Raw genomic sequence first — 72,089 nt, 5'->3', positions numbered from 1 at the left:
GGGACTTGCACAAGTGAACGTGGTTCTGTAACCTGCCCTTAGTCATTTTTTACAAGTCTGATAATGTAAATAGGATCCCAAATATGTATGCTTTAACTGCATTTTAAAATCTAATAAACACAAGGATCAAGTCCCTTTTTATCCAGCTACTTAGTACAACCAGAAACTATTCACAATCAGCTCAGCAGAAAATGCTGTTTATGAACTGTAGTACCTGATAACTTACCAAGAACAGCATACCTCTTAATTCTCTTCTCTTGAGTGAGATTACTCTGAAGTCATGGCTGAGAAATGTGCAGTAGTAAATCCATTGATACCTGCCAGAAACACTTTTGTGAATATCTGACAGGAACACATTAGGGGCCTGATTCTGACCCTGGCGGCCGGTGACCGCCAGGGTCACCGGCCACGGGAGCACCGCCGACAGACCGGCGGTGCTCCGAAGGGCATTCTGACCGCGGCGGTTCTGCCGCGGCCAGAAAGGGTAAACCGGCGGTCTCCCGCCGGTTTACCGCTGCCCTTGGAATCCCCCATGCGGGCGCAGCTTGCTGCGCCCCCATGGGGGATTCTGACACCCCCTACCGCCATCCTGTTCCTGGCGGTTCGCCCGGCAGGAACAGGATGGCGGTAGGGGGTGCCGCGGGGCCCCCGTAAGAGGGCCCCACTGTGTATTTCAGAATACGCGACCAGTGCAAACTGCACCCGTCGCACATGCCCACTCCGCCGGCTCCATTCGGAGCCGGCTTCCTCGTGGGGAGGGGTTTCCCGCTGGGCTGGCGGGCGGCCTTCTGGCGGTCGCCCGCCAGCCCAGCGGGAAAGCCAGAATGGCCTCCGCGGTCTTTCGACCGCGGAGCGGCCATATGGCGGTTCCCTCCAGGCGGGCGGCGACCGCCGCCCGCCGGGGTCAAAATGACCCCCTAGGTGTTTGTTCAGCCATTAACACTTTTGTTGGGCCGAAAATAAGCCCAAATGATTTCTTTCAATGGCAGAAATTAAATTATGTCTTGTAGGTCTGTGAGTGTACCACCTCATTCATGGTTCCAACATTACTGTTTAAATTAAGTATGGGAGAGGGTTCCTGTAACTATAGTTTCAATAATACTATATCCGGTAGGTCTGTGAGTGTGACTTTTTAATGATTGCAAAAATGGTCCATACTGTAAGATATTGGAGTATTAGTTGAGGGGAATGGGAACCCATCACAAATAATACCCAAACCACGTCAGAGTGAAGCACAAAAGTCACCAAGTAAAGCTGTCCTTATCCCCCTGGTTGGCACAAGGCTCTCAAGTGTTAATTAGAGGCAATGTGTGAAGTATTTATGCAGTACTCCAACAGCAATAAATTGAAGCACAACACAAGAAAACTCCCAAATCAAATAAGGAATACATAGAGTAAATATTAAAAAGTAAAATTACACCAAAACAATTGGTAGAAAAAGAAGAATGATTGTTTAAGGTTTAAGGCTCAAAATAGCACAAAGAAGCATTAAACACCAACTGTGGTCATCTGCAGGGAGGTCTCTCGAGATTAATGTGTCCATGTAGCGCAGACAAGAGGTCAGCCTAAGCCAACTGATTATTGGCTTCACTCAGGTTAGCCTGAGATGAACGGAGCAGGTTCAGTCCTCCTTATCAGAAAGCAAGACAGTCCTCGAGCAGCAGGTCAGTCCTCTGGTAGCAGCAGGCAGTCCTTCTATAATGTCCACAGGTCTAGGAGTGTACTTATGACTGGCCTGGCAGGTCCAATTCGTATACCTGATGCCGGTCTTTGAAGTGGGAAGCTGCCCTATACCGCTCCACATCTGGTTCTGAATGGTCCCCCCTCCCCTACCAAGGCTCCATTTAGTCAGAGGTGACTAGAAACTGGTGTCAGCTCCCTTTGACAGTGTGCTGGAGGCATACCATGGTTTTAATGCCCACTCAACAAAGCATTTTGGTCTTCAGAAGAAAACCCCCAAATTGTGTGGTTTAGCCTTGAAGAATAAATAAGAGCCCTGTTGCACAGGGAGTTTTCTCCCTACTTGTCAGAGACATTAAATCACTTGGCTGCCTGGGATGTATGCTGCACCCAGTCAGGCAAATCTACTGATCGATTGCCTACCATAATTAGTGAGGAGTGGCCATCATGATGACATGGTGAATTGCCATGGACAGGCCACCTATGTCAAGGATGTCACAGCCAGCTGATGCTTTACCTCGGGAAATTCAGCACCGACTGAACTCCAAACACGGTAGGATTATAATCACCCCTAGCAATCACCTACACTTTTTGCCTTCATCCCTCCTTTTTTTGCAGAAATAACTTATGTTCGCTTTAGGATGGTGTGCACTTTACTACTGCTAACCAGTGCTAAAGTGCTTGTGGTCTCTCCCTGAAACATGGTAAAATTGAACCACACCTACTTGACACATTTACTTTACTTGTAATGCCCTAATAGATTGTACTATCTGTACTCGGACCTGTAAATTCAATGTTACCTGTGGGCCTGCAGTACTCCTTCTGCCAACCGCTAAAGTAGCCTTTGAAAATCATGTCTCAGGCCTGCCACTGCACCCCATAGTACATTTTTGAACTGCCTTTTCGACATGACAAAATAAACCTCTCCACGTCCCTAAAAAAATAATCTGACCTTGTATAATGTAATCTGGTGCTCATGTAATTTGCCACAATGCTCCTGGCCCTTTGTGCTACATAAATTGCAAAAAATAAAATAATCTAAAGGAGAAATAGAAGACATTAGCTTGCACACCTAATATTGGTGCAGCAGGTGCAGCGGCACTGGGGTCAAGAGCACTATGAGGCACATCTAACTCTGACAATTTCTGTTAATACTACACCAGCAGCAGTCAAAGTTGTTATTTTTCTTGCTCGCACCTGGGACCCTTGTATCCTTGCTATGTTACTACCACTAGTAAATGTGGATTTGTTATACCACAGGCAGCATTTATTCCAAATTAGCCCATTGACCTGATTAATTGGGATAAAAACAAAAGAATTAGGTTTATTGTTAGTACAGCTTTGATCATGAACTTATTTGTGTTTTATAAAGTATGTTAATTAATACTTGCATGTTCAGTCAGAAACGGCAGGCAGCAAGAGAACCATTCAGCTGTAAATATTTGTCTTCTTTATTGATTTATTTTTAGCTTTTAAAGACCCTATCACATTGACAGATTTGTGTTGGTACATTTTAATTTGTTGGCAATAAAACCTGGTGGTGGTAGTTTAAATTGTCTGCAGTAAGATATGCAGTAGTTGATGTTGGCACCCAGTTGTGCCATTATTTACACCATTGCTCGTGATATTTAATAATTAATATTTTGCATAACAAATTAAAATATTGCTGACAGCTTTCACTACCGCCCATGTAAAATGCTGCCAACACAAAATTGCCTACGTGATACACTCTGTGAAGCTTTTTGTTTCAGCAGATTATGGCAGCCTGAATTTCAAGAGAATTGTAGTGCAATGATCTGCTACACACAGTGCGAGAATAAAAAGATTTGTATGAGGAAGCAGACTGATATTAAAGCGTGATATTTTATATCTCCTCTGATTCTGTCTGATGAAAATATAAACGTCTAATCTTAAAACAGCAAGCCTCTTACAAAGAAACAAAAACATTTGTGATCAGATAATACTCTGAAAACCAGGTCTAGCCTGTTACAGTGTGCATTGGTGTGGCATTTCTCCATAAAGTGTGCCACAGGGTTGGTTGCTTAATATGAAAAAGCCGAGCATGGTAGAAATTTGAAACCATATGCCTCTATGGTGAATAATAATAATAAAAAATAAAAAAAACTGGCATATCCGAGGAGAGCCACATAGATGTCCTGTCATGTTCTGTGACCCATGTAATCCATGGGTCTGCATCCATCTAAGCAGCAAAATGGCTGGACTGTGAGTGTCGGCACCGGCAGAGTTGTGTCGGCCTCTGTGGTCTCCCACGGAGCGACACAGTGTGGCAGGATCCTGCATCGGCTAGGGGCTGCAAGGGAGCTTGCTGTGAGAGGTCGAGACAACGGTTCCCCACCAACCCAGCAAGATGGGCAGTGACAGAGGGGGGGTAAGGGGGTGACGCGAAGGCTGTCCACTGGCACAGTGAGGAGATGACAGCCGAGTCAGATGGACTCCCCACCGGCTGGTACAGACTCTTCACATTGTGTGAAAGGAAATGGCTAGGCAGAGGCGAACAGGGGAGCTGAAGGGAGCCTGAACTAAGGTGGAGAAAGAGAATGATGGTGCATCAAAGCAGCGTAACCTGCACCTGTGCAGCCCCTAGGTAAGAGAGACATGTGTTCTTGTGTATTTTCTTGCGTACTTAGTCACAGCCATTAGCAAGAATACTTGTGCCCTCAATTGCTAGGAAACCTCATGGATAGGAGCATATCCCTCACAGGTCCCAGCTTGAGCAGGAGCATAATCGGCGAGGGGAGAGAGGCATGGCGTGCAAAAATGAAATGGTGCATGGTCCACAGAAGCTATAGCGATTCTTTCATGGCATGCACCGCAGAAAGACTACCCCAGCAGGGGAGGAATGGCTCAGGGATCCCACGGGGGATTGAAGACTTTTTTCAATGAGAAGCGGTGTGCACTTCTCTAGCCTCTACCTGTAAAGTAAGGGATTGTGAGAGGTCAAATTCACCACAATCTTGCCACGATCTCGCCATAACAATAAGCACAGGCCATAGATGGCATTAAGTATTAGTATGCAGTAAATGTAATATAACTTTTAACCAGCTTTCCAGCAGGCAATTGTGCACAAAGGTATTTCACAGGGGTTGAGTGCAACCTGTGGGGGGTCTCTAGGTTATCACACAGGTGGAGAGGATCAAGTGGTGCAGCAGAATCAGTCTGTGAAGCACAGGTGCAGTTTGCTGCCCTCCTGTGATATCTTCAGCATCCCTCATCAAGTGATCAGATTCAAAAGAAATGAAACTCATCTCCAGAGATGGGTCAATTAAGTTACGTATCACGGGCAAACCTTCTTAATCTATTGAGAGTCAGAAACCACCCGCTTAAAGCCAAGGTCCTGGTACCTCTAAAAATATGGATCTGCCCTTATCTAATATACCAGATGAGCAAGATCAATATTGGTATCGGCAGGGGATACCTATTGAAGCTTTCCCTGTATCCCTGGAAGCCCCAGAATCATCCCACGTCAGTACCCAAGAATTATTGCTGGCCCAGTGTATCTCTGAAATGGAGGAGGGTAGTTCCCTTCCCAAAAACTATCCCAAGCCGTGATCAGGCACTGAGATTCCCCCCACCAACTCTCAGTCCCGTAATCTGTGAAATCTCCAAAGAAAAAACAGCATATCCTTTGTTTATAATGGGCAATTCTAAGAGGCTTTCAAAAGAAAAAATGATAACAGGACCAATGGACCAAGCCCTAGATCCTCAAGAGAATCAGATCATGAGTTGGGGAGACATCCTTGACAAAACTGACACCACATTAGCTCAGGTGCTTGAGGTAACAACCAATTCGGAGCAAGCTACACCAATGTTAATAGGGCGTGCATCACCCAAAAGGACAGCAGAAGCTCTAGCACCTCCAGAACATTTTTCAGCAACATCACCAATCACAAAACTGAATCAGATTTTAAAGGAACTTAGCAAGTTGAAACTATCCCAGGAAGAGGCACATACAGTAGAAAGACCAATGATCAGTTGGGACAGATCAATGGTAGCATTCTTCAGCTCTCTTCTTGTATGCCCCAGATTGAGCAAAGGGTGTCAGATCTGGAAGATGTTAACAATAAACATGAAACCGGAATCTCTAGAATGCAAACAGAACTGGAAGAACTTCAGCTAAAATTGGATGATATCGAGAACAGGTATTGACACTCTAATCTAGTAGGAGTTCCAGAGGGTTATGAGGCAGGATCCACAGGAACTCGAGTGATCTCAGACCTTGTTCACAAATATGTTCTTCCAGACAAAACTTCTAATGCCATGGATTTAACAATGAATTGCTCTCATCTCATTCCAGTGAACAGATCCTCAAATGCAAAATTTCCACATACAATACTGGTGAACTTTGGTGACTTTAGAATTTATGAGCACATTTTATTACATGCTATTAAAGCTAAAAACGACAGCACTTTTGATCATTTTAGATTTTCTCTGACATGTCAATCATGGTGGGACACTGCCATAAAGAATGTATAAGTCTGACTGATGTCTTTAGGTGCCAAGGGACAGTTCCAATATCATTCAGCAGTCAAAACTTAAGGTGTTCTTCAAGGGCCAAGACCATATCTTTCAATCAGTCGATCAAGCCAAAGGATTCCTACAGTAAAAGAAAGAAGAGGGGGTGGGGGGAATACAAAATGGCTCTTATTTGGATGTGTTTTGTTGATGACAATAAAGACAAATAAGGATCAATTCCATAAGACTATTAACTCAAAGGTGTATTGGATTCCAGAAGGCCATATGATTTGTGGAGAATTTAAATTATTTTTTTCCTGTTGGTCCTTCAATTAAACCATGGGCATGGAGGGTGAGAAGGGCCCTGTGGTGATCTAGCAGGATACGCAAGTTGCTTCTTCCATAAGATTATGTAAGTCTAATTGAAGACATACTGCACTCAATATAATTATGTTTTTCTGCTGTTAGCCCAAAATGCAGGCTCAGGGAGTGCAATGTCAAGGCACTCATCTTCAGGGTTTGGTGGGCCAAGGTGGGGAAGGGGGCAGACGGAGGGCACAAGGGTAGAATTGCTACTGCTTAGGAGGGAGCCCATGATGGAAAGGGCTTCAGGGGTTGTGGTAGCTGGAGGTACAGGTTGGAACACTAGGAGGTTCAGGGAGGGAAAAAATTCAGGTAGGAAGGATGAGCGTGGTTTTATTCCCTTAGTGTACTGGAGACTAGAAGACTCAACAAAGTCTAGAAGGCTTTACCAGCAGGGAGAAGAGGGTGAGGTTAACAGACAAGGCATCAAGGGGAAAATCGATTGGGAGCTAGTTAGACAGAATATTTAGTCCCAGTTAAATGACCAGCAAAATCTTTAAAATATCTTCCTGCAATGTGAATGGGAAAAACAACCAAGATAAATTTAGGGTTGTACTTTAATGGCTCAGGACATCACAAGCTCAGGTAATTATACTTCAAGAAACTCATCTAAAACTGCAGGCCAAGTTGCCTAAAACACCAAGCTATATTTTTCAGGCTGCTTTTGCGTCAACCAGCGCAGCAGTGCAAGGGGTGGTTGTTTTGATAACATATGAGTTTAAGGGGGAAGTATACAGGTCTTCATAGACCCCCAAGCCAGGTGGTTAGTAGTAAGCATAAAGGCTGGAGGTCAGTTACTACACCTGGCTAGTTTCTATGGTCCTATATAGAAGATGGTCCTATAGAAGAGGAGACAACCTCCTTCCAGGGTTTATTTAATCTTTTGACTTCACTTCCAGGTCTTTTGGTGATGGGGGGATTTCAATATTACACAGGATTTAAGGCAGAATACATATTGTAAGAATAAGTCACAGAACAGACATAGAGCCTCCTGCTTGTTAGCAAAAATCATTAGAGAGTTAGGTTTAATTTAATACATCACTGGAGGATGGATCATCCCCAGAGCCAAGAATTTACATGTTTCTCTAAAAGATATAACTCCACAGGTAGAATTGATTTCTTTCTCATATCACATCAATGGGCTAGGGTACACTACTCTATTGTTCCAAACCCTTTCTCAGACCATTCAGTGCCTCTGATTGAACTAAATTTACCAACTAGACAAATTGAATCTCTGTGATGGTAGTTAGATAAATCTTTACTGACGGATGAAGGGTGGATAGTGACCTTATGGTCTTCTCTTTTTGAATTTTCGATTAGTAATGCAGACTCGGCCTATTTGCAACATAGGATAAATGCAAGGCCTATATTAGGGGAGACACTGTCTCCTATAAAGCACACATATCCAAGCTGAGAATGAAAAACTCTAAAGCCTTGCAACAGGAATTGGACTAGGCAACAGGGGCTCATCAGTAGGCCAATACTCAGGCCACCGTGGCTAGAATGATGAAAGCAAAACAGAAGGTGAGGGAATATTACATGTCCCAGGAAATAGTACATCAGATAACATGCTTCCAGCAATATTGTGAAGCAAATTAGGTTGTTGGGAGGCTCCTGGCCTGGTCGGTCAAGAAGAGCAGCCATTAAATCAATTTTTGATCTGGTACAGTACTGCACAGCTGGCCAAACAAATGCAATAGGCAGGGTGTTTTTAACACATTATATTAATTTTAATACCTCTGTATCACCAGCTACCTCAAATCAAATAAATAAATATTTGGGGGCAATAAGTGTACCTACTCTTAGTGAAGAGCTTCAGTCAATGGCAGTGGTGCTAATCACACTGATTGAAGTCCAAGAGGCTAATAAAAACTCCCCCAATGGGAAGGCTTGTGGTAGTGCTGGGCTACCAGCTAAGATTTGTAAAGTTCTGATATAACAGTTTGCAGGATGCTTAGTTACTTTTTTTGATGAAATATTAAAGGGGGTGAGGTGCCCAGCTCATTTACCAAGGCAGTAATCATTACTTTTTAATGAAGAACAAACCTTCTGAAAAGCCGAGCTCCTATCACCCTATCAGTCTCTTGAATAATGATTACAAACTATTCATGAGGATTATGGCTGTTAGGACTAGCCCAAGCAGTAGTTCATAGAGACCAGTGTGGAAAAACAATTTTGACTAACACTACTTTTGCTACAGCTATAGTTTACTTTACAAAGAATAATGTTAAGGCTGCTATTATCATACTGTATGCCTAGAAAGCCTTTGATGTAGTCCAATAGAAAGTTTTGTTTGCTATTTTATACAGGTTTAAATTTCTTCAGAAATTGGTGAGACTAATCCAAAATTTGTATCAGAAAGCGAAAGCTAAAATTTTAATAAATGTGTGAATAGCTGGCACTGTGTCAATCTGTTAAGAGACTTGTCAAGGGTGCCCTATGTCCCCAGTTTTATTTGTAATCCCTTGGTGGCTACACTACATCAAGATCCCCAGATTAAGCCAACTCTACAGGACACGCTCAAAATTAAACTGTTTTCAGACTACAGGATTCTGTATCAAGTGGCAGAAGAGCAGAATGTGAATAGAGCAGCCATTAAATCAATTTTTGATCTGGTACAGTACTGCACAGCTGGCCAAACAAATGCAATAGGCAGGGTGTTTTTAACACATTATATTAATTTTAATACCTCTGTATCACCAGCTACCTCAAATCAAATAAATAAATATTTGGGGGCAATAAGTGTACCTACTCTTAGTGAAGAGCTTCAGTCAATGGCAGTGGTGCTAATCACACTGATTGAAGTCCAAGAGGCTAATAAAAACTCCCCCAATGGGAAGGCTTGTGGTAGTGCTGGGCTACCAGCTAAGATTTGTAAAGTTCCGATGGAACAGTTTGCAGGATGCTTAGTTACTTTTTTTGATGAAATATTAAAGGGGGTGAGGTGCCCAGCTCATTTACCAAGGCAGTAATCATTACTTTTTAATGAAGAACAAACCTGAAAAGCCGAGCTCCTATCACCCTATCAGTCTCTTGAATAATGATTACAAACTATTCATGAGGATTATGGCTGTTAGGACTAGCCCAAGCAGTAGTTCATAGAGACCAGTGTGGAAAAACAATTTTGACTAACACTACTTTTGCTACAGCTATAGTTTACTTTACAAAGAATAATGTTAAGGCTGCTATTATCATACTGTATGCCTAGAAAGCCTTTGATGTAGTCCAATAGAAAGTTTTGTTTGCTATTTTATACAGGTTTAAATTTCTTCAGAAATTGGTGAGACTAATCCAAAATTTGTATCAGAAAGCAAAAGCTAAAATTTTAATAAATGTGTGAATAGCTGGCACTGTGTCAATCTGTTAAGAGACTTGTCAAGGGTGCCCTATGTCCCCAGTTTTATTTGTAATCCCTTGGTGGCTACACTACATCAAGATCCCCAGATTAAGCCAACTCTACAGGACACGCTCAAAATTAAACTGTTTTCAGACTACAGGATTCTGTATCAAGTGGCAGAAGAGCAGAATGTGAATAGAGCATTCACTAAGATTAAAGTATTTACGGACCTAGGAGGGTATAAAGTGAATTATTCGAAGTCAGAGGCTCTTTTGTTTAACAGTACAAAGTGTCTTGCCAGCTGATATGTGGGTGCACTATCAAGCTTTATGTCCCATTAGATATCTGGGCATATATCTGTCTCATGATTTTGGGGACTTTATCACTTAAATTATCTGTCTATTCTTAAAATAGCACAAAATCTCAATCAATGGCAATCATTTCCCTTAACAATGATTCTGTGCACTGCATTAATCAAAATGAAGATCCTCCCTCTGTTTCTCTTTGTTTTTTAATGTCCTCGTTAAAGTTTCCCAAAAATTATTTGGGGAAATTGATCTGTTTATATGGTCAAGAAAGAAACCGCGTACTAAATTGAAAACACTTCAACTTGGTATTGAGGATGGTGGCCTAGCACTAAAAAATACTATCAAGAAGCATTCCTAGAGCAGGAACATCCCATAAACTTTGCAATAATTTCTATCTTAAACAGATGCAGATGGAGGACAATATACAGCTTACCCACTTTTTCGAAATCCCGCGGCTTCCAAAGCCCACTAGGGATAAGCTTCCCCACTTAGTATACTCCAGGTATAACCAGCTTAAAGAGGAGTACCACTTCTCTCAATTTCATCCCTTTATGTCACTTCACAAATCTGAGATGCTGGGTTTACAGGTGGGCATAAATATTATTAAAGTATGGAAGAAGGTCTGCATCCTTCAGGTCAATGACCTTCTATTGGCTGGAAAAATGAAATCATAAGGTCAGTTAAAGACAAATAATTCAACCATTCCAGATTCTTTATACTTTTCGTATCTAAAGATACACCATGTTATTCAATCAATTCAGATATCAACGGATATATTAGCCGCTACCATTACCAAAATGTACTATGTGAAGGGTCTAATAAGGGTGGGTAACAACTTTATATGAAAATTGTCACCAAGGCCCTGAGTAGGATTGAGACCACCTCAGGATGTAATATCGACCAACGTCTTTGGAAGCAGAATAATGTTTGGGCCCATAAAGCTATAAGGGGGGCCATTTTAAAAGAATTACTTTTTTCATAAAATGGTTGCTGAACTATACACCCTTTTGTATTAGCAAAATGTTTCCTTCTGTCTCAGGGGGATGTTGCAGGTGTAAGCATAGTATGGGAGACTGGCTATATGTATGCTTTACCTGCCCTCAATTAGTACATTTCTGAGAGAAAGTCTTTCAGTGGATTAGCGCTAAATTACAGGTGTCTTTAACCACAGGCTCCCTGGGGTTCTTTTTAAAATCTCCAGCTGCAAACACCTTTCTGTATGATAAAAACTGCTTTTTTCAATGCATCCCTAATAGTAAAGTCATTAATATTACAAAAATGGAGAACTGCAATACCTCCATCATACGAGCTTTGGGAATGCAAGATGAATCAAGTACAGTTAAGGGGAGAACTTTATGCATGTAGAATAGGGGCAATCTGAAAATGTCAGGGCATTTGGGAGGATGGGTCAAATCTGCAAAACCTAAAGGAGACAATATGAACAAATTGGGGACTTTAGGTGTTATTTTGTCTGTATTATCTCAGTACAATGTGTTATGATGTCATTGATCCTTTCTACCTGCCTATTTCAATAAATGTAAATTAGAAAAAAAGAAATAATAAAAATTGTATCCAGTTTGTTTGGCTTGCTGCATATCCCATGCATTTACAACCTCGTCTCCTTCGTTTAATTTCTAGGGCAAAGCGAGATGGAGCCCCAGGTACCAAAGGCCTTTCACAGATGCTGGTCAAACAGGACTCATCCTCTTGGGAAGTTCATCTTGCACATCTGTTCGAGTATTGTCTTTTGACTTCAAGAATTCCTGAGTCCTGGCATGGTGCCATACTTCACCCACTACATAAAAGTGGTTCAAGGTCGGATCCAGCTAATTTTAGGATGATTGCCTTGATTGACAATGAGGACAAGTTTTATGGCAGTCTTCTGTTGCAAGATCTTTGTGCCTGGGCTGAATCAAAGGAATTAATCCCTATTGTTCAAACAGGGTTCTCTACTGCTTTCGGTAAATCGATGAATCTATTAGCCCTTTCTATTTTGCTCAATAGGGCGATTCTATCAGGCTCAATGTTGCATTGCTGTTTTGTTGATTTTAAGGCAGCATTTGATCGGATTCCTAGGAATGCCACGTTGGCTAAATTACAAAACTGGGGTATTCCATCAGTGCTTTTGGGTGCCATTATGGAACTACATATGAATGTAGGAGGCTGGCCTGGTTTGTAGTGGGTTTCAATGGTACTTACACCTTATACCAGGTCCAGTTATCCCTTATTAGTAGAGTGTAGTAGTGTTCTAGCAGCTTAGGCTGATAGAGGTAGCTATAGCAGAGCAGCCAAGGCTGAACTAGGAGACATGCAAAGCTCATGCAATACCACTTATATCATATAGGTACTATATCATAAGAAAGACATTACTCACAGTTACTAAAAATAAAGGTTCTTTATTTTAGTGACAATGTGCCAAAAATATCTCAGAGGATATACTCCCTTAGGAGGTAAGTAACATACACAAAATATACACAACTAACCAAATCAGTTAAGTAAAACAATCAGAAAGTAGTGTAAACACTGTAAAACACAATAGGATGCAATAGGCCTAGGGGCAACACAAACCATATACTAAGTAAGTGGAACGCAAACCACAAATGCACCCCTAGGCAAGTGTAGTGTGTAGCAGGTCACTGGGAGTGTGAGAAAACACCACGGGTGTAAAGGAGACCCCACCCCAGGAACCAGGAAAGCAGGAGTAAAGTACTACTATTTCCCCCAAAACACACTAAAGTCGTGATAAAGGATTTTGCAAGGACCACAACAGACTGTAAAGCACTGAAGATAGTAGATTCCTGGGCCTGAAGACCTGTAAAGGAAGGGGACCAAGTCCAAGAGTCACTAAAGTGTCAAGGGCAGGGCAGGAGCCCACTAAACCCCGGATGAAGGTGCAAAATGTCTGCCTCCAGTTGGAATAAGATGCTGGTTTTGCACCAACGAAAGGAGGTAGGAGGTGCTGGTTTGTGCAGAAGATGTCCAACAGTGTGCTGGAGGATGCAACGTTGTTTCCTTGGCAAAATACCTCAAACAACCCTTGCTACCTGCAAGAGTCGCAGTTGAAGAAAAAGGGTGCTGCCTGGGCCCAGGAAGGACCAGGGTGTCGCCACTTAGGTGAGGAGACAGAGGAGGCCCTCAGCAACGTAGAGAGCCCACTGGAAGGAAGGAAGCACCTGCAGAAGTCTTGAACGTGGGTTCAAGAAGACTGAACATGGTGGTTGTCTCAACACTGCAAAGAGAGGTCCCACGACACCGGAAGTCAACTCAGGTATCTGAGCATCACAGGACAGAGTGCTGGGGACCTATGCTCGGCTGTGCATGCAGGATTTCTTGGAAATGTGCACAGAAGCCCTTGTAGCTGCAGATCACACAGGGCACAGGATTACTGTCTGGGAGGGGAGGCAAGGACTTACCTCCTCCAAATTCGGTCAATTTGACCTCTGGACAGTCTGGGTCACTTGGGTCCACCACCTGTGTTCCAGGGGCCACGCTCATCAGAATGAGAGGGGACCCAGAGTACAGGTGAAGCTGAAGTTTGGTGCCTGCTGGAGCAGGGGGAAGATTCCGTCATCCCACAGGAGATTTCTTCGTGGTTTCCAGTGCAGGGTGAAGGCAGGCAGCCCCCAGAGCATGCACCACCAGGAAACAGTCGAGAAAGCCGGCAGAATTATGCACTACAATCTTGCTGGTAGTCTTCTGGCTATTTTGTTGCAGTTTTGCAGGCGTCCTGGAGCAGTCAGCGGTCGATCCTTGGCAGAAGTCGAAGAGAGAAGTGCAGAGGAGTCCTGCTGGATTCTTGCAAGTCATAATCTGAAGAGAAGCCCACAGGAGAGACCCTAAATAGCCCTCAGAGGAGGATTGGCTTCCTAGCCAAGTATGCACCTGTCAAGAGGGGTCTCTGATGTCACCTGCTGGCACTGGCCACTCAGAGGCCTCCAGAGTGTCCCCACACCTCTGAAAACAAGATGGCAGAGGTGTGAGACACACTGGAGGAGCTCTGGGCACCACCCCTGGGGTGGTGATGGACAGGGGAGTGGTCACTCCCCTTTCCTTTGTCCAGTTTCGCGCCAGAGCAGGGACTGGGGTTCCCTAAACTGGTGTAGACTGGCTTATGCAAGGAGGGCACCATCTGTGCCCTTCAAAGCATTCCCAGAGGCGGGGGGAGGCTACCCCTCCCCAGCCTGTAACACCTATTTCCAAAGGAAGCGGGTGTAACACCCTGCTCTCAGAGGAAATGCTTTGTTCTGCCTTCCTAGTGCTGGGCTGCCCAGACCCCAGGAGGGCAGAACCCTGTCTGTGAGGTGTCAGCAGCTTTAGCTGCAGTGCAAGCCTCAGAGAGCTGGTTTGGCAGAACTGGGGTTCCATAGTAGAGCGCCCAGGATGCATGGAATTGGCTCCCCAATACCAGATTTGGAATGGGGGGACAATTCCATGATCATAGGCATGTTACATGGCCATATTCAGGGTTACCGTTTTGAAGCTACATATAGGTGTTGTGTCCCTGTACTCACAAAGTCCGGGGAAATGGCCCTGAACAATGTGGGGGCACCTTTGCTAGTGCAAGGGTTCCCTCACACTTGGTAACTTTGCACCTAACCTTCAGCAAGTAAAGGTTAGATATATAGGTGACTTATAAGTTACTTAAGTGCAGTGAAAATGTCTGTGAAATAACATGTGTGTTTTATTTCACGCAGGTTGCAATGACAGTCCTGTGTAAGGGTCTGTCTGAGCTCCCTATGGGTGGCAAAAGAATTGCAGCAGACCATATGGCTCTCCTGGAACCCCTATGCCCTGGGTGCCTATGTACTAGGGACTTATAAGGGGGGTCCAGTATGCCAACTGGAATTGGTAAATGTAGTCACTAGTCTATAGTGACAAATTTAAAGGCAGAGAGAGCATGAGCACTGAGGTTCTGATTAGCAGAGCCTCAGTGACACAGTTAGGCACCACACAGGCATACACATTTATGCCGCAAACTATGAGCACTGGGGTCCTGGCTAGCAGGATACCAGTGAGACAGGCAAAAACATACTGACATACATGTAAAATTGGGGGTAAGATGCCAAGAAAGATGGTACTTTCCTACACATATGGAAACCTGGGTCCGTATTAAATTAGGTGATGGTTGTTCCCTTTCTAGGAAACTTTTTACTGGTCGTGGTGTGAAACAGGGCTGCATTCCTGTGCCCCTGCTTTTTAATCTGTTAATTGCCAATTTGTCATCGGCTCTTGACACTGTTAATTCTCATCCCTCCAAGATTGGTGGTTTTAGGCTTAGCCATTTGCTGTATGCTGATAATCTGGCATTGTTCAGTGATACCAAAATTGGCCTTCAACAACTGCTTAACCAACTTGCATTTTATATGCTTGTGAATCAATTAGAAGTCAACCTGCTCAAAACCAAAGTGGTCTCTCTCAGTAGAAAAAAGCATTTGGGAATTATTTGGTACTACAAGAGTAGTAAACTCGTTTCAGACGAGTCTTATAAATATTTAGGGGTGCATTTCGACTTGAGGGGTGGTTTTGTTAAGCACAGGAAGGAGATTGAACTTAAAGCTGTGGCACTGCAGGTGGCCTTTTCTAAACTATTTAAAGTTCTAAAAGGGACGAATCTCCTCCCTCTAATGGAAGTTATGAGAGCAAAGATTATCCCCTCATTGTCTTATTGTCATGAAATTTTTCTGGGTAAAGGCTCTTGTCTATTAAATAGGTTAGGTAACAAGATCTAGAAGAGAGTTTTCCACGTACTGCATCTTGCTTATTCCGCGCAGGTGCAGTTGGAATTTGGGCTTTTCAATCAGCAGGCAGTAGGTGCATGTGCCTTTTTGAAGCTTTGTCATAAGCTGTGTTGGAGGAAGTACTCTGGCTGGAAATTAGTGCATCGAAAATGAAGGGGTCTCATTTTCACTTTTTGGTTGAACTTATACGCCGATTAAAAGCCGATGGCCTCTGGGCAAGCAACCATCCCCATTTTCTTTTCAAACCGAGTGTCAAAAAAGATTACACATTTACACTCCTACCACTCGGATCGCTTCCTACAAACCAAACGTAAGCATGCCTGGTTAATAATCAATTCATTTAAGCCGGATACTCCACCTCGCTATTTTTCTTGCTCCTATGGGTTTCGTCTGAAAGAGGCACTTATGGCCTTAAGGATGGGAGATTGGGGTTTTCTTAAACATCTACCCACATGTCGGTTAACTCTGGGGGAGGAGATGATGTGCAGGGGTTGTGGCTGTGGGGAAGAAACAATTGAACATGTGGTTTATTTGTGTCCAGCCCTGCTCAAGGATCATAGATCTCTACTTCGGAGTAGGTGGAATGAACTGGGCATAATGTCGCCAGGACATTATTATATCCTTGGATCCTGCAAACTCAATGTTGAATATTTTACTGTCTAAATTTCTTAGAATTGCTCATGACAAATTTAGAAGCACTGCGAGCAGTGGATAATTATGACTGAAATTCTCACACGCTCTTGCCACATTTGGGTTTGTATCAATTTTGTCAAGTTGCTGAGCTTCAATTTTGCACCATGGATTTTGATCTTTGTTAGTAGCTAACTTAATATCATTCAATGCACTTAAGCACTTTAGGGCTTTGAGTACCGTGGCCCCTACTCTTTATTACGCATCACATGGGGTTCCAGTTTGTGGCGGCCCAGTTATATTTTAATTGTAGGTTTTATAATATCATTGTGGGAATGCTTTTAACTGAAGTTTGAATATTTAAATTATTGAGTGTTTTTAGTATGTATTTAAGGTCTGATTGCAAATGTATTATTGATTGCTTCTCTTTTTTGTTTTAATTGTATGGGATTTTATTATCTGTACAATAAACTATATTCAGATATCACATGCACTGGCTTAGTTGAGAATAAAATTAACGTTTCCTATTTTGGCATATGAAAATACAGGAGTGGTCAATAAAGTTATTTTCAATATGTAATTCACTGGTGAAAGTACATTTAATACTTGAGAGCTTTAGGTAAAAATCTATGTTGTGCTACCTGAGAACAAACTTGTCATAGCTCTGCTCCTACGACTGAATACACACTTGAGGCTTGCTATGTATGACCCATCACCTGAAAGGCAATGGGCTTGGCCTTTGGCATCATAATAGCAGAACTCTTGTTATCACTGACCACTTAGCAACTCCTAGTCATTTGGGAGGGGTGGGCAGGTGCCAGGAACATTTGGCAGCACAAAGAGCAGCTTTCACAGCTCTTCCGTTGAAGTAGAGATCCCAAATGCCCCTATCAGGAACTGTAATCTGTGATCACAGATCCACCATAGACTCAGTGCTTATGCTCCCAAAAGAAGCAAAACCAATTCTAGCATTGACATAGGGGAATGCACCTCATCTCCATGGAAAAGTGTCTAGAAGAATAGCAATGCTCCTTGCTATAATAAGATTAAAAATAATAATGAACAACAACAATATTTTCTGAGGTTTCCCATGTTTTGAAGCTGATGGTGTATCAAGGAGCTTTGCATTAAAGCAGGATTAACTTTCTCACTAGTGCATCAGAAATAAACTGAGCGCAGGCCTGACTTTCTGGGTAGACTTTGGTAAGCAGACATGGTCTAGCTCAAGAGAAGTGGTGCTTTGAGATTGTAGGAACAACATAGCAAACTTATCACAGTTGAAGCAAATATAGCAATGTCCAGTCAAGTTTCCGGTTATCTACCACTTGAATAATAATTAAAGAACATATAAATATATGTGACTCAAATGGTACACAGTAGACAACAAAATACACTATATACTGACGGTGTATAATCCAACAATGATACATACAGCATAGCAGTATCTCAGTAACTCATGGCCCCTGCCCATTCACACCACAATGGTCATGATCATTCAATGTCTGTGAACAACATGAAAAGCAATATAAAACGAATATTTAGTCACAGAACCACTGAAAAAGATAAACAGCCAATCAATTATCACAATCATTAGCAGACCACAAACGGTATATTACAAATCTGGAGGACTCACAGTATTTCAATCAAAATAGTTACCTCCCAGTTTCCTAGCTTTGCAACCATCTAAAACAAGGCAAACTAAAAGAAATTATGAAAAACAACGTATCTTGTAACCTTTAAAGTAATAGTGTAATGTCTCTGAATTCAGTATGCTGTCTCAAGTAATATATGCCTTACTCTTTAGTTTAGAGCTAGATTATTGTTCTCTCTGAAGAGAAAGGTGAGAACATGTAAAGACCCTAGAGTATCTATATTAGTTGTGCCTCAGTCTGGGAGAGCTCCATCTTGATGATGTTAAGGGTCAAACTTCCGGCTGACGCAGAGAAACAAAACAGCGGGGTAAAGGCATAAATGGCATCTCTCAAGCCACACAAGTCTCTTTCCATCTGGCGCTCTGGTGCGCCAACTGAGTGCTTGAGCTCTACAACACCGGAGTCAATCAAGACGAAAGACAGCATGTAGCTCAAGTAAACTAAAAGATATAGGTTTCATGAGGCAGGTAATCTGTTGTGAAAAGAAGGCTTCAATGTGCTAAGAATGCATCTGTAGACTTCTTGGCTGGCTGGAGCTCCCTTATAGGCAAAGTCCGCTGCAGTAACATTGCAGGTCAGCAAAGCTTCCAGCAGTAAAGGTGACTGAGAGAGCCAGATATAAAGGGTGTTTATAGGCTGGAGGGGGTGCCACGACTTATCTCTATACATTTAGGTAGCTGCTGCTGACCTTCTACCTATCACAGACAGTGCACTCCCCAAGTTAATAGGGTCTAGACAGTCACTTTTGGGGCATAGCTTCCTACCTCAGACAGAAATCTGAGCTGCTGCTCTGTCCAGAATGCTATGCAAGGGTCTGAGTTTACATGCAGACGACCTGGTACACATTCTAGTGAGCTGACTGATAGATAATCTTGTTTATTTCCCATCAGAAGCCCTATGAAACAGCAGAAGAGGAAGAAGAGGTCAGAGAAGAAGATACTCCATCTTGCAACCAGCATTCCTACAAAAAGAACTGTTTGGCATCAAATGCAGGTAAACATAAAAGCACGTACCGTTACAGTGCATTTACTATGGGCACATGTTCTAACGATCCCAATCAGTGATGCAAAAATAATACAATAATGAGGCCCGTAATGTTCGCAAACATCTCAATCAGACATAAAATATAACATCTGCTCCAAGCTTCTGGACTTAATTTACCAATGATGCCCATTAAGCAGCTGTCACTGGTGCAAATGTTTTTAAAGCCCACTTAAAGTTTGGGAATGCCTGCAGTGCGTGATGCAGAACACTGCAAGTTGTAGTGAGGACTCAGAAGCAGTATCTGAAAATCCTGGAGGGGTGTAGCAAGATAAAACACACGTTTGCAATGCGGTAGGTCTTGCATTTGCAAGAATTAGAGCTATTGGCATTGCAAATGACAATTACTTTTAGCCATTTGTTTTGGTTTAGAGTAGAGTGGATGTATGTGTTTTGGAGCAGAATTATGTGGGTTGAATTGGAATTGTTAGTTGTGGAATTGTGTGAGGTGGAATTGTGTGTTGTGCAGTATATTCACCATGTCACATAATTCCACTACAGAAATAGATAGGGGTGAGACCTGAACAGAGCGAAGAATAGATAGAACGGAAGATAAAGAGGGATTGATAGTTTGTGCATATAGAAGAACAGAAAGAATATGTGAGAAAGAGAGAAATAAGGGATGGGCAGGCCACAGACCGATAAAGAGGAGCGCCTGTGTATGCAGAAGAGACCCTTAGAAGAGGAGGAAAGAGTAGGTTTGAGGGACGGGAATGTTGAAAAGGCATGGGAAAGAAATTGTGCTTGAAGGCCTGAAGTGAACTAATATGAGAGTGGTGGGAAGAGGGTGTGAGAGAGCAAGAGAGAGGTTTTGAGAGAGAGAGGGAGGGAGAAAGAGAAAGGGACCACTAGGAGGGGAACTGAGAGGGTGGGGATGAGGTGAAAGGTGGAATTTTGCACAGCACGTGGTGGTACAGGAAAGTAGAATGTGTGAGCAGGCAGTATAGAGAGGAGACAGGGACTGTGAGGGAGGGATGAGAGTGGGTAGTGGAATTTTGAGATAAGAGTGGGTAGCGGTAGTGTAAGGGAGAGATGAGAAGGACAGTGAGCATGTGGTGGTGTTTCACTACTTTCAACTAATAGCGTACATACTGGGAATAGGTTTCAGGAGCAGAGTAACAGTAGAGGGGGAGTCAGGAGTTCAGTAGTGACAACCATCACAAAGTTTAAGGAGGTCAAGGGTCAGGCTGATAGCAAGGCGAATAGGCTTCCACCTTTCAGAAGTCGATCTAAAAAATCGCTTGGGTAATAGCAACACTAATTATTCACAGAAATGGAAACTGCGAAAGAAGCAATAAGAAGTGTCATAAACAAGTTACCTATATTCCATTAAAACCACACCAGTTATACAAAACTTAAAAGTCCACTCTACATTTACAAATCACGCCCTCTCTTTACACAAGCCCTAGATGCTCACTTGTCAGGTCTTAAAATGTCTCTGTTTTGAGCAGCGCCAAATAAAAAACTGGAAAAAAATGCTAAAGAGGGAGCAATGGAAGGGGGGAAGAAATAGTACCTCAATTGCGTCGGGAGCAGCGGACGAGCACAGATTAGGTTTAATCAATCTGTGCTTGGCCGGTGCGCCACTGCAAGCACCGGAAGTGAAGTTTCGACTGAACTTGCCAATTAGTGATGCTCCAGCACACAAATGGTCAGCATTGGAGTGCTCCAAGCCCTTTTCTGTATACACTATGGTCTCGCAAGAGAGACAGATGCGAGTGCTTGCGCAATCCACTCGCCGGCTCGACCATGAAAAATAAAGGAAAAAGAAACAAGCATTTCCAATGCAATGGGTCTCGTATTTGCTCAAATTAGAACTATTAGCGTTGTAAATTCCTAACTGGACTTTTCTTGCCACTTAAATTGAAAATGAAAAGTAAACAGTTGACATAAGAGAGACAATTCAAAGCGCCATGGCCGCCATGAGCATGAGTGCAAAGGAGAGACACAAAAAGAAAAGAAGTACGCTTGCAGTCAAACATATAGGCAATTGTTCAATTATCCAAGTAACAGGGGCAGCCTGCAGGGTCATAGCAAAATTGCCCCAATGAGGGACAAATTTACAGTATTTACCAAAGTTAACAAAGGATTTTTGAAAAACAAGCCCATGAACGGGTGAAAGTGATGGGCATGAGGTGGTCATGGTTAAAAGCCCACAATACTTTCAACAGGTCAAAGCGCTTGCGCGCTTGACCTAAAAATTGCATTTTTTTCAAAAAGTGCACATTGGCCCACTAATCCTTGACACATTTGAACACTATTTTTTATGTGGGTAACTCCATAGTGCTTTGGCAAAACCAATGACCGAAGTGGTCTGACCCATATGCCTATGTAAACAGAGCCAAAATGTGAAGGACTTGCCAGCGGAACAATGGATTAAGAAGGCTGACAGTAAGACCCTGTGTGTATTACAAATGTATGTGTAATTTAGAAGGTCTTTTAGGAAAAACAAAAAGATCTTGGCTGATGGCAGACCAAAACATGCATTGATTATGGCCTGCTTGCCATGGTCTTTATTTTAATAAAAAGCAAGAGATGTAACTTTCTCTCTGATTGAATATCTCAGCAGCGTGCAGTGGAAAAGTGGCATTCTAAGAGATTAGACGGTAGCAAAATGTCTATGCTTATAAATATACTTTTGCCTCTGGGTCGAAGGACAAATTCATTAAAAAGAGCATTCAAAAACACATCCGCTAAGGGGGTGAGGGTCTCGGGTAGACTCTGCAGTCAAGCAGCCCGGGGGTTCCAGAATGCAACCAGGCAGTATTATTGATATTCAGAAAGACTCATTACAGCTGCAGGGCAACGCTCTTTGCTGATGATGTTAAGTCAGCAATATAGAAATATCAGAATTAGCATGAGAGGTGTTTCCAAGCCTTGCCATGGGGTAGCCCAGCACATCGAATTCTGAGAAACATGCGCAATGTAACTTGGCATTTTCAACACATGCAAACCACAGCCTGATAGCAGCTGCAGTAAAGCTTCCACTCTCAATGTTTTTGTAACCACAGAGAGCTACAGCCATGCGTATTGGCTTGGAGGACCTACAGCAAGCAATATTGAACAGCCAAACCAAGACAACAGAATCAAGAGTTGATGCTTCTATAAGCATTAACTATGGCTTCATTGAAGGGAAATGGTAACAAAGGTCTTTCTTCACCTGCTGCACCGAAATCTTGCATAGCCTTGCAAAATATGATCTCTGGATGGATCAAATCTCTAACGTGCCCTACTAGAGGACCACAGTGCATTGTTTGCTGAATTGAGTGTCCGATTTTGGCTACAGAATCAGAGCGATAAAACCAACAGTATTTTCAAGGAACTTACCTATGATTTTGAAACCTGTCTCTGAGCATGGAGATGCAAATCACACCACAAGTGACATAAATAGAGAAAGTGCTGTATGATGAGTGAACATCCAGTTCTTGCAGCAATCATGTGAATGGGCAGAACACAGTTCACAGGCCTGACATTTCTTTGGTCCTGCTGCTCTGTAGGTTTCTTCAGCCCTAGTTATGGACCTTATAGATTCATTAAATCCATAAAGACTAAGGGCCAGATTTAGTAAAATATAGCGCAACACAGCATAGCAACCACGGTTACTGCACTGTATTATCCAAGCTAGAGAAAGCAGTGCAGTCATGTTTACTGAATATTGACTGTTGCTACCCTCCCACGGTGCGCTGGTGCACACACAGATGTCCTAACTCCATGCACACTATTTGCACCTTGGTACACTCTTTTACTACAGAATCCTAGGCCTAGACAATATTTAAAATATTTCACACATCGAATGTGTGCTATACAGTGCAGAAAACGAGATGTTCGGAGAAAAAAGTATATTTCTCCAACTTTATCTATCTAAAGGCGGCACTATTTTTTTAAAGCTCGGCCTGACAAAGTTAGTAGACAGGTCTGTGCGTCAGAAAACGGGTGTTTGTGCTGGATCACTTAAGTACAACCCATGCAAAACCTCAATGATGCAAATGATAAAAAGCAGCGCAAAGGCCTATTTGTGGTGAAAAAAGGGCATTTTTGCAATGCAAAAAACATGTTGTGATAAAAAGGAATGCCCTCTCAATGACCTTTCAATACTTTGCTTTGTTTGCGTCACTGTTTCATTGAACAGAGGTGCGGAGTCTTGATAAATCTGTCAATATACTTTCTAAATTGTAGCAGAGAGATGTTTTGAGACTGTGCAATGTATTGTATAGGGATGTTCATGCGCCCACATCTAAAAGGTGTGTTTAATTTGAACGCACAGCCGTTGGCTATCGCTTTCCTTTGTATCTCAGTGGTACCAGGAAGGACTGACAGGTATCAGATAGAGTGAGAGGTCAATGTGCACAAACTTCGCTATGAAGGAGTGTTGCTCTTGAGCACTGCTGCCTGAAAAAGATGCGAAGTGCTGTGCAATCACTCCCTACCTTTTCTCACATTCTTTCCCTAAGGGACTTTGCCTCCCAGAGATCATAAATAAATCGTATGAAGCAAATTTACGTAGGGAACCATTAAGAATTGTGCATTTTGTGAACGTCTATGTGCTATTTACAGTAATAAGGAGTAAGGTTATAGGGATTAGAGGTTATAATGACAAAGTACCACAGGCCCAACATTCAACTGCATGGTTGTTGAGTACTAGCAAACAGCTAAGTGAGCTTTTGTCAAATTGAATGATTAGGTCATTGTGACCACTAAGTCATTATGCACTGGAATCATTCGTGGAGCAGGTTATTGAATCTGTATGAAAAAGTTGGCATTTGAAGACCTGAATTCGGGTCCACTAAGAGCCCCGGAAGGAAATTGTTCACCCGGAATATCATCCTAATAGAATGTGCAAGTGGTTGTAAAATGAGCTAGGAGAAATAAAGACTGGGAAACACAATGCTCACAATAGAAAAGACTTTGCGAGTTACCACAAAAATGAAAAACAAAACAATATAAAGTCTGTACTGCTCCCTGCCCGCTGTTTATAAAGCAAACGACGGTGCGCCAAACCTACAAAACCATTTTACATTTACAAACCCTGCAATTCGCGAAATAACAGGGATTGTGACTACAAAATGGCTTTTGCATGTGTGTAAAACACATTTTGTAAGTTTGAAAAGCCCTTCTGACTTGAGAAATTAGTTTTGCAATCCATTCTGAATTACAATTATGAGGAACGCCAAAGGCGTGCCCCGTCCTAATTGAGAGTCGTGATGATATATACATATATATATATATATATATATATATATATATATATATATACATGGTTTGCGCAGGTAATTGTAGTTGCAAACCGATCAGTTTCTGACATCCCAAAAGCGGTGGAAACTGGCTTCCAAAGCATAAATTGTATCAGCAGCACCTGAAAGGAAAAAGGCACTATCCAGGAGCCTACTGACTGGTCCTTCTGCTGGTTTTCCTAAAGGTTTTTTTTTTTTTTTAATATGCACTCATTTCTTTAAGAAAGACAGGCTGTTTAAAAAACTTTTCCCTTCTAGCATGTAAACACAGAGATGGTGGACTGCTCTTCCTTGCAGGTCACCATCTGTGTGTTTATATCCAATCACAGGGGATCACAAACAGAAGCCTATTAGATTAGAATTTTGTCACACCCGGTGACAGGACATTTTGTGATTCAATTTATTAGTACATAGGTAGTCATTGCAAAATTAAATAACAGTTGCAAAAGTTGGGGTGCAATTTGCGAGCATTCTTTTGATATATCTGAATGCAGATATCATTAACATATGACCTGACGAAGATAGTTCTCAGCAGTAATCTTGAAGTTGATTTGACTGTCCTCTATATCTGCCAAAAACTCTCCACTAAAATACAGTTGCACAAAGTATGTGGAATAAGACAGTACTCCGTCACTAGTCCATGATACAGTGTTGACCATCACGGACCACACCAGGCATCATCCCAGATTGGTATCACTCAATACTACATGCTGGTGCCCATTATGCTCCTCTGAGGCCCATCAAACCATAACTATGACAGTGCAGACAGGCGCTACATGCCTGACAAAGTGCTAAATACCCATACCACAGCAATGAGCCCTTTACAAATAGAATTACCATGCACGTCATGATATAATAATATTTGTGACATACAATAAAAACTTAGGCCCATATTTATGAAAAATGACACCTATCAGTGCTAGCTCAGTTGTACGTCAAAAAATAAATTTAGCACAAGTTAACTCCACTCCTTGGAGTCATCTGTGCGCCATATTAATAAAATCACGCACGATGGGGCTACGGAATGGCTAGCATCATGGAAAATGATGCTAGCCAGGGCTGGATGTCGGTAGAAAAAATGGCGCTAGGCAGACTAGCGGCTAAACATCTGCTGGTAGTCAGCCTAGCGTAATTTTGTCATGCACAAGCAGCCAAAAAATGACACCTGTCTAAGTATAGACAGGAGTCATTACCGCAACCCCAATGCCCACCCCTGGGGACCAGTGTCTCCAGGACAACCCCAACATACCCAGTGCCTGCCGGGGGGGGGGGGGGGCACACGTAAGTGGCACCCAGTGGTACATAATAGTAAAAAATATATAACAAATATATACTTACCTAAATCTACCTGGGATGGGCTCCCTCTTCCTGTAGTGTCCCTGTGGTGTGGGCTGGGGGTGATGCTGGGGGTTGGGTTGGGCAGCTATGTACCCAAAATAGGGACACCATGGTAGACTCCATGGTGGTTCCAGAAGAAAATGTGCCTAACTGCACTTTAACCCCTTTGCTGCTGTTCCCCCTCCCGTGCTGAGCCCTTTTTTGGCTATTTGGGGTAGTTCACAATTAGGCCTTTATAACTTTTTGTCCATGTAAGCTATCCACACCAAATTCGCATCCTTTTTTCCAACATCCTAGGAATTCCAAAGGTACCCAGAGTTTGTGGGTTCCCCTGGGGGAGACCAAGAAGTTATCCAATATACAGCTAAAATTTAGTTTTTATCAGAAAAATGGGAAAAAAGGGCTGCAGAAGAAAGCATGTGGGGTTTTCCATGAAAATTGCATCCAAAACGTTTGCAGGGCTAAAATCACCATCTTCCTAGCTTGCAGGAACAGGCAGACTTGAATGAGAAAACCACATTTTTCAACACAATTTTGGCATTTTGTACTATTTGTACTATTTTTTGTGCTGTCAGCCTCCTTCCATTATTGACAGAAATGGGTGTGAAACCAATGCTGGATCTCGAACAGCTAAACATTTCTGAAGTGTAGACAAAATTCTAAATTCAGCATGGTGTCATTTGTGTAGATCCTTCAAGGGTTTCCTACAGAAAATAACAGCTACAATTGAAAAAAATGAAATTGAGGTAAAAAAAGAGTCATTTCTGTCCATGTTTTCTTCTATAACTTTTTCCAGCTATGGCAGATTTTTTAAAGCAATATACTGTTGTGTCTGCTGGACTCTTCTGATTGCAGGGATATATAGGGCTTGTAGGTTCATGAAGGACCCTAGGTACCCAGAGCCAATAAATGAGCTGCACCTTGCAATGGGATTTCATTGTATACTGGGTATACAGCAATTCATTTGGTGAGATACAAAGAGTGAAAAATAAGTATCAAGGAAACCTTTGTATTTCCAAAATGGGCATAAGATAAGGTGTTGAGAATCTGTATTTTTTTGCACATCTCTAAAATCCAGGGTTCCTTTACTAGCATGTGAGTTACAGGGCATTTCTCAAATAGACTTTGTAGAGAAACACAACGGGCAATACAACTTGTTCTTCTATTCTGTATTCTACCAAGTCACCCGATACAAATGGCACCTTACTTTTGTGGGTAGGCCTAGTGCCCGTGGCAGGAAACGCAATATGGACACATCACAGTTTTACATTGAAATCTGATCTGTTTTTTGCAAAGTGCCTAGCTGTGGATTTTGGCCTCTAGCTCAGCCGGTACCTAGGAAAACCTAGCAAACCTGGGCATTTCTGAAAACTACACACCCAAGCGAACCCAGGATTGGGTAACTTGTGGCGCTCTACCATGTTATTTTAACCAGAATCCTTTGCAAACCTCAAAATTTTGCAAAAAAACACTTTTTCTTCACGTTTCAGTGTGAAAAATTCTGGGATCTGAGAGGAGCAAAAAATGTCCTTCCACGAGCATTTCCCCAGGTCTCATGATAAAAATTGTTCCTCACTTGTGTGGGTAGGCCTAGTGCCCGTGTCAGGAATAGATCACACAACGGTCATGTTAGTCCTTACATGAAGGAAACTGTTGACCCTTGGGTGATCCATTCCTGACGCAGGCACTAGGTACAGGCAGTCAAGTGGGGTAGCGTTTTTCTCAGGACAGGTGAGGAAACACTGGGTGATAGGAATTTTGTGGATCCCAGCATATCCCTGTAGTTTGTGTGACAGAAGTGCAAGAAAAATAGAGATTTTATTGAACATTTCACCTTTGCAGGGTATTTTGGGTAAGACATCTTTGGGGAATCCACACACGCCACACCTCTGTGGCCTCCCCCGGGTGTCTAGTTTCCAGAAATGTCTGGGTTTAGTAGGTTTCCCTATATGGCCGCCAAGCCCAGGACCAAAAGCGCAGGTGACTGCCTTACAAAACCAGGTTGTTTTGTGATAGATTTGGGTGGTGGAATTTGGGGCTGAACTAAATTGGGGAGCTCCCAAGAGAGCACTCTCTCTGCGCTTGCCGCCACATGCACCTGCTCTGTGGGTTGGGCTAACCCACTATTTTCCCGCTCCACAGACTGTGCTTGCGAAGGGATGACAGGACTGTCCTCATCACCTCCCTCAGAATTACTGGAAAAGGAGTTATCGGATGGGGCTCCTCCGACTAAAAAATCACTCCTAGATTCTGCGCCATTGTCCTATCCCTCAGATACTGCCTCAGTATCTGCTGTCTCAGTCTCTGATCCTATGTCAGAGCCGTCCTCTAAACCCCGAGTGAGGGCTCGAGCAGCAGTTATCCAACGAGACGCCATCTCTGCTACTGGTTAAACTGTCGCTCTAAAACACTTGCTCACTGTGCCACTGGATTCAAGCTACCCTGGCTGATGAAGGATGATACCCTGAAACCGGTCCCAGAGGACCTGGCCTAGCAGTTCGGGCTGGACTGTTCTCATGGGAAACAAGGTCAAGACTGATTTGCACATGACTGGGTCCAAACTGGAGTGACGTGGTAAGCAAAATTACGATGGATTAAACCCAGATCTGTGACTGGGGGTGAGTGTTTGAAAAATTTCAAGACTCCATCCATCATTTTGTTTTGTTTTGTGATGTTGCTCTAAAACAGTAGGCTACATAGATTGTCACAAAATTGCTGGTGGGTGTGTGTGTGATGCATGCAACAGTAAAGGTCACCTTACCTTTGCTTCTTCCCTCAATCAGCATGTTCTCTCAAGACAAAAAAGACACACTATTACTTCACCCTGTCACATACCAATCATCACAGTCTTTAGCACCTCAAGTGCCCAGTCCAACAATCATTATTGGTGCTCCCGTGACCTCCTCCTCGGATTCCTTCACTACCACCCAGCACAAGTGCCCTTCATCTCACCATAGCCCCTCTCACTCATATATTTCACCTTCTGTGCTACGTTATGGGATCAAAACTGCCACTAGACAAAAGTCAGATCCTTTTCTTGCAGAAACAGAATCATGAGAGTTACTTGACATTGCTGCCTAAAAGCATCAGTTGAAGTATGTGCATATATATATATATATATAATATATATATATAGGTAAAGAGATCACGGAAACCACCCACTCATTGACAAAAGTGATCTCCATATACATATATATATGGATATAGATATATAGATATGCATATCTATAGACAAGATATACATATCTATAGATATAATTATTATCAATATAGATAGATCTAGATTTATTTTGTAATAATAATAGCTGTGTGGTTTCCCTGGGGGGGGTATAGCGCTATTAAAAAAATTGCCCCCACAAGGGGTCAGCTCTGCTCACAGGCGGCCCCCTGTCAATTTAATTTGTTTATACAAAGCAAGCCGGGTAATGGTGGCAAGTAAGATGCACTTCCCAAATGTGGTGACAGTATGAATGTGGCGTTTTAGATATTACACAATGATGCTTGGTATAAGCAGATTCAGGGAGTGGCCATGAATGGTAAATTTTCTCCATCATATGCAAATTTATACATGGGCCTTTTTGAGAAACATCAATTATGGATGTCCTGCCCCCATGGTCTTACTGACTACATTTTATATTGGGGGAGATTTATCGATGACATTATCATAATCTGGACAGGTAGCATAGAACAATTTGAAACACTATATGAACACCTTCATTATAATGACTACAACCTGTGCTTTACACAACACATCAATAAGAACAGTATTGAGTTTCTTGATCTTACATTATATCATGAAAACAATCAAATTATGTCCAAACTGTTTATGAAATCTAATGCTTGTAATTCAATACTTCATGGTCTTAGTGCTCACCCATCTTCACAGATCAATGCCGTTCCACTAGGTGAAATGACCAGAATACGAGGTAATTGTAGTGATGAAAATGTCTTTATGCAGGAATTGGAATTGGATGAATTACGGTTCCTGTAGAGAGGCTACTCCAAAAAAATCACATCAAAAGCCCACACTAAAATTCTTAATACCTCACGTGCATCCCTTTTGATACAGGGAGCAGGTCCAAAGCATAAAGATAGACACATCAATATGATTAATTCATTTAACCAACAAAGTCATGCAGTGTATTGCATTTTCAAACGCCATTGGCATATTTTGCTACTAGACAAGACACTACATAACTACATTAATAAGATACCCCAGATCACCTACAGCGTGGTCAGACACTTAGGAATAAGTTATGTCGTAGTTACATTGAGATGAACACATATAATCAATCTTCCAATTGGCTACCACCCCAACCTTGCGTTTTTTTTAGATGCTCATGTTGCAATGTCTGTCAATTTGACATGGACAAACTAGTTACGTTTTCATATAACTCTACACACATGTATGAGATACGACAGTTTATTAATTGTAACAGTAAATTCATGGTGTACTGTATAATTTGCTTATGTGGACTTATCTATGTGGGAAGTACTATTTGTCCTCTTAAAGAACAAATTCAAGAACACATTAGAGCCATTAGGAATCATCACCCTAACTACCCTTTGGCTGTCTATTATAATTCAGCACATATTAAATCTGAGGTTCTAGGGATCAGATTCCATGGCATCACATGCATCACCAGTGAGGTTAGAGGGGTTAATTTGTTTGCCAAGCTTAGAAAATGTGTAGCCAAATGGATCATCAAGCTTCGTGTGGTAAATCTGGGCCTTAACGTGGACAGGGAACTACATGTTTTCCTCTAGTACATATTTCAATTAATGTTGGTTTGTGTTGATTTGTATATATACATACATGCTTTTCAGAACTTCTTGTTGGAATACTATCAGATTGTATCACAGTTCACCATTCCTCCACTAACTTTGTATTAATCATATAGGAGGTTGTTACTATGTCATCATAATCAAGCCATCGGTTCTCTTTTGGTCCTTGTATTTAGTTATGGTACTTATAGCTCTCTGTTGCATTGTATACAATACTTTAGGCCATATTTTATGCTTATACTCAAGTATATAACTGTGGCAATATACATGTCTGTCTCTACATGTTTCTTTTACCTTACCTTTGTTAAGCTTGCGTCAACATTGCTGTTACTATGTTTACCCTGTATAGCGCTTTAAGATTTGCAGATGACTTATGGTATTCACACTATGCAATTCTCTTCTTATTGGTATTGCTATTGTGTTTCACTTCACTTCCCATCTTCCCCTTGACTTTCCCTTCTTTATACACTTCAATATTATCACCACTTAACACACATGCTTGACTATATTTTATATATGATTGGGATTTTTGTTTCTCTCTTTCACCATTTTCCTCCTTTTTTCTTTATTCATGAAGCTCCTTTATGACTCACTGATATAACCCATATTTTAATATATATTTTAACGCTAGCACGCTTATCCACATGTAGTACAGGGGCATGCTAATTATTTGACATAAATCAATAATTACCTTCTTTTCTTTGTTTGTTTCTTTTCAATTCACTTCCACTACACTCCAAAATGGCTGCCATTTTTTACTTCCCTCATTCTGCTTCCTACCCCCCCTCTTCTATGTCCATGCCCACAGAGCCCTTTAAAATGGCTCATCAACATGGCCGACGTTCTCTTACTCGTCTCCATGCCAGCACTTTCCTCGGCATGTACTCCTCGGTAAGTAACTTATTAACATATTATTTGTGTTTTCTCCGTGGACTTTTGCTTTAAGACAGACTGTTTTATCTTCCTTGGCATGTACTCCAAGGTTAGCTAACAAACTCATTTCCTGTTTGGTTTCTCCATTAACTTTTTCATTCTAAGACAGACCGTTTTACCTTTATTACTGATGCTCGTATATAATTCCGGCATTACAGCAGTTTTGAGGCACAGCTTCCTGGCTCATGCTTTTCAGTTATGTTTAATGGAAAGCCCCTTACCTGTTTACTCCATAATGCGCCTACTTTTGCCCTTGGTTTGTTTCCTACAATACTGCATTGCACCAATAGCCCTCACTTCAGATGTCAATTGGTTACTAGGTTCACCATTATTTTTTGCACTCCTAGATACTTGTGCTAATCATTTTTAAAACATTTTCCATGTACATTTAACCCTATTACTTGTGCTTACTAGCTATATAACACTTGCCATCTATATATATTAATTAGTTCACATTTAGTCCCCGCCACTCCCACATATCCTTTATTATCTTTGTATACTTTATAGATATTTTACGGTCTCAAATCTGACCTGGAATTTTGTTCCCTCACAGATTTGAGACTTATCATGGTATCACATAACTGCCACTTTTATTCCTTGTGACTACCATGAAAGAGTTACTCATAACCATATTTCAGAAGCATATTCTATCTTCTTTCTACATACATTTGGTACTTTCCGGACCGCGCCTTTGCTTTGAGGTATGGTTTTCTTCATTTCTCAGCTATGATACACTATCACCATTTCTAGGTAACTCCCTGCTGTTGGTGATGGGGTTTTAATACAATATTTTATTTGTAACAGTTTCCTACGCCATCACTACTATGTTATGTCACTCAGGGTATGCTGACACACATGTTCTTCGACTTTCTTACTTATATAATAAGTGTGTTTTTACGATCATCTCTCTCGCTACTTTCCTTTCTTATTGGCATACGGGCAACTTACCACCTTTTCTCTACAGTTGACACATGGTTCACCATTTGTACTCACACACTCCATTTTAACATGCTATCATCCTCAAACGTTCTTTGATAGAGTATTTATTACCATAACTGTTTGTATATGCCTTGAAGCCTTGAAAAAGTCACTTGTTGTGACAAAACGCGTGTTGGCTTGCTTATGCAAAGATGTTCATCCAACTGAGTACGGTGGCTGTGGTTAAGGAATATTGATCACTCGATGGACCTACGCTGATACCTTCTAATAAAGGATCATTTTGAAACTGTTTTCAACTGAAAGACTGATTTATATATGGACTTTCTGAGTACGGTGGGGTCTGTTATTAACTTCAATTTCATTTGTTTAAATGTAAAAATAAAATGTTTAAAACATGTTTCAACCCTTAGAGGTAAACTCACTTTATTTATTTTTTAAATATCCCCCTGTGTGGGTGCCAGCCCATTTTCAGAGGAGGCCGACCCCCTCAAGGGAAATCCCTGGTGTCTAGTAGGGCTGCCTGGCCATGGATCGCTGCGCAGTGGCAATCCAGGACCAGGAAATAATTTCAGGAAGGCCTCGTTTCAAAGGGGAGATTCTCCTGAAGGGTGGGGAGGCCTGTTTGGGCCTGTTCTCCCCACCAGAGAAGGGAGAGGCCTTACCTTCTGCTTCCTTCTCTGCTGGAGAAAACAAGTGTGACGTCAGTGCATCAGAAAGGGGCGGGTGGTGGGGCAGGGGGAGACACAGAAGCTCTTCCGTGTCTCAAGATGGGGGGGGGGTTAAATTAATAAAAAATCTTCCTGTGCAATGTACAGGAGGATTTTTCAGACCCCTGCGGTGTGTCAGCCACTGGTAGTGACCTCTACTCATGGGGTTAACGCATGGTCTGACCAGACGTTAAATGCTGATGCTAATCAGCCTTAGCGTAATTTTTTGGGTCCGCTTTCTAGATGTGCATGGTTTTAGCGTAGTGAGTTAAATATGGTGCTAGGAGGCTACCATCATTTTTAGGAAGGGATCGCCTACCTTTTATCTCATTGTCGCAATGAGACGCAGGGTGGGTTGGTGCTCCCTTAAAATGGCACTATAACTCTGATACTACATAATGTTCTTTTTCAGTGGACCCGGCTGACCAGTACAACCAGGGACAGGACCAGGGGCAGAGCAGGGCATCCTATGGATGTTGGCGGAAGGGGAGGAGGAGGAGGGACCTGGTACATCATCAGGCACCCACCCAGACAGATGCTACAACATCTGCTACAGACTGGGTGGAGGCTGAAGACACTGTATGGAGGGGCACCGAACGGTATCTCTGGCAGTTGGAGGGGAGAATTTGACTCTCCCCCTGACACACAAGAACAAGACACAGTTGAGGTGTCTCCAGAGCAGGCCCAATCAACAGTCGGGCCTGTCAACAACCCCTCCCCACCACTTAAGGCCCTCAGTCCAGTGGGGCCCACAGCTGCACCCCCTGCCGCTATTCCCCCGCCAAGTGTCTGCCCAGTTGACACAAGGAGCATCCCTGCCCCTGACACCCCACACCCCTCATGTGCGACCCTAACCTCTTCCTATATTGTCACTCTTGTGGATGCATCCTAGAAAGTAATGGTGGCATCTGAGGGGGAGGTAGCCATGTCCTCTCAGATCCTACTGAGGATCCATGATCTGTGTAGGTCCCGAGAGGAACATGCTTGAGACATGGCCACCCTCACTGCAAACCTCACTTTCTTGGGTGCACCCATGCTGCATGCCCTGTCCCAGCATCCATCCCACACATCCCTCCATGTATCTCCCTGTACGTCTACCCACACTGTTTCTCCTCATACCCCTCATGCCCCTTGTATTCTTATGTGTCACACTCCCGTGGGGTGTCAGGTCCTAAAACAGCCAGCCAGGAGGAGAGAGGCAGAGGATTTAATCATCATGCAAAAGAGGGATGACCAGGATGACGTGTGACAGGACTATGTTTGGAGATTGGACATTCGTGTTACCCCTTGTATATGGACTGATTCCCCTGACATTTCCTGACATGTTTAATTCATTTTGTCGAGCTCTTTCCAAGCCCCCTTGCCCAATCAGCATGAAGACCATTTTTTGATTTCCTTTTTGCCTTCCCAGTGTACAGTTATTTTATGGCAGTATTTTTCTCTATTTTATATAAAAAATAATGTATTTAATCAAAACTCACTGCCTTGTGTAGTTAATTGTACTTGCTGGAATCAAAGTATGGAAGTATATGTCTAGAGTGGTTTCGCTATGCTTTCAACGTGATACTTTAGCACACAGATGGTTCTACTAATAAACATGTCTTGCCCACATTTTCCCACACATATATGGCCTACAAACCCATTCAGAAATTGACCATCATCAACTATTACTCAACTCAATGTAAATGTGGAATATGTCTTTTATTTACCAAATTGTGTGAAAACATATGTTACAGTGCTCATGCAGGAAGTTCTTAATTTTGGTGGTGAGGATTGCTGTGAGTATGTGCATTTCCTGGGGCTCTGATGTGCAGGTGGATGTGGTGACTGTGACTCTACATGTGGGGGAGGTGGCTGGCCATGCAGTGGTGGTGCCTGGGCATGTGGGGGAGGTGGTGTCTGTATGGGAGAAGGTGCCTGGACAGGGGGTGATGGTGCCTGTACAGGTGGGGAAGGTGCCTGGACAGGGGTGGTGGTGCCTGTACAGGTGGGGAAAGTACCAGATCAGGGGGTGGTGGTGCCTGTGCAGGTGGGGGAGGTTCCTGGACGGGGGGATGTGACTGTGCAGGGGGAGTGGTGCCTTTGGAGATTGGTGTGGGGCCTGTGCAGGTTTTGTTACACGGTGCTGGGTGTGACATGGTGCAGGTAGTTGTGTTGGCTCCCATCCATGTACTGACTGTGAAGACTGATTTGGTATTAGTTTCAGTATGCCTTCCATCATCTTCATAACCAAGGTATGGTGTCTTGCACGCTCTTCCCTCTGTATGCCCATGATATCATTTAGCCTATTTCTCATGTCTTGCCAAGACATTTTCATCCTCTCCGATAACAGGGTCATTCTGTGGACCAACTGTGGAAATTGGTGTACATCCTGTAGTGAGTCTGACATGTCAGATAGAGTAGCCCCTACGGCACAAATGCCCTGCCTCAGATCAGACTGCTGTTGGACAAAATCATCTTACCACTCTTCACTATAAACATCTGCCAGCTCTCTCTGCGTGGGACGGCCTCTGATGTGACCGTCAGGTCCACCAGCATGGGGGGTGGGAGGTTGTGAGGAGGAAATTGGGCCTGGGAGGCACTATCAGGGTAGGAGTGTGTAGGGGAACCAACAAATTTGACCTGGATGTGAGGGCCATGAGGAGGTGATGGTTGTGTTTGGGTATGTGAGAAATGGGCAATTGCTGGGGGTGGAGTAAGAGGCACTATGCTGACCAGAGCAGGTGTAGGCTTAGATGTTATGCTTCGTGGGCTAACTATAGTGGGCACGTGATCAGCCTCTTCAACCATTGCAAAAAGTGCCTGATCTTCATCCTCCTCTACTTCCTCCTCTTCCCCTTGTGCATTTCTGGCAGCTGACAATGCAGCTTGGAAGAGGAATGGGTTCTCTCCTTGGATTGCCCGTCGCCCGCCACTGGTGGATCGTCATTCTTTAAGAAACAACTCATCATCCTCAGCACCTGTATGCCTGATGTTGCAACAGTCTAAGTGTTTGCTTTAGAATATTGTGCGGTGCAACACAAAGATTGAGTCAGATTATCTTTGCATCAATAGATGTTACACATATGACCTGGTTTGTGTACACCTACACATGACAGCTCACACTGTAGCACTGAGGTGTTCAAAGCAAAGGCAAACTCACAAATTCCAAACACATCTCCATGTGATATTGAGATTCCCCTTGATGTCAGCTGCTGGACCTGTTCCTCAAGTGTGTAGGAGAAGATATGGTCCTTGCTCCAGCAGCTTGTGAAGGAAGTGACACTATAGTTAATCTTCTGCAAGATTTATATGTGAATATTCACACTTGACACACACATCACTGATTATATTGGGACCATTTTACACCCCAACTTTAGATGTGTTTACCTCACAGCCTTAGGATGGTCTTTCCCCAAATCTTTGCCTGCCTCTCTTTTTCTGACCCTGTTTTGCTGGTTTTAGGACTCTGCTCACTTCACCACTGCTGTCCAGTACTAAATTGCATATGCTCTCTCCCCTAAACATGGTAACATTGGTTCCTGCCCAACTCACATTTTTAATTTACCTGTAAATCCCTAGTAAAGTGCACTACATGTCCGCAGGGCCTGTATATTAAATGCTATTAGTGGGCCTGTAGCACTGATTATGCCACCCATATAAGCAGCCACTTAATCATGTCTTAGGCCTGCCATTGCAAGGCCTGTGTGTGCAGTTTCACTGCCACTTCAACTTGGCACTTAAAACTACTTGCCAAGCCTTAAACTGCCTATTTTCTACATATAAGTCACCCCTAAGGTAGGCCCTAGATAACCTATAGGGCAGGGTGCTTATGTAGGTGAAAGGCAAGACATGTACTTATGTGTTTCACATGTCCTTAAACCATAAATTGGTTTCCACTGCTGTGAGGCCTGCTCCTTTCATAAACTAGCATTAGAACTGCCCTCATATACTTTTGAGTAGTAGATTCTGATCTGGAAGGAGTAGCTCTGTTATATTTAGTATTGCCAGAATGGTAAAAGAAAATCCTGCTTACTGGTGAAGTTGGAGTTAATATTACTATTGGGCATTTCTCTGCGGTTACCGCCATCTGTGCCTTACAGCCCTGTCTCCAATCCATGTCTTCTCTGTGTCTGTTGACAGCTCCCCTTGTGCATTTTACCCGGGTAGCCATAAACACAGGACACTCAAAGCTTGATTACGACTTTAGCGGAGGGGATTATTCAGTCCCAAATGAGACTGATATCCTTCCTGCGGTATTACGAGTTCCATAAGATATAATGGACTAATAATTCAGCAGGAGGGATATCCACCACATTTGGGACGGAGAAATCCCCTCCACCAAAGTCATAATCATGCCCTCAGTCTCATCTGCATTCAGACGCATACAGAATGGGTCTCCCTGGGCAGGAAGGGTGGAGGAGCTCTCTTTTACATTTTAAAGGCCAGTGGCCTGCCCTTACAAAAAGGAATGAGAACCCCTGGTAGACAGGAATGGGCTGAAACGGGAACTTGTGCACTTCAAAACTACTCTTTGAAGTTTCCCCCACTTATAAACCCCACCAAATCAGACACTTTTGGATCGACACCTAGTCTTTGCCTGGCTGCCGAAAGGATTCATCTGGACTGCTTTGCTGAGAAAGAATGCTGCCCTGCTTGTTGCTCTGCTGCCTGCTGGTCCCTGACAGTGTTGGAAGGACTCTGACTACTTCCCCAAAGGTGCTCTCCAAGGGTTTAGATTGAGATTGCTTTCTGTTCTGAAGTCTCAGGGCACATAAAGACTTCATCCACTAGTTTTAGCTAGTTCACAGACTTCAGCGATGTCAGGAACGACTTCAGCGACGCCAGCACCCACACTGCAGCTGCTCCCGCCAAATGGACTTCTCTGCATGCAACGACTGCAGCCTGCAACACAAGTCTAATGTTGCTGCAATGGCACTAACATCACACATCGTGATTGAGACACACTGACATCACGCAGTGTGAAGTCGACTCATCACGTCATGAACGACTGGACTCATCGACCCCGCTGGGTCACAAGGAACTGATGCCTCGCCACCCACTCTGCACCCGCTCCCCCTGTAACCAGACGGAACCAATGCCTTGCCTCCCCTGCCTCTCAGTACGGAACAGACGCCTCACCTCCCCAGACGCCATAAGGGACTAACATCGCACCGGCTCCAGTGACGCTTCATCTCCAGGACTCCGTGTCACATCTTTGTTTCTTCATTTTTAAAGGTACTGTGCCTGGGGGGTCTGTGCGACTCCATGACCGATGCCTGTGGCGTCAGATTATTGGAAACTACTTTGTCAATGACACCCTGATAGACCCAGTTGGACCTATTGAGTTTCTAAGAGCTTTAGTGGGATTTAATCTTTAAAAGTTCATAATTTTGCTTGTGTACATTGGGTTTCCATCATTTTGACCTTGTTTTACTCAAATAAATATATAATTTTTTCTAAACCTGTGTGGTGTCCTTTTGTGGTGTTTTCACTGTTTTCCTGTATGAGTTATTGGACAAATACTTTACACATTGCCTTCTTAGTTAAGCCTGTCTGCTCTTTGCCAGGCTATCAGAGGGTGAGCACAGGATAATTTGGGTTGTGTTGTGACTTACCCTGACTAGGATTGTGGTCCCTACTTGGCCAAGGGTGTATACCTCTGCCAACTAGAGACCCAATTTCTAACAAGATGGAATGCAAAAGTGCCTATATCTGCTAGTGCCCTTCCACAAGGATTTGGTTATTGTACATGAGTAAGGTATCAATGGTCTCCAACACTATATGGCACGCTTACCTGATGGAAGGATGGCAGTGGGTTTGATTACTGCAGCCAGTACCCTGAATGGTGTCATTAGTCACTAGTAAAGTGCACTGGAGGTACCTAGGGTCTGTAAATAAAATGCTACTAATGGGCCTGTAGCACTAGTTGTGCCACCCACATTGGTAACCCTGTAAACGTGGCTCAGACCTGCCACTGCAGTGTCTGTGTGTGCAGTTTTAAACTACCAATTCGGCTTGGCAAGTGTACCCACTTGCCAGGTGTTAGAAATGGGGTCTTTGGTTGACAGTCAGGTTACCCCCTGTTCAAGCAAGGACCCTCACTCTAGTTAGGATAAAAGAGAATCACCCTCAGCTAACCCCTGCTTATCCCCTTGGTAGCTTGGCAGAGCAGTAGGCTTAACCTCAGAGTGCTGGGCGTAAAGTATTTGTACCAACACACACAGTAACTTAATGAAAACACTACAAAATGACACAACACCAGTTTAGAAAAATAGGAAATATTTATCTAGACAAAACAAGACCAAAACGACAAAAATCCAACATACACCAGTCAAGTTATGATTTTTTTAAAGGTTTAAAATAAAAAGAGTCTTTAGGTAGTTGTAACACCACACTAGCGCTGCTAGCGTGAAAATGTACCTGGTTTGCGTCAAAAATAACCCCGCACGGGCGGTGTGCGTCGAAAGTAACCCTGCACGGCTGTGTGCGTCGAAAACAACTCGGCACGGCGGTGCGCGTTGAAAAAGCCAGCCACACGACGATCCGAAAGTCCCGCGGCGCAGGGTGCGATCTCTCAGCCTCCGTCAGCGATGCTGCGCGTCGTTTCTCCTGCTCCGGGCGTCGGTTTTTCGGTCGCGTTTCCTGCGGCGTCGTTTCTCAGCTGCGGAACCGGCGTCGCGTCGTTTTCTCAGCCGCGATCGGATTCGCGTCGATCTTTTCTCCGCACGGTGCTCGGTGCGTGTATTTTTGTCCTTAGGCTGCCAGCCTCTCCTTTCAGGGTCCCAGGAACTGGAAGGGCACCACAGAGCAGAGTAGGGGTCTCTCCAGAGACTCCAGGTGCTGGCAGGAAGAAGTCTTTGCTATCCCTGAGACTTCAACAACAGGAGGCAAGCTCTACATCAAGCCCTTGGAGATTTCTTCTTCAAGATGGAAGGCACACCAAGTCCAGTCTTTGCCCTCTTACTCAGGCAGAAGCAGCACTGCAGGAAAGCTCCACAAAGCACAGTCACAGGCAGGGCAGCACTTGTTCCTCAGCGATCAGCTCTTCTCCAGGCAGAGGTTCCTCTTGATTCCAGAAGTGTTTCTAAAGTTTGTAAGTTTGGGTGCCCTTCTTATACCCATTTTAGTCTTTGAAGTCACCTTCCTTCAAAGGGGACTCACACCTTCTTGTGAAATCCTGCCTTGCCCAGGCAAGGCCTCAGACACACACCAGGGGGTTGGAGACAGCATTGTCAGAGGCAGGCACAGTCCTTTCAGATGAGAGTGACCACTCCACCCCTCCCTCCTAGCAGAGATGGCTAATCAGGAAATGCAGATCACACCCCAGCTCCCTTTGTGTCACTGTCTGGTGCGAGGTGAAAAACAACCCAACTGTCAAACTGACCCAGACAGGGAATCCACAAACAAGGCAAAGTCACAGAATGGTTTAGCAAGAAAATGCTCACTTTCTAAAAGTGGCATTTCCAAACTCACAATCTCAAAATCAACTTTACTAAAAGATGTATTTTTAAATTGTGAGTTCAGGGATCCCAAACTCCACATGTCCATCTACTCTCTAGGGGAATCTACACTTTAATCATATTTAAAGGTAGCCCCCATATTATCCTATGAGAGAGAGACAGACCTTGCAACAGTGAAAACGAAATTGGCAATATTCCACTGTCAGGACATATAAACCACATTACTATATGTCCTACCTTATCCATACACTGCACCCTGCCCTTGGGGCTACCTAGGGCCTACCTTAGGGGTGCCTTACATGTAAGAAAAGGGAAGGTTTAGGCCTGGCAAGTGGGTACACTTGCCAAGTCGAATTTACAGTGTAAGAATACACACACAGACACTGCAGTGGCAGGTCTGAGACATGATTACAGAGCTACTTATGTGGGTGGCACAACCAGTGCTGCAGGCCCACTAGTAGCATTTGATTTACAGGCCCTGGCACCTCTAGTGCACCCTACTAGGGACTTACTAGTAAATCAAATATGCCAATCATGGATAAACCACTTACATACAATTTAAACAGGAGAGCATATGCACTTTAGCACTGGTTAGCAGTGGTAAAGTGCTCAGAGTTGAAAAGCCAACAGCAACATGTCAGAAAAATATAGGAGGCAGGAGGCAAAAAAGTCTGGGGATGACCCTGCAAAAGCAAAAGTCCAACACGACCCCCTACCAGCCTAAAGCCAGTGGAGAACAATCAATACCTTGATGTACTTCCCTGATTGGGGCGATAGAACAAGGACCCAGGCCCACAACAGCAGGGGCATGTTCCAGTTCTACGCCTTCCTGACTCCAGTTGGATCCCTCTGTCCATACTCTCAGGGCCCACTAAGCTAACCCATGGGGAACCCTTCTCCACATCTACAGACACCATCTGTGCAACACCTAACTTTACTTTGCTCACAGATGTATTGCAATGGGCAGATAGTACCACCAGGGCCAACACAGTGGTGTTGCCCACTCCACCCCCGGGGTGTGACTCTCGTCCTCCCCCCCCCAGGGGCAACTCTGTCCACCAGGACAGCAAGCCACAGTGGCCCCAGACAACTGTCAGGGATGAGAGCCCGACCTCAGGCCTCTCTAACCACTGTGACTGTGGAGAGTGGGGGGTGGTAGCCCCAGGTGCCTGGCACCCTTTGACCACTCTCTCTTCCACCAGGTCAGGGATGTTAACCTGACCCTGGTCCTCCCCTCTGGGGCTCTGTACCCTCCCCGCAGAAGCGGCACCCCCAGAGTCAAAAACTGTCAGGGTGCTTGTAGAAGCAGTCCTGCACAATTCTTCCATCAGGGCAGGGATGTTAACCTGCAACTGATCCTCCAACCTGGGGTCTGTACCTTCAGGTTGGACCAGGGCCAGGGGTGAGGTTTCCCTCCCCCTGCCCTCTCTTCTGGGGTCCTGAACCACCCAACTAGGAGTGGCCCCCCCAGAAGACAACATGGCAGGGGCACTGTTAGCAGTAGCCCCTTCCTCCAGGTCAGGGGGGACACCCTTAACCTGGCCTCCCAATCCAGGGTCTGTACCCACAGACTGGATCACTGCCTGGCAAACCAGGACTTCTTGGGGGGCATACCTACCCCCTACCAGGTCAGAGTTTACCCTCTGAACCTGGTCATTCAACCCAGGGTCACCACCCTGCGGTTGAACCACTGCCTGGCACACCAGGACTTCCTTGGGAGCACACTTACCCCCCATCAGGTCAGAGTGTACCCCCTGAACCTGATCATTCAACCCAGAGTCACCACCCTGCGGTTGAACCATTGCCTGGCACACCAGGACTTCCAGGGGGGCACACTTACCCCCCTCAAGGGACACACTGTCCCGAAGGGCCACACAAGAGTCTGGTTGGCGCAGGTCTCCTGACCTCTGCCCATCTGACAGAGTCTGGATTCCCCCCAACCCAGAAATGGTCTCACCAAGGTCATTCATGGGGGGCTCTGCTCTCAGAGCTGACCCCTGACCCTCCAGGTTCTCCACTGGGGTCCGCAACCCCCTCTCAACCCTCTGTCTGGACTTCTGCACCCCCTCACTAGGAGTGGTACTGCCAGACACCAGAACTGGTGGGACGCTGGCTACAGCGGCCCCCCCAAGTTCTCCTGACACTGTGGGGTCTCCCTCAACAGATGGCCCTATGGTACAGGCTAGGCTCCCCTCCTGGTGTTCCCGCAGGGAACCCTCCAGGACCTGGGACCGGATCTCGGGCACCTTGGGCCTCAACCCATCCCCATTCCCTCTCCTCTGAGACTGGACATGGGGTCCCTCACCCATCCCACTACACTGGGACCTACCTGGGACACTACAATCCTTCCCTACCTCACCTGGTTGGGAACTACCTAGACCACTCCTCTCAGGAGCACCCCCAAATGCCTCTTCAGACTCTCTGGTACTCACCCAGAAGTCTGCCTCCATTGTAAGCTCCCTGGGGTCAGAGAACTCACACTCCACCTGGTGTTGGCATAGCTCTGGAAAATAAGGACTAGACATATGCTCTCCAGCAATTACATCACTCAGCCCCTCACATGAATTAACCAAAGTACCCTTCACCCAACCATCCAGTGACTCTGCTTTGACAAAGCACCCCACATCACCCTCCTGAGACTGGTGAGACAGTACCTGACTGTCCCTGACACTCAACCCACACTCTTCTGGGATGTCTTCACACTCCATAACCAGGACTTCTACCTGGGGGGAACCCCTCTCCCTGTCACTCTCACCTAGAGTCAGTAGAGTGTCCCTCCCACCAGTAGGAATATGACTCCCCATGCCAGTTCCCCAATCCACCTCAGGGACCCTGTGCATCACTGGAGCTACCTCATACCCCTGAACCTCCTGGCGTGTGTTAACTCCCTCCTTCAAGTAGGGCACCACCTCTCTGGGCATGTGCACTTCTGCAGCATCACTGGATATACAATTGTTGCTGCCACCATTCCAGCTGGACTCAGCCCTCATGACTTCCAGCTCTTTCAATTTAAGCTCGTAAGCATAAATCATTTTTTTAATCTCTAAGTTCCTCCTCCTTTCTTCCAACTCTTCCCACTTGTCATACTCCCTTTGCATCCACAACTTTTCTGCCTCCAACCGGCGAACCCTTTCTGCCTGTCTGTCCTGTAACTCCTCAGGAGTCAGACCCTTGGGTGACACCCTGATACCCCTCCTGGGGACCCTCCCCCCAGGCGTAACAGGTACCTCCACTACACCACTGTGTATCCTCTGCACTTCCCCACCCACATTCTCCTCCTCTGTGTGCCCTCCAGCTTTCTTGATTGTCACCTCGGCCCTCTGTGCCTGTTGCAGCTCCCCCTCCCTGGTGGAGCTCTCAGTGGGACAGTCAAGATCTTTAAGGAACTGTTTCAATTGAGCAACTGAGTACTCCTTCAGTTTCTCCATTTCAAACACAGCTCCAGCTGTTGCATCTCCAGATTGAGACATGATGGTCACAAGTGCAAAGTTCCAAAAGGCAGAAAAAAAATAATTTCCCAATGAAGTAAAAAGAATCAGTCAAGGGATCAGCAAAATCATGGAAGTAGAATAAAAAGAGTCCTTAAGAGAAAAATCAAAAGATCACCAAACAAGTAGTATGTGGTCACGTAGTGGTCTGAGATCAAAACAGTAGTGTACACTCAATTACTGTATGTCAAGTACAAATACAAGTCCAATCCCGACCGCTGGTCACCAATGTTAGAAATGGGGTCTTTGGTTGACAGTCAGGTTACCCCCTGTTCAAGCAAGGACCCTCACTCTAGTTAGGATAAAAGAGAATCACCCTCAGCTAACCCCTGCTTACCCCCTTGGTAGCTTGGCAGAGCAGTAGGCTTAACCTCAGAGTGCTGGGCGTAAAGTATTTGTACCAACACACACAGTAACTTAATGAAAACACTACAAAATGACACAACACCAGTTTAGAAAAATAGGAAATATTTATCTAGACAAAACAAGACCAAAACGACAAAAATCCAACATACACCAGTCAAGTTATGATTTTTTTAAAGGTTTAAAATAAAAAGAGTCTTTAGGTAGTTGTAACACCACACTAGCGCTGCTAGCGTGAAAATGTACCTGGTTTGCGTCAAAAATAACCCCGCACGGGCGGTGTGCGTCGAAAGTAACCCTGCACGGCTGTGTGCGTCGAAAACAACTCGGCACGGCGGTGCGCGTTGAAAAAGCCAGCCACACGACGATCCGAAAGTCCCGCGGCGCAGGGTGCGATCTCTCAGCCTCCGTCAGCGATGCTGCGCGTCGTTTCTCCTGCTCCGGGCGTCGGTTTTTCGGTCGCGTTTCCTGCGGCGTCGTTTCTCAGCTGCGGAACCGGCGTCGCGTCGTTTTCTCAGCCGCGATCGGATTCGCGTCGATCTTTTCTCCGCACGGTGCTCGGTGCGTGTATTTTTGTCCTTAGGCTGCCAGCCTCTCCTTTCAGGGTCCCAGGAACTGGAAGGGCACCACAGAGCAGAGTAGGGGTCTCTCCAGAGACTCCAGGTGCTGGCAGGAAGAAGTCTTTGCTATCCCTGAGACTTCAACAACAGGAGGCAAGCTCTACATCAAGCCCTTGGAGATTTCTTCTTCAAGATGGAAGGCACACCAAGTCCAGTCTTTGCCCTCTTACTCAGGCAGAAGCAGCACTGCAGGAAAGCTCCACAAAGCACAGTCACAGGCAGGGCAGCACTTGTTCCTCAGCGATCAGCTCTTCTCCAGGCAGAGGTTCCTCTTGATTCCAGAAGTGTTTCTAAAGTTTGTAAGTTTGGGTGCCCTTCTTATACCCATTTTAGTCTTTGAAGTCACCTTCCTTCAAAGGGGACTCACACCTTCTTGTGAAATCCTGCCTTGCCCAGGCAAGGCCTCAGACACACACCAGGGGGTTGGAGACAGCATTGTCAGAGGCAGGCACAGTCCTTTCAGATGAGAGTGACCACTCCACCCCTCCCTCCTAGCAGAGATGGCTAATCAGGAAATGCAGATCACACCCCAGCTCCCTTTGTGTCACTGTCTGGTGCGAGGTGAAAAACAACCCAACTGTCAAACTGACCCAGACAGGGAATCCACAAACAAGGCAAAGTCACAGAATGGTTTAGCAAGAAAATGCTCACTTTCTAAAAGTGGCATTTCCAAACTCACAATCTCAAAATCAACTTTACTAAAAGATGTATTTTTAAATTGTGAGTTCAGGGATCCCAAACTCCACATGTCCATCTACTCTCTAGGGGAATCTACACTTTAATCATATTTAAAGGTAGCCCCCATATTATCCTATGAGAGAGAGACAGACCTTGCAACAGTGAAAACGAAATTGGCAATATTCCACTGTCAGGACATATAAACCACATTACTATATGTCCTACCTTATCCATACACTGCACCCTGCCCTTGGGGCTACCTAGAGCCTACCTTAGGGGTGCCTTACATGTAAGAAAAGGGAAGGTTTAGGCCTGGCAAGTGGGTACACTTGCCAAGTCGAATTTACAGTGTAAGAATACACACACAGACACTGCAGTGGCAGGTCTGAGACATGATTACAGAGCTACTTATGTGGGTGGCACAACCAGTGCTGCAGGCCCACTAGTAGCATTTGATTTACAGGCCCTGGCACCTCTAGTGCACCCTACTAGGGACTTACTAGTAAATCAAATATGCCAATCATGGATAAACCACTTACATACAATTTAAACAGGAGAGCATATGCACTTTAGCACTGGTTAGCAGTGGTAAAGTGCTCAGAGTTGAAAAGCCAACAGCAACATGTCAGAAAAATATAGGAGGCAGGAGGCAAAAAAGTCTGGGGATGACCCTGCAAAAGCAAAAGTCCAACACCAGGCCTAAACCTTCCCTTTTTATACATGTAAGGCACCCCTTAGGTAGGCCCTATGTAGCCCCTTGGGCAGGGTGCAGTGTATGTAAAAGATGTACGTATGTGTTTTTACTTATGTGTTTTACATGTCCTGACAGTAAAATACTGCCAAGTTCACTTTTCACTGTTGCAAGGCCTATCTCTCTCATAAGTTAACTTGAGGGCTGCCTTTAAATATTATTAAAGCACAGGTTCCCTTTGGGAGCAGATAGACATATGGAGATTGGGGTCTCTGAACTCGCAATTTAAAAATACATCTTTTAGTGAAGTTGGTTTTTTAGGTTGTGTGTTTCAAAAGGCATTTTCTCGCTCAAACCATTCTGTGACTCTGCTTGTTTGTGGATTCCCTGTCTGGTTCAGTTTGACAGTTGGGCTGTTTGCACCTCTCCTCTAGACAGTGACACAAAGGGAGCTGGTGTGTAGCCTGCAAATTCTGATGAGCCCTCTGGGCTGAGGGGAGGCGAGTAATGGTCACTTACACCTGAATGGGCTGTGCCTGCCCTCACACAATGCAGTCTCCAACCCCCAGGTGTGTGTATGGGGCCTGGCCTGGGCAAGGCAGGATCTTGAAAACAACTAGTAGGCCTACTTCAAAAGGCAGAAAGGGGCATAAGAAGAGCACCCAAACCCCCTGAAAATAAAATCACTTCTGGAATCAAGAAGAATCTCTGCCGAAGAGAAGAGCTGAAGAGCTGGAGGAGAAGTACTGCCTTTTTGCCTATGATTGTGCTTTGCTGGGTTGGCCTGCAGTAGCTGCTTCTACCTGAGAGAGGACAAAGACTGACTTTTGTGTGACTTCCCACTGGTGACGAATCTCCAAGGGCTTGAACTGAGCTTGCCTCCTGTTGCTGAAGTCTCAGGGACATCAAAGACTTCTCTCTGCCAGCACCAGGACTTTCTGCTGAGAGCCCTGCCCTGCCAAGTGGGTTCCTAACCTGTCTCTGGGCCCTTGAAAGGTGAAGATGGTGGAAAAGGACAGAAATCCATGCAAAGACCACCGTGCGGGGAATCTTGCAACGCACCACCCACCTCGCAGCTGATAAACATTGCGCCGTGGGCCTCGCAGCTAATATCAATGCTCCACCTGTATCCCGGCTGGGAGATCAATGCAATGTGGCTGGGGAAACAACGTGCAACACCCGCCGTGGCTGCTGTTAATGACTCAAGCCCCCACACAGCATGGTTCCTTGACACCGTGCAACCGGATTTCAATGCAACATCGCTGTGCCTCGAAAATCATTGGAAAGCCTGCCTGGATCTGAGGTGCCCATCCAGATCAATGCATTGCTTTCTTGTGGGAGAGAAGAAGCAATGCACGCTGACCCGACCGGAGGAGGGACGACACACGATCTTACTTGCAAGTGAGAAATCAACGCATCCCTGGCCTCTTTTGACGCACACTCACCTGTGCAGTTTTGTTTTGATGCTACCAAGGTACTTTTGTGCAATAACAGCATTCTCACAGTTTTCTAAGCTTTAAGACTCTTAGGCCTTCCTTATGACCCTGGCGATCTTGTGACCGCCAGGGTTAATGTGGTGGTAATACCGCCAACAGGCTGTCAGTACATACTGTCACGTTATGAGATTGGCAGGCTGGCTGCAGCCAACCCGCCACTTCTCCACTCATTACGCCATGGTGGTATGAGCCACCGGGCCGGAGATGTCTATTTCCAGCCCGGCGCCAACATAGTACCGCCCATGGCATTATGAGCGGCCTACCACCATGGTTTCCGTTGCATTAGCAATGCCATGAAAACCATGGCAGTAGACCCTACCGGTGACAGGGAATTTTATTCCCTGTCACAAGTAGGTGGCTCCCCCACCACCCCAACACCCACCTGATACCCCCACCCTCCTCCATCCAAACTCACCTCCCCACCCACCCGATACACAAACTAACCCCCTGCCCCCCTCCGATCCACTCATTCACCCCCAACCCTTCCAATACATTCACAAACACCCCTACACCCACACACACACACACCCGCAGACACACAAACACCACACAACTGACCCCACCATCCACAGCCACACACGCACACATCACCCCACCTTCCCCCACCCCCACTACCGTTACAGTGCCCTTCAACCCACACACACCCTTCCCACACACATGCACACAGACACCCACATACACCACACATACACCTATTCACTTACACTGGCATACACACATTCATACACACCCTGGCATACACATATTCATACACGCATATTTCCAGATATACTCACACGCATTCTTACACACAATCACACTGACATGCAGACACGCTCTCACTTCACCATTCTTACACGCATTCACTCACTTGTATACAAGAACAAAAAGAATTCAATACACACAGACGCATTCACACACACACTCACACATTCATACACTCACTCAGACACTCACACTCAACACCCCCCACCCTTCCACCCCCTCCCCTGTCGGACGATTGACTTAACTTGTCCAGCGAGGAGATTGTCCAAGCAGGGAATGAGAAGGGGCACTGCTACCGCCGGCAGCTCCCCACCAGCACGACACCATGATCATAATACTGCTGGCGTAGTCCTTCTGGTGGTGCAGTGCTGGTGTTAGCAGCACCAGCTTACCATCATCCACCACTATGACCACTGCCGGATTTCCGCCCTTATTGTAGCGGAAGTCAGGCACGGGTCATGATATGGTGGACGGATGGTAGCCACTGTGGAGGTATGTTGGTGGTCGTCACTTCAGCGGTAGGCGGTATTTACCACCAATGTCATAATGAGCCCCTTATTCATTTTAAAATTCATACCTTGACTTGTGTATATTGGATTTTTATTGTTTTAGTCTTGTTTTGTTTAGATAAATATTATCTATTATTCTAAACCTGTGTTGTGTCATTTTGTAGTGTTTTCACTGAGTTACTGTGTGTGTTGGTACAAATACTTTACAAGTTGCTTTTGAAGTTAAGCCTGCCTGCTCGTGCTAAGCTACCAAGGGGGTGAGTGGGGGTTAACTGAGGGTGATTCTACTTTACCCTGACTAGAGTGTGGGTCCTTGCTTGGACAGGGGGCAACCTGACTGCCAACCAAACACCCAATTTCTAACAATGGTGGTCTCCTCCTCTGTGTCATTTTTCTTCCTCCTGAGGGGTAGCATGTCTTTGGAGCAGGCAGGCACAATGTTGGTGTAGATACCAGAGCCTTGGATGTGTGCTGCTTTTATCTGTTTTTTGGTGCAGGGGTGCAGGTGGGATTGATAGTGTGCAGGTGTGTGTCATTATAATGATTCAGGCCCAAGGTCGGATTATCCACCCCCAGTGCAGACGTAAAGATACTACTCATAACTTACCTTTGTGAATACAGAAAAGTTTTAAACTTAGATTTTGGTCTAAACTTATGCCAAAAGTCTAAGTTTGCCTTTGTGAATTGGGCCCTCAGTTTTGCACATCTTGAGAAGTCATGAAGGATGAGTTGTCCTTCGTTTTAATTGAAGGCAGTGACTTGCAGTTCAGAGGCATATTTTCAGAACAGTCACTCAACACAATTATCTAACTTACAAACATATTTAGACTTATTTAGATTTACAATCAATCAATCAGGAACTTGTAAAGTGCACTACTCAAATATGAGGGTCTCAAGGCGCTGAGAGGGGGAGAAGTGGGGGGGAAGGTGCTGCTACTGCTCGAACAGCCAGGTCTTGAGAAGTTTCCTGAAGGTAAGGAGATCTTTGGTCCGGTTGCAGGTGGGTAGGAAGAGTGTTCCACGTTTTGGTGGTGAGTTGCGAGAATGATCTACCGCCGGTTGTAGTTCTGCAGATCATGGGATGGTTGCGAGGGGGAGGTCGACAGAGCGGAGATGCCATGTCACGGTGTAGAAGGAGAGCTGTCAGTTGAGGTATTCTGGTTTGGTGTTGTGCAGTGCTTTGTGAGCGTGGGTGAGGAGTTTGAAGGTGATTCTCTTGTTGACTGAGAGCCAGTGCAGGTTTCACAGGTGGTCTATGATGTGGCAGTGATGGGGGATGTCCAGGATGAGGCGTGCAGAGGCGTTCTGGATGCGTTGCAGCCTCTTCTGGAGTTTGGCCATAGTTCCTGCGTAGAGGGCATTGCGGTAGTCCAGTTTGCTGCTTACAAGGGCTTGGGTGACTGTTCTTCTGGTTTCTGTGGGTATCCATTTGTAGATCTTTCGGAGAATGCAGAGGGTGTTGAAGCAGGGGGAGGAGATGGTGTTGACTTGCTGAGTCAAGGATAATGAGGAGTCCAAGATGAGTCCTAGGTTGCGTGCATGGTCGTCGGAGCGGCTCCAAGAGTGGCAGGCCACCAGGAGTCATCCCATGCGGAGGGGGTGGAGCCAAAGATGAGGACTTCCATCCGTCTTTATCAAGAATAATACATTGCGATCTACTTTCAGATTACATGCTTTAAATTATTCCTAAATTGTTTTAAATTCACTGGAAGATGTGCAACCAGACAGTTTCCTTATTAACTGTACACACTAGACCAGAGCTTGTTAGCTTTGTCTGACAAGCCAGTGTGCGGCACAACCAAATCCCAGATGAAGCAGCCACACTTCCAATACATGAGGTGCATATTATTTCAGTGTCAGGCCCAAGTATCCAAAGTCCGAGCCACACAGCAAACAAAGCTCCTCTTCAAATCCATTATTTCCACAATTCAATGTAGCACACAATTTGTATAGAGCATTTGAGAGACCAAGCCAATAAACAAAATAGTCTTTGGAGATCCGATTGTACGTTCACCATGAAGTTGGAACAATACCTAAAGTTGACTGGAAATGGATCGAAACTATCCATGAGCTGTCAGGATCCTGAAGATACATTTGGATCTCACAACTCGGAATCAACGACAATTTAAATTGCTAATTTTAGCTACCTCTAGAGCACTAATCTCTCTCGAGACATTTGAACTATGTGCATGAATAACCATAACATCTGAACGATGTGGACGAATAATCTTGTAGCCCCAGGGAGAAGCAGCCAAGAGTTTGTGAATGGTTTTTTAATCATCACAAGCACTCGGAAATGGGCAGCTTTAAGTTTCATTTGAGCTAAACATAAAGTAAAAACGTAGAAACCAATGTGAATCACCAGCATACTGGCACAGCATGAACAAGTTACACTGATACAGTAACACACACAATGCACCCTTCTGTGACCTTCACAAATATAAGCGCAAGCATTTGAATTCTGGAGCTATACTGGCGGGACTGCAATGTACTAAACAGGCCCTGTCCTGGAAGCCAAGGTGCCCTAGAGTTGCATGGACCAGTACAGCTCTGCCAATTACTGCTCACCAAGGGATTGCCAACTCACCTTCAAGAAAAAAATACAAATTCGGCACAGTCGCAGTATTGCCAGTATTAAGGTTTCCCAGAAACCAGCTGCCTTTCCTATTCTGTTACCTAACTAAATTCTTCTCGCCACAATATTCCCAACTCAGCATCTGAGACCAATGACGTATTCACCATAGCAATCTCTATGCATGTACTTAGAGCACTTGACACAGTGCTTCCCAGTCATTTTACACAGCCCTAGGCTTAAGGTTTCTTCTTTAACCTTTAAGATAAAACACAAATCCAACCAGGGCCATAGCATTCACATTCAGCATACCTCTCCAAAAGCGCTTTGGTCTTATGACTCAGCACTGCCCAGCATTTCACACCGCCCTTAAACGATTTCTGACATTGTTTCCAAGACAAGCCGGAAGCAGACAACAACATCCCCAGGACTTAAAGTCAGACCCAGCACCTTCAATGGTTGCATAACCCAGCACTCAAAGTCAATCTCTTTTTGTAAGAAAGTTGTCTCTATGTGTAGTCTCCATGGATTTTCTACATTTTTTAGACTGTATTTATTGTAAATGTATTTACTCTGGGCACTGAACGACATCCAACCTGTACATCTGTTTCATTGTCTGCTTTCACAGATTGTGTTTGTATTTTTAAATCACAGGTTTGCTTACTTTCTGCATGCAATTTGCCACTGTTTGGAAGACAAGAGAGGATCCATTTGTGATTCCTGGTAATACTGGCATACAGTTTTACTGATACCCAGGTATATCTTTGAGTGCCATAACATGAGGCATCCTATAATGACAGATTGAGTGTTAAGGTGAGACTGTCAATTGAGGAACCCACTAGAACATTTTTGCATTGTCTTCACCAACTTTTCAACCCAGCTTCCATGTATCTCTGGGTCATTTGCTAAATTGTAAATCTTAATTACCCCAGCATAGAACACATTTACTGATGACGTCACTCATGAGTTATATTTTTACCTATAATCATCTTGCAAGTTAAAGTAATTTGAACGTGTTGCAAAATGGATTCTGCCTATTTAGAATGCCTGGAGTTTTTTTTTGCTTTTTGATCACCTGGTTTTGGACTTTTTACTATGGGTGAGTCTCACTACATGTGTTTCAACTACAGTGATCATATGGAAAACAGACTGTGCATTTTTACCACCAATGTCTGCCTTTTAAGATATGGCCACTGCGTTGCAGTTAGAACAATGGGCACCTAGCTGATTACACATGGAAATGTGTGCACACTCATGTGCACACATATGCAGGCTGCACATGTGAGACTACTGTCATGCACAACCCGGTAATTTTGCACAGGTAGCCTGGACAGCGTTAGATATTGACCTGGGGCAGGCCTTATATTATTAGCAGGCACTTGTAGGTAAAGTCTGCAGTTTCACTTTATAATACACATGGGCAAAATTTGCCTTGGAGTGCAGTTTTAATTCCCTCGGGCCTAAAAAGTCTAATGATTTATGAAACTGGAGTTGAAAGTGTACACAAGGTTCTATAGGCAGGCCCCAATATCATACATTTGCACTTTATGAGTTATCCAGTCTTTTCATATTTCCCGGGCTCAGCTCAGGATCAGAGCCCAGGACTTTTGTCACCCTGTTAGGCCAAGTTAATTACTCTGCTCCCTATCAGAGGGGACATAGGCCTCCTCACACAAAAGAAGAAACTCCTTCTGCTCTTGATTAGGAAGGAGTGAGGAAGAAAACCTGCATTTGTTAATTAGCTGTCCCACTGTACCAGGGCTGGGACAACCCAGGCCAACCGCACAAAAGAGGAAGCCCAGGATAGTGCAGCCAACACAGAAGGGTGCTCCTCTTTGAACTTTTGATGGGAAAGCTCCGGGCATCGATGTCAGGAAGGGGTGGAGCTGAGGCTCCCAAAGGAGATGTGGCCAATGACTTCTGAATAGCGCTATTGTTAGAAATGGAGTCTCTAGTGGCAAAGGTAGGCACCACAATCCTAATTAGAGTAAGTCAGTTACACAACCTAAATTAAACTGTGCTGACCCTCTGGTAACTTGGCACAGAGCAGTCAGGTTTAATTTAAGAGGCAATGTGTAAATTATGTGTGCAAAACATAATTACTGTAAAACCTTCACACTTATATAGTGCACTACTCACCCATTAGGGTCTCAAGGTGCTGTACGCATACTGCTGTGGAACCCCTCCTGGCTTTTCCCTGTGAGGCACCCACTCCTGGACAGCCACAGGGTGAAGCCAGGCATCCAAGCATTGTGAGGGCCATTGTGGAGATTAAGCAAGCTATTGCCCAGAGTTACAGAGTGGGACCCATTAATTAGATTAGGCACCAAGGTAAGAATTAGCTGGTCCAAGGGAATTGAGCCCAAGACCCACAGAGGTGGGAATTGAACCCTGGTTCCAGGCCTGATCTCTGCATCAGGGTCTGCCACTCTAACCATTGTGCCACACTTCTCCATTACAGTAACACAGTGAAAGACACCACAGTAAAAAAAAACTCCACACCAGTTTGGAAAAATAGAAGTATTTATCTTAGTATAACAAGACCAAAATGACCGAGATCCAATAAGTGAGAGTCAAGATATGAATTTTTAAAGATTAAATGTGAAAACAGTGCTTAGAAGTCACTAGTGGTCAAAACGTCACTTGAGGTAGTGAGGGACCGTTGCAAATCCAAAGTTTAGGCTGACTGCAATGGAGTGTAGGCCATCTACAGAACCCAAGCAGGGTCTGCTGAAACAGTACCTTTGATACAGCAAAGTTTGATGCCAAAGGCAAGATTCATCCATTTTTTCATAAATCAGCTGCCGAACTCACTTCTAAGGCCCAGGACTGGAAAGGGGCACCTCAGGCAAGGGTAGTCTAGCAGCACCAGGAGAGTTGCAGACAGTCTTTGATTTCCGCAAGACTTCAGGAGAACAGGGGGCAAGCCAACAAGCCCTTTTAGAATCTTTGGTTAAAGGATGTAGAGAACAAGTCCAGTCCTTCTCACTGCAGGCAAGACGCAGCATGCAGCAGGCCAACACAGCAAAGCAAGTGGCAAAGTGGCAATCCCTCTTACAGCACACAGCAAGCAGTAGGTCAACACAGCCATGCAGTTGCATAGTGGCAGTTCCTCCTGGCAGCAAAACAGTACTTCTTCCAGGCAGAGTGTCCTTGGTTCCAGTAGAATTCTTATCTGATGGGGTTTGGGGTCCAGTACATAATCCCAAATGTACCTCTGAAGTGGGGGGAGACTTCGAAGAGGCATTTGAAGATTACAAGGTCCCTGCCTTTCCTTCCATGGCTCCAGAATCTCTACAGGGGGTTATGCAGCGTTTTGTGTGGGGAGAGGCTCAGCCCTACTCAGGTGTGAGGCAGTGCTAAGCTTTGCCCCCCATCAAGTCATTTCATGGCCTATCAACCTGGTGATGGGCCTTTAGGATGCCCAGCTCCCTTTGTGTGTGAATGTCTAAAGGGAATGCACAAAACCCAGCTGTCATCTACCACAAGAATGTATTTAGACACAGGCAGAGGCAGAGAATGGTTAAAGTGAGAAAATCTCAACTTGTAAAAGTGGCATTTTTAGACTTGGAATTTAAAATCCAACTTCACCCTAAGTCAGTGGTCTTCAAACATTTTAATGCCCCGCCAACCCCAGTGGGAAAAAAAAAAAATCTCGCCACCTTCAAATGTTTCACAATTATTCTATTAAATTGGCAGTGTTTAAATATGTCTAGACTTATTCAAACATTGAAGTTAAGTTCTGTCACTGTTTTAAAAATACAATCAAATACATGATGCCCAACATACTATTCTGTCCTTACTAATGTATAAAAGTATCCACAGTGTGATCATTAGGGATAGAGGTCAGGGTTTTGAAGAGTATTTGGAGGCCCTTCCCTTTTGACACATACTGCACGCCACAATATAAATGGCAAAACATGTTAATGATAGCCCATCAAAAAGCGGTTCACAGCTACTCATTTTATTCAACTTAAAACAAAGCCCTGTTATCAGTATTTGCATCTTTTAGCCAGAGCCTCGCACTCCCAGGGATCATTTGAGGCACTCCTAGGACCCCCACAAGTTAGAAGACCCCTGACATAAGTTAAGATTATAAATTGTGAATGCAGAGGCACAACATTCTATATTTCTATATTTTCACAATTGAAAGTTACAACAAAAGGATGCTTCAAGGTAACCACAATTTTAACGTATGGGAGAAATAGGATTTGGAGTTGTTAAAACGATTTTTGCAGTTTTTTTTCTCTACCAGGACATTTGCAACTTAAAGGTCCATGTCAAACTTTTTAAATACACTGCACACTGCCCTTGGGGCTAATTAGGGCCCACATTAGGGGTGACATATAAAATAACAAGCATTTGTAATGCAATGAATCTCACGTTTGCTTGAGTTAGAGCTTTTAGCGTTGTAAATTCCTAACTGGACATTACTTGCAACACAAATTGAAAATGAAAAGTAAAACAGTTGTCATGAGCGAGCCGATTCAAAGCGCCATGGCCTCCATGAGAGTGAGCACGAAGGAGAGACAGAAAAGGAAAAAGAAGTTGGCTTGCAGTGAAATGTATCGGGAAAAGTGCAATTATCATTGTAACAGGGTCAGTCCCCAAGGAGGTAATAAAACCGCCCCAAGGAGGTACAAACATAAAGCATTTTTGAAAGTCAAGCCCAGAAACAAGTGAAAGTGATGATCGTGAGTGGTGTGTGATGTTCAGCCCACATACATACCACGATTCTGGAAAAGCAGCGCTTGCGAGCTGCTGTGCTCAACCTGACAAGGAAAGAAGCTTGGATGCTGCTGCAGTCTCACCCTTACATGGCTTTTCCAAGCAGAATTAATGTTTGGTAAAATTCGGTCCGGTGTTTTAATACTTGGAAATAACAGGTGTAGGAACACTGGCCCAGTCAGAATCTGCAGAGTAGAATTTAATGCTGTAATTCTTCTTTTCCTCTCATGGTTTTAGTGGCTTGACAAGGGTGCTAAGGGCCCCAATGCATGCAAAGAATATGAGCACCACTACTCACAATTTGGTTAAAAGAAATGACTGCCATAATCAATTCCAGAAGCTCATCACACCCATGAGCCCCAGTGCCACAGCACCTGTGGCACTATAGGAAGCTACGCCTCTGAGGAGATTAACCCTTTACTGTTGAAACATATTTAATAGATCATTTACAATGTAGTAAAAGTTTGACCCACATTAATATCTCAATTTTTTACTTTATAAAGTGTGAGAAAGGTAACTCTTCAGGGCATAGGGAACACCTCACTTAAGCAGGTCAAGAGGGACGCCTCTGGGTACCATGGGTTGGTGAAATGGGCCATAGCAGACATTACTTAGCTGTTTATGGGCCTCCTCTGTTTGTAGATCTGGTGACAAAGTGCTTATAAATAATACTATTAGATAACAAATGGCAGAGGGTTATGGGATGTGGGCAGACAAGCACAGCAAAGTAAAGAGACAAAAAAGGATGGTATCATGAAAATAGGGGAAAACAGAGAAACAAATAAGGAAATAAGCAAGAGAGAAAGGTAAGAAAGAAAAAGTAATGATGAAACACAAATGATGGTTAAACAGAAGTAGTAAAGAAAGAATGGGAGGAGAAAGAAAGGGTGAAAGGAAGGAAATTGTAAAAGGAAATAAGGAAAAAAGGTGAAAGGTGAAAGGAAGAATGAAAAGGTAAAAAAGATAGATAGGTGGAAGTTTGACAGGATGGGTGAAAGAGCAGAAGGATCAGTGGGTTATAAGGTGAATGAATAGAAGAATGAGGAATGGAAAGATCGGCAAAAAGGAAAGGCTGAATGGGTGGAAATACGGATAGATGGATATGTGGACATATTCATGGGTGGATGTGTGAAAGATTGGATGGATATATGGATGGATGATTAAAACGTAAAGGTAACTATTTTGAGGATAGACTTTGCTTGTCTCTTGTGCTGCGTGGGAGTAGAGGTTAGTTTCAAGTGGGGTATATTAAATTTCTGACGACTGTCTTGGTAATTCTCGAATCATGTCATCTAAATACACTTCATCTCATTGCTTAGGTTTTAAATGAAAGAGTGCCAGTGCTCAGGAGCTTGAGTCAGGTGCAATTTGGCGTTGGCGAGTACATTGCCAATGTGGAAATCTTCAGTCCATCCATTGCCACTTTTAATCTATTGTCAGCCCCTACCTGTCCCTTTATCCCACTCTTGACAGTTCCTGTTTTCTCTCGAGACAGTTTTGCTGTCTTTATCTTCCTTCGTCTTTCCTATCTGCGTGTTCTCCCTCTCTTGCTCTTGGCAAATATCTGGGCCCATATTTATACTTTTTGACGCTAAACTGCGCTAAACTGCTGCAGCAAATCATTTTAACATCGGAAACATCTCACAGAAGGCGCATTTGTCAGGCCTCGGGTGGCGCAGTCTCTGGCCACACGCTGTCAGCTGGAGAAGTAATGCTATCTGTGGCGCAGCTCTTCCCCAGAGGGGCAATTCTTTCAGGACATGGACTTCTGAACCAACTGAGGTGGGAAGGTCGAAACGGATTTTGAGTACAGATGGAAAACCACTTGTCTGAATGCAGGCCCAGGACAGATATACTGGCCATGGTGCTGGCTCAGATAACATCACGTTCAGACGGAGTCAGCCATTGGCCTGGTGGGAAGGAAGGAACTGTAACCAATTAACTGTTCTGGCCCTAGAATAAACAACATGGCGGAATACTGGCTTTGCAACTGATTGCTGAGAGATGAATACATATAAAACAAGGCGATTCAAAGCGCCACCCCGCCATGAGTGTGAGCGCAAGAGTTATTGGCTCCCTGCGTGAATGTCTAAAAAGGATTGCGGCTGGGATGAAAGGCAAACCAGAAGAGGAGCCATAACACGCTGTAAGAGGAGGAAGCGTGACATAGTGTGATGGCCAAGAGAAATGTTCACTTAGTGAAAAGGTCCTGGGAAGGGAACTCAGCACACAAAGGAGGGACATTTCACAAAATATACCAATAAAAATAAAGCATTTAAGACAAGCACAACAAAGAATGATTTGCAAAAGGGGCATGTTTAAAAGCCCCCAGAGAGATTACAACAGGCTCAAGAGCACTTGCGTGCTCGACCCTAAAAAGGAAGGTTTGGGCGTGGGTACACTTGCCAGGTCAAAATGGCGGTTTAAAACTGCACACAAAGGCTTTGCAGTGGCCTGAGACATGTTTGAAGGGCTACTGTAGTGGGTGGCACAATCAGTGCAGTAAGCCAACTAGTAGAATTTCATTAACAGGACCTGGGCATATATAGGGCACTTTACTAGGGCCTTACAAGTTATTTAAATATGCTAATTTTTGAGAAGCCAATGTTACCATTTTCATAGTACAGGGCACCTGAACTTTAGCACTGGTCAGCAGCAGTGAAGTGTCCAGAATCCTAAAGCCAATAAAAACAAATTCATCAAAAAGTGAAGGGAAAATGCCAAAAGTCTGGGGATGACCCTGCAGAAAGGGCCATTTCCAACAGCCATCTTGAACTGTCTCAGCATGCTGTGCAGGAGGGGTGGGACTGGGGTGAAGAGGTGGTGTAGCACCCCAGGATTTGCTGGGAGTACCCGGCTTCTAGAACCTTTCACCCCATTTAAAAACTCTTGCACAAGAGCTCTAGTGCTTTTTGCTGGTGGACTCCGAATACTGGGACTCCGACAGCTGCAGCAACCATGAACAACTGGAAATAAAAACCTCTTGTTGCCCTAAAGGACTAAAGACTCTGCCCCATTTGACCCCAGTACCAGTGTGTCTCTCCCAGTACCAGTGAACCTGGCCCCTGCACCCCCCTGAGGACCACTTGGGGGAAGATCTGGACTTTTGAATTCAGAGGCAGGTGGGAAGTATCAGAGACAAAGTGCAGGAGGAAAGGTGGCACAGGGAGCCAGTGGAATCAACTCCCTGCAAATTACACCACCTTGAAGGAGAGAGGGTCTGTGTGAAGATTTGGATGTACCTTATGGTATGGCTTAGAAGCCTTACCATGCAGTACACTCACAAATACCAACTTGGGTCCAGTCAGGTATGTTTACTTAACCTTAACTCAACCCTGGGTAGATGTGGCTTTGAACAGTAAGGCTTAGCAAAGGAGCAGTGTGTAAAGCATTATATCGCACCAAACAACAGAATAATAAAGTCACACTACACAAATCAAACAAGACACCAAGTTATAAAAGTAGAGCAGATTTTTATAATGTTTTTTCCGGAGATATAGATTTTAGAAATAAAAAAATAACTTTTATATCAACCACAAACAAGCACTGAGCAAAACAAAGTCCGACAGGTCTAGGAAGCTAGAAAGAATACTCTGGGCAGCTTCCTGGCCAACAGAGCATTTTTAGAGCAAGATCTAAATTTTACAGTAGGCCTGGGCAGAGCTTGCTGAGTTCTGCTATGCAAAACTTCAAGAAGGGCTGAAAAAACTCTGCCGTGCTATGAAGTTTGGGTGAGTTGCGCTGTTTGTGCTGATTTTCACTGCCAGGAGTTTCTCCCACAGCGCAAACAGCATTGCACATAGTTCTAGAGGGTGCTAACTTCTTTCTGTCGCTTGATAAGATTTTCTACTCAAGCGCCAGCTTCCTCAACGTGAGCAGCAGCTTTCTCAACGGGAGCTGTAGCGACCTGCCGTGACCACCCGCATTCAGAAATCTTGCTAGTGTTTGCTAACATAGTGATTTCTCTCACTCAGCAACTTATCGTTGGCGGGCCGCCTCAGAGAAAAAAATGTGCACTCCTCGCACCATGCAGAGTGAGGAAAACTCTGCAAACTCTGCCAGTGGAGCGGAATTCTTCGCCCAACCCTTTTGTTACAGGAAGATTTCCATAGACGACAACAGAGTGGTGTTGATTCTGCAATGTGAAGGCTCAAAGGTGATCAAGGATGCTCCTGATGCTGTGCTGTCGAAGGGGTTGAAGTCTGGTTGAGTCCTTGGTCCCCAGGTGAGTGGGGCCAACTCTGTCCATGGATCTTGGGGTCCCACAAAGTCCTCTTTACAGGGTTCCTAGGGCTTGTGATGCAGACCTTGCACTTTTGCAACATATCAGTCATGGTGCATATCTTTGGTGGAGCCTGGTGTCCCTCTTGGGTTATGAATCTGGTCACAACCAACACCCCGGGATCTAGAAAACACGGGTGCACATTTTCGCTATCTCTGAATTGTTCTTTGGGGTGCCCGGCATCCGGTAGTGGCAAAACGTCTGCGGTGGCTACCAGGGATGCTACTTGGACTCTTTCTGCTTTAATGTCTCTGATGCTGCTCTTGGAGGTCAGCCAGCTTACCCTTGGAGTCTTTGATTCAGACTGGGACTGGGAATCAGCTTTTCTCCAAGCCAGGCACACAGAACATAGTCCAAACTCCACTAGCCCAAAGTGCAGCAGGTGCACCGCAGCCTCTCTTTGTGCACTTCCAACAGGCGCAAAGTCATCTTCTTCTTGCCTCCTTATAAATCCATCAATTACTGAGGGATGTCATATTTATCCTATGAAAGTGCAATTAGGGGAACATACAGTCGCTATCCTGTGACGGAAGGTCTCTGACTATCGCAGAATGCCATTTTCTTGCCCCTTCAAAATGGCAAGACCTTTTTTGGTTGTCAGGAGCAGGGCAGCTCACCCTAGTGGTGTGGCTACCTGAGGGCAACATGCTCATGGTTGGGGGCAAGTTTGCCCTCTCTGGCCCTGTCTTAGTGTTGTCTACAGGAACAAAAGGCATCCTGCTTAGGGGTGTTAGGCCAGGCAGCCATCAAAAGTGGCTTCCTGTTTGAAGCACATCTTGAGGCTAACCCCCCAAGGGGCCATCATGGCTAGGCATTTCTTTTGGAGCCTGGGACTCCTTCAGACATCTCCCTAGGCATTCTGAAAGCTGTCTGTGTGAGTATGTCTTTGTGAGGTTACTGGACGGGCAAAGCACAGACGGCTACAACATATCATAAAACATATGTGTTACTTAATAAAATAAAGCTCTCTGCTATAGAACTCTAAATGATGTTATGGGAAAGGGTGGCTCTGCCATTAGTTTAATTGGCAAAGACAGACTGACAGTGAAAACACTCTCCTTCCAGTCTGCAGTGGCAGGCTGGGAGCCATTTTGTATGTTGTCACATGAATGGTGGCAGAAACAGTGATGAAACCCTGAGCGGACATGCCCTTTCTACCCTGGATACCATATACTAGGACTTATAAGTAAGCCAGGCCTTGCCAATTGAGTGTATCCAATTGGACATGTGATTTGTATTGGGCACTGAAGTCTGATTAGCAGGCGTCAGTGCACTCTCAGAGTAAAAAAAAAACAGCAGCAACAGTCCAAAAATATGGGGGTGAACATGCAGAAAGAGGCATTTCCTTTCAGTCTGCTAAAACTACTCCTAGTGGCTAGAGCTCACCACTGGGACAAAGCTTGAGGCTGTAACCAATGAGAGTTCCAGGAGGATGAACACCCCTTTGCTGAAGGAGATTCGAAAAAAGGATTTGCTGCAGCGGAGAAGGTAGTGGGAGATCCTGCAAAGTCGGGCTGGCCGTTGATGTACCTTGGGTGGATAGATGAAAAGGTTAGTCCTGGTCTCCTCTTGATTCTCAGTGCAGTATTTGGTAAAAAATATTCTAAATCTCAAGTTTTGGATTTGGCCATCTGGGCACCGCTAAGGGTCCATGACTGGAGAGGCACCACTTGGAGATTTAGGACTCACTCAGCCTGGTTGCAGGTTTAAGATGGAGCCTTTTCTGTCCCTGAGGCCCTGATCAGGAAGCCTGCCAACTAGCCCTTGGAGTTACTTTGGAAGTCCTAGGTTCAAATAATGGAACAGGGCTCAAACAGCGGGGCAAGCTTTTGAAATCAGTCTACAGGCAGCAAAGCAGTTCTTCTAACTGCAGTAAAGTCATCTTGTGGAGTACGCAGCAGGCAGTCCTCATGGAGTCCTTACGCAGGTCCAGAAAGTAAAATGAAGAGGGTGCCCTTTTTTGTGTATGATGCCTTCGAAGTGCTTGAAGTTTCCTGAGTCCCTTATTTTTAGTCTGTAAGCTGGCTAAATAAACAATGAAGGAGTGACAAGTCCTTTGTGTGAAGGAAGAGCACAGTCTATTTAGTTGGGGCTGTGCCCAGTTCCATCCTCATCCTGTCAGTTCATGTCCCATAATAGCACCCCTAATCCCTTTATTGTGTGGCAGGGCAGGAGGAATTAACAAAGTCCAACTGCCAATTAAACACTGTCATGTGACCTACAACAGGATGTGGGCACCAAATAGCTAGAGCAGAGAAATGCTAACTTTTTAAAAGTGGCATGTTCCAAATTGTAACTGAAAATGAACTTTATCATAAAAGAGGATTTTTAATTACAAGTTCACAGACACCAAACATGAAATGGATACGTCTTCCCAATCTAAAGTTAGCACATTTAAAATGTAATAATGCAACCCAATGTTTTTTTAGGGAAAAGGTGGGCCTCACAGTAGTGAAACAGAGGTTTTCAATACTAGGATGGATAAAACTTAAAAGTACATGTCCAACATCTTAATTATAGTGCACACTGCCCTCTTGCCTACCTAGGGCCTATCTTAGGGGTGACAAACGCAATAAAAGGGGAGTTTAAGGTTTGGCAAGGGGGTTATTTTGGCAAGTTTAATTTAGCAGTTTAAAACTGCATTCAGGCTGCAACGTTAGGCCTAGGACATATTTTAAGGAGCTATTTAAGTGGGTGGCACAATAAGTGTGGCGTACCTACTTGTAGCATTTAATATATCGCCCCTGGGTATATGGTATAACACTCTACAAGGGATGTATAAGTAAATTAAATATGCCAATCAGGTGTAAGCCAATTTAATCATGTTTAAGGGAGAGAGGAAAAGCACTTTAGATCTGGTGAGCAGTGATAAAGTGTACAGAGTCCTAAGGCCAACAAAAATTAATTAAGCAAAAATAGGAGGGGTGAGGGCCAAAACTTTAATGATGACCCTGCAGAGAGGTCCAGTTCCAGTAGAGTATTTTTTATTATGACTCAATGAGTGTGGTGTGTGAAGCCCCCTTCCCGGGCTCATGCCTGCCCTTTGGCCCCCATCTCCCCAGGGGCTGATGCAAGGTGCAAGGGAGCACCACTGTGCATCCCTAAACAAAGAGGAAAAGGGAGCAGGACCCCACCTCCCCAATGCTCCCCAATGAAACAAAAAAGGGAAAACCATTTTGCCCACCCAAGAAAGGAAACGGTCAGGACCCCATCACAAGGCCCCCACCTGTGGTGGCCTATCTCCAGCTCCTCATGCCTGTGTCTGGGGGGAGTGAGGTGGTCACTGCATACCAAATACCCTGCCCACATTGAGCAGGTAGGGAAAAAGCACTCTGCCGAGTCCCATACCAGCCTAATAGATTACAGGCCCTGCAGTAAGCCAGCTAGAGTAGCTGAGGGTATGCTCCTTGAGCTGCCCTCAAAATGTTAGAAAGCTAGGAGACCCAGGTAGGACCAGGCATTACCCAAGAAGAAAAATAAGGAAAAAACCCAGAAGCCACACAGAGCGCAGGCCTCATGTCTACAAAAGAGACAATCTGAGCTACTAAAAAAAATAGTCATGATCCCAAAAGGGAGTGGCCCTAAACGGCTGAAATTGCTTCTTCATTTAGATATTCCTCTGCTATTTGGTGGCTCAAAACAGACAGGGGCTTCACCAACATATTTAAAATGGTGTTAGGGGGCTGCAGGAAGGCATCAGCCACACTTGCTTCAACTTTTTAGAATTGACCCTGTGTTTGAGGGCGCCTGGTAATTATGACCCCCATTAGGATTCCCAGCAATTTGTAAGCATTTTAAAGGTGGGAGCTTTTGTTCTTTAGCAGGAAGTGCAGCACTCTATAAATGCTAGACCTATAGATGCATTTTATGTGCCCTGAATTTGTGTAAAGAAGACACAGACTCATGTTGTGTTTAATTTCAATGCTTTATTAGTCATTTATGTATTTAATTATTTTATAAATATTCTTACTGCTTGTGCACATACATTTGATTGATTACATGGCTTTTAGTATGCCAATAGGCGGGTTTTATTTAAAGTCATATCCCCTTATATTGTGATGCCCTAGCTGATATAAGTAGTGTGTAACTGTGGCTTTATGGTTCAAATGTGATTGCAGAATGTCATGTGTAGTATTTTCAGTCTACCTCATGTATATATTTGTAAATTAAAGCATAATTTTTATAGTGTGAGTGTAATCAAGACACTTCTCTTTTTCTAATGAAAAAGCACTGAGTGGAGAGTAATTTTTTGACTGTTGTGTGCCAACAAATGTTGATTACTTGCCCACATCACCTCCCCTGAGTAGCCCTTGGACTGCTCTGCTTAGCTACCCTGAGAGAGTCAAATTCTACAGTTGGGTGCTTGGTTCCCAGAAAGGAGAAATTGTGGACCTATTATTTGCACAGACCACATATTTTGCACAACTACTTACCCAATGTCTTAAAGTAAGTAAGTGTTTCCCTCAGTGGCTTTAAAACTAGACCTAGGACATGTAGAACCTACTGCCAAACGCTGCCACCATAACTCATTCCATTATAAATGATCTAACTATAACAAAAGCTAGTGACATACTTACCCACTCAGTCGCAACAGGCCCTGTGGGCTGTGTGGAAAGTTACCATCAATGGGGAATTGATGAGAGACACGACTCTGAGAAAAAAGGCTATGCAGGAGAAAGTTGCAGCCATAGAGTTATGAACTGTTCGATAAGCAGGAACTAAGATGTTGCAATTCTGGTGGAGGCTTAAATGAGGTCAAAGATTTAGGGTCTGATTTAAATCCGGGAGGAAGGCCTGTTGTTGAGGTTGGGTGGTAGAGTAAATTACTCTGTCATCCTGGTGAAGGGACTACCTGGCTGATTTATAAATGATCCAAATGACAAAAATTCAATAAGGATAACCTAGAGTTATGAATTTTTTGTTTGAGAATCAAAGTAGCATCAGAAAATGTTGAACACCAACTGCAGTCATCTGTTTGCACTTCTCCGATACCCCTACACAACTTAATGCCAACCATGGAGCAGGTTGTATACAGAGAAAAGGTTTGACATGGTCTGGAAGTTTTACCCTCACACTTGGTCTGTGGAACCGAAGACAAAATCCTCAGTAGGGCAAGGCAACAGCATGTGGCTGCAGAAGGCTCCATGTCACCAGAGAGCAGCTGGACAAGGTCTTGGTGAAGACAATACCTTTTGGCAGAAAAGCTTCAAGTGGGAGGAATTTGAAACTCACTCCCAGAGAAGGTCCTTTGCCAGCCGAATCCTTTTGGCTTATTCTGCCAATGAAGATTTTTATGTTTGAGCTCAGTCTATATTTTTGGGGGCTTGGATTCTTCCAGTTGGGCAAGGCTCTAGATTGTAATTGAATAGGGCTCCACAAGGCTGGAGACATTCTCTGTGATGTCCCACTGAATCTAAGTTGCTGCTGCTGAAAGAGATCTGAGCAGAATCAACCTGAACCTTCACCCCAGCGACAAAGCACTTTCATCTTATTAGCTGGGCAGATTTGTCCCTGTCTTCCAGAAGCCTTTGGATCCAAAAAGTTTGCAAGTCCTAGGTTTTAGGATAAGTTAGGAGGATTACACTTTGAGATAGTCCAGGTTCCCAGGACCTCGAGGACAGCATTTTCATGCCAAGACTCACTCCAGCAGAAGCCAACAGCAGGGTCCAGGGCAGGTCAAGTTGGAAGTGGTCAGGTGAGCAGTTGTAGGAAAGACCACTTTTAGCTTGTGTGTCCCTTTAGCTTGAATTGGAGGTCAGCCTTACGACCCTTGAAGTCAACTTCTTTACCCTGGGTAAATAGGAAGAGAAGGTTTGGTCCTTTTATGATCTTCCACAGGTCTAGTAGTGTTCTGAGGAGGGTCTAGTTGGTATGATATTTATGGTTGAAACTAGACTGTGACTGAGGTTGACTCCTGCCCCCTGCCTATCAAATAGGGTAAAGGTTACCACTTTAGCAGCACTTCTTATGTGCTTTACTGCAAACAATCCCACTTTGACGATCTCTGCCTAAGTCTAAGATGTGAAACCCTCCTCACCATGAACAGAGACTGTGTGCCCTCCAAAGAGATGTAGCTGGGCAAATGAGCACCCCTCCTCTGTTGTCACTCTAAACCAATCCTTTGGACAGCTTCTTCCCAGCAGGGATTAAAGTTTGCCTAGCTGGGGAAACAAAGAAGGGTCCTGCCCAGGTGTCTGCTAACATTTGCCTGTGACAGTGTAGGTCTCATTAAAGTCAGTCCAGTTCCTAGGCCAACAGAGAAACAGAAATAGCTCCCTCTGGGACTAGTTTTTCACACATCACAAAGGGGGCTTTTCAGCTGCCTGGTGAAAGTTTGAGTTTATACAAATTGGCCTCTAGAGGCTTTAGGCACTATAAAAAGGTAACTTCCTAAAAGTACCTTTTCCAAAATATGTCTTACAAATATAACTTCACCAGTGAATTAGAGATTTTATTAAATATTTCATAGACTAAAAATTAAATTTGTAGATGTTTCTTAGCTGGAGATAAACTTATTACATTGAATATTTCATACAATACTTTTCTACGAAACAACCAGGCTTACTACACTGAAAATTGTTTTTGGGGGGTTTTCACTGTAAAGATATGTTTAATATTAAACGTTTGCATGTCCTACTTGTAAATACGAAGAAGATTGCCACATGAGCAAGAAGGCTAACTTAGTGGTACTTACTAACAATTGTTAGGCCTGACAAATGAGATTATTTTGACAGGCTAAATTTTCTGTTTAAAACTGCAACAACAAGGATACAAATTGGTAGGCCTACAATCATGTGTGCATTGTCACCGTAGTGTGTGGCACAATGGGTGCTGCAGTCCACTTCTGACACTTAACATACAGGCCCTGGGTACACTTTGCACCATCTTCTAGGAACTTGTAGGTAGGTTAAATAACCCAATTCCATCATGGTTAAAGGAGGAGCACAGGCACTTTACCACTAGCTTTCAGGGGTAAAATACACAGCGTGCAACAACCAGCAAAGACAGATAGGGCAACAATCTAGGGGTACAAAGCACAGCAAAAATGAGGTCAGAAAAAGGGGAGGAGGAAGTCAAAAAGTCTGGGGATGACCCTGCAGAAATGGCCATTTCCAACAGCCCCAATATCCAACTGGCACATTGGGTGATAGAGCAAAGCTGCCTTAACAGGAAAGAGGATAGTAAATCCAACTAGTTGGGGGACCCACCATAGAAATACTACATGCCACATTATTCAGCCTTCTCCCTTTATTAAAGGCACTTACACGACTTTATGATAAAACTCTGCTCTGCGTCACTTTGCTGAGTTTTTCAGAGCGTGGAGTGCAGAGTGGGAAAAACGTTCTGAACTCCACCGATGGAGTGGAATTCTTTACCCAGCCCTAAAATTAACGTACATTTAAGGGGCTCATTCTGAGCCCGGCGGGCGGCAGGAGCCGCCCGCCTGGAGGGAGCCGCCAAATGACCGCACCGCGGTCAAAAGACCGCGGCGGCCATTCAGACATTTCCTCTGGGCCGGCGGGTGCTCTCCAAAAGAGCGCCCGCCGGCCCAGAGGAAATGCCCCTGCAACGAGGACGCCGGCTCAGAATTGAGCCGGCGTAGTTGCAGGGGTGCGACGGGTGCAGTTTGCACCCGTCGCGTATTTCAGTGTCTGCATTGCAGACACTGAAATGCACAGTGGGGCCCTCTTACGGGGGCCCCTGCAGTGCCCATGCCATTGGCATGGGCACTGCAGGGGCCCCCAGGGGCCCCGCGGCACCCCCTACCGCCATCCTGTTCCTGGCGGGAGACCCGCCAGGAACAGGATGGCGGTAGGGGGTGTCAGAATCCCCATGGCTGCGGAGCACGCTCCGCAGCCATGGAGGATTCCCCCGAGCAGCGGGAAGTCGGCGGGAGACCGCCGACTTTCCGCTTCTGACCGCGGCTGAACCGCCGCGGTCAGAATGCTCGTGGGAGCACCGCCAGCCTGTTGGCGGTGCTCCCGTGGTCAGTGGCCCTGGCGGCCACCGGCCGCCAGGGTCAGAATGACCCCCTTAATCTATTTGAGGACTTGAAGGACAGATGCAGGAAGCAGTTAGTCTTGCAGAAGCGTTGAAGAAAGCAAATAAGGGAGAATGTGGGAATCTTACTGAGCATGCTCGAAACATCACTTTAGAATAACTCAAGTATTGTCAGACATAGACAGTCATCAAAGAGGCCTAGAAAGACATACAACACTATCAACAGAGCTGAAAAATAAACTTGCCAACAAATTTACAGACAAAAACTAGCTCATTGGGTCAGAGAATTGCAATAGAGGCTTGGTGAGGCAGTTGCTTTTACCTGAATGTATGTATGCTGCCTGAGTTTAATATGGAAATATAGACTTATCACTAGACACTGGAAAAGTCTGTATAGGTCAGCGTTTCTTGACTAACCTTATGTGATATTATTAAACAGTCTCTTGAAGTCCAACATGTCAGAACCTTTCTTTCCATTGTAGGGGCTTCTATTGGCCACAACACCATGTTGTTTATGGTTTTAAATATATTGTGGTAATACTGTAATAAGATAAGCATATTTAGCACCAGATAACCTAGCAAATTTCCAAGCAAATTCAAACCTTCCTGCATCATCAAAGGAGGTATGTGATAAGAACTACACTCATAGATATTTGGGATACATTTTTTTTGTTCCAGACATTAGTTCATAGTTGTTAATTTAAGTGTAAAAAATTTGGTGGATGGGCAACATCGGCTTTGACAGGCATTCATCCACTTTTTCCAAAGATTTTGCTTTTCAGAAACAAACTCACACAGTGGGACATTGCTTGGTGAGTGCCAGAAGATAAGTTGTGTTGATAAACAAAAAAATAATCACTCCTGTATCCTGGGAGTCTTCTTTCACAGTATAGGGGGCATTTTTTCCATGCCTGACAGGCAGTTTTTTTCTTGATGGTGAAAGACAGGAAAAATGAATTAACCATCCACCTTGCATGGGGTGGGTGGTGTAATGTCCTTCCTCTGATGGCCCCTATTCCACTGGACCTTTGGAAGATGTTTTCTATTGACGAAGCCAGCAGGGGCTCCATCGATGGGATACTTTAGGTCTTCCTGTCAAACAGATGGTTTGGCGGACAGGGTGCTCCTTGATGTGTATGAGGTAGTACACTGCCACCAATTCTAAATTAGGCCTAAATTCTATATTCCCATAATATCATGGAATAAACATTTTCTGACAAAATATTGTGTATTAAATATTAGTTACAAAAATATTCCCCATTGAAGTGGATGCATTGTTTGTAACCAATATTCAGAACAACATATTTGTCAGATCTGTCAATGATATTCTGACACATTACTGGGTTTTAATTTTATGTAGTGACTCCAGGGGTGAATTCCAAAATTGAATAGTAGAGAATAAAGTGTAGAGGTGAGTAAATGTAGAAGAATGTAATGTGCAAAGTGGAAAGATCTATTTTGTGCCTGTACTAAATTGGAGTATTATTTGAATTGGGGTGAGAAAACCACCTCAACTAATTATCACAGTTCTCGCTAGGGTGAACCACAAAAGTAACTAATAAAACTGGGCATAATCCTCTGGTAGGTTGGCACAAAGCTGTTGGGCTTGACATAGTGTGAATATGTAAACTATTTTTGCAGTAGTCAAACCGCAATAAAGGTAAAATACAACACAAGTAAAATCTCATACCTATTTAGGAAATTAGAGTAAATTTAAATAAATAAAATTACTTCAAAATAATAAAGATCCAATAAGGAGAACTAGAGATATGGATTTCTAAATTCTTAATTTAAAATAGCACCAAAAAGTACAAATAGCCAACTGCGGTTATCTGGATGTGTTAGACGGGGCCAAAGTCCAAAGTTAAGGTCACATTGGAGAGTTGGTCAGATGCAGGGACCAGATTTGTCCCAGTGTAAACCTTTCCTTCTGACTTGGATTTTTTTTTTTTTATAACCAATATGATTGATTTTGTTCTGCAAACACAAATCGATCACTAATACTATTGTCGCTTGCCACACACTCCCTTATTATAACACAGACTTAGCCACTCATTATGAGTTTGGTGGTCCCACCACAGGACTGCCACACTCACGGGGAGGACTCCACCACCATGGCATTGGCATCCACCCCAAGTGTATTACATTGTTCCAATGGGCTGACTGGTGGTAACATTGCAATACGCGTTCCCGTTGGTCAGTCTGGCGGGAACCATGCTGTGATATAGCACTCGACTCCCGTGAGTGAGCTGAGTGCTATATCGTGGCACAGAGGCGGCTGTCCAGCATCCTCGGAATTGGCACTGTCTGCAAAGTAGACAGTGCGCATTCCAATGGTGCTCAGCCGGGGGTGAGGGGGCCTGCACTTGTTCCCCACCAGCCTTTTCATGGTGGGGAAACTGCCATGAAAAGGCTGGTGGAGAACAAGGTTGTAATCACAGCACTGAGTTCAGAGTCGCCCCGGCTGACTACAACTAGACTGCCGTCAACTTATCAGGAACAATGTCCCGGCGGGGACGGTGGTTCCCTGGAGGGTCCCCCCACCAGGGTCATAATTGGGTGGTTGGACGGCCCGGAGTGCAGCGGTCTGACTGTCAACGTAATGAGGCCCTTCATCACTAATATTAAGTGACTGTAAACCATAGTAGTCCAGCCATTTCCCTTGGTCCTTGTAAATTGTCTCTTCCAATGCCCCACACCAGTCCAACCCAGCCCTCCATTCAGTCGCTGTGGATTACACACCCATCCTTCACTTGGGGGCAATGCCTCTTTTATCAATTATTGTTGCCATGCAAATGAGGTACCTTGACCCCCTTGTGTGCCCCCGATCGTCTAGTATCCCAAGTAGGGCTTGTTTGGGGGTCAATGTAAGTATGTATCTCAAGTGCCGGGACAAGGAGGACACTATTTATTTCCAGTATGTAGCAATTAGTGGAAATGACCATGTCATATGAACTAAATCCGCGTCCAACTGGGGGCACCAGAAACAGGTTGAGGCGATCATCTTCTTTGCCCGCCAGAGTGTCCTCAGGGTGAGGTATGCACAATGAAGGTAATTCAATAGAATTAGCCTCAGCCAAGAGGACATGGAAATCTTGCGCGAGGCCATATGAGCCAGTTTGCATCTTCCAATGGTTGAATTCAGGCCTCACACTTCAGCTTCAGGGTGACAAAGACATCAGGTACATTGTTAATCAGGGTGCGGTATATGCAGAATTTCTCCCCCTTTCGCAGTTTCCGCATTAGCAGCTGGGCCTCCAGTGGTTAATTTAATTTCAGGTAGCATGTTAATCTGCCCCCTGTATACACCAAGGGCATGT

The sequence above is a fragment of the Pleurodeles waltl genome, chromosome 6 (genome assembly GCF_031143425.1).
Source record: "Pleurodeles waltl isolate 20211129_DDA chromosome 6, aPleWal1.hap1.20221129, whole genome shotgun sequence".
Classification (NCBI taxonomy): domain Eukaryota; kingdom Metazoa; phylum Chordata; class Amphibia; order Caudata; family Salamandridae; genus Pleurodeles; species Pleurodeles waltl.
This window is presented reverse-complemented; position numbering follows the sequence as displayed.